This window comes from Bombina bombina, chromosome 4, assembly GCF_027579735.1.
Source record: "Bombina bombina isolate aBomBom1 chromosome 4, aBomBom1.pri, whole genome shotgun sequence".
In the NCBI taxonomy this organism is placed as follows: domain Eukaryota; kingdom Metazoa; phylum Chordata; class Amphibia; order Anura; family Bombinatoridae; genus Bombina; species Bombina bombina.
The window spans coordinates 1,199,663,420-1,199,735,508 of record NC_069502.1 but is presented as its reverse complement, the minus strand read 5'-3'; positions in this window follow the sequence as shown (position 1 = coordinate 1,199,735,508).

Here is a 72,089-nt window from a genome sequence, read left to right as displayed (position 1 = left end):
AATTAATTAAATAAAATACCTACAAATAACTACAATTAAATTAAAAAAGTTCAAAGCTCTTTTACCTTACCAGCCCTGAAAAGGGCCATTTGCGGGGCATGCCCCAAAGAATTCAGCTCTTTTGCCTGTAAAAAAAACATACAATACCCCCCCAACATTACAACCCCCCACCCACATACCCCTAATCTAACCCAAACCCCCCTTAAATAAACCTAACACTAAGCCCCTGAAGATCTTCCTACCTTATCTTCACCATGCCAGGTTCACCGATCTGTCCTTGGAAGTCTTGATCCAAGCCTCAGAAGTGTTGATCCAAGCCCAAGCGGGGGCTGAAGAGTGACGTCCATCCTCCGGCTGAAGTCTTGATCCAAGCGGGCAGAAGAAGACATCCGGACCGGCAGACATCTTCTTCCAAGCCGCATCTTCTATGTTCTTCAATCCAATGACGACCGGCTGATCTTCAAGACCTCCAGCGCGGATCCATCCATCTTCACCGACGACTTCCCGACGAATGACGGTTCCTTTAAGGGACGTCATCCAAGATGGCGTCCCTCGAATTCCGATTGGCTGATAGGATTCTATCAGCCAATCGGAATTAAGGTAGGAAAATTCTGATTGGCTGATGGAATCAGCCAATCAGAATCAAGTTCAATCCGATTGGCTGATCCAATCAGCCAATCAGATTGAGCTTGCATTCTATTGGCTGTTCCGATATGTTTGAAGTTAGGTGTCGGCGATGTTAGGGAGGGTAGATTAGAGGTTAATACTATTTATTATAGGGTTATTGAGGCGGGAGTGAGGCGGATTAGGGGTTAATAACTTTATTATAGTAGCGGTGCGGTCCACTCGGCAGATTAGGGGTTAATAAGTGTAGGTAGGTGGCGGCGACATTGGGGGGGGCAGATTAGGGGTTAATAAATATAATATAGGGGTCGGCGTTATTAGGGGCAGCAGATTAGGGGTACATAGGGATAATTTAGCTGGCGGCGGTGTGGGGGGTTAAAAAATTTAATAGAGTGGCGGCGATGTGGGGGGGACCTCGGTTTAGGGGTACATAGGTAGTTTATGGGTGTTAGTGTACTTTAGAGCACAGTAGTTAAGAGCTTTATAAACCGGCGTTAGCCCAGAAAGCTCTTAACTACTGTTTTTTTCTGCTGCTGGAGTTTTGTTGTTAGATTTCTAACGCTCACTTCAGCCACGACTCTAAATACCGGCGTTAGAAAGATCCCATTGAAAAGATAGGATACGCAAATCGCGTAGGGGGATCTGCGGTATGGAAAAGTCACGGCTGTAAAGTGAGCGTTAGACCCTTTCCTGACTGACTCCAAATACCAGAGGGCGGTAAAAACCAGCGTTAGGAGCCTCTAACACTCGTTTTGACGGCTACCGCCCAACTCTAAATCTAGCCGTAAGTTTCTAACATCAGATACTGCAGTATGATCTAATTGCATTTTCATAAATGATTCTTCCACAACTCTAGTAGTTAAAGGAAGTTCATCTTCCAGCTGCAATGAAATAAAATGTGCTACATCCTTATAAGCTATAAGAAAATCAGAATCAAGCTTAGGATGCCGAACTAATTCTAAGTGCACTCTTTTACCATTTATTTTTACTTGTGCATTATATGAGGGATAAGTACCTTCACCTTCTAAAGTCTGTATAGTTATATTGCCTAATACATCTTCTTTTAACATATTTGTTCATACTAAAGATATTTCTGTCTGTGTATCTAAATACCCCTCATAAGTCTCTCCCCTATATGCTACTGTTAACTTTACTTCATTCATCTTTAGACTCTTCTGGGTTGTCTGGTAGTGATTTCTTTATTTTCCCTACTTTTTTAGTAGTAGCTGGGGTAACTGAAATCTCACCCCTTTCAGTAGAACGAGTTTCATGCTCCGGATATCTATCCTGACCCCATGTACCTTTTACTCTATATCTCACACTACCACTTCCAAATCCATACCGATCTGGAGCTTTTATAAAAATGGTCTCAATGTCCTGCGAGGAAATTCCTCATAAGGCAAATCTGAAGATTTGCTCTAAATAGTTATAAACTGATTTTCATTGGTGTAAGATGGAGGTGCTTGGGAGTAAGGTAGTGGAGGGTTAAATTTAGTTTGTTTCTTTTTTTGACAAACTGAGCTCAGTTTTTCCTTTGCTGGAAAATATTTTCTCCATTCCTTTCCTTTTCTCTGTTTTTGAAGCTCCTAGTGCATCTCCAGTCAAGTCCTTACCTACAAGTGTATAAGTATGTCTTAAGATATATCAGGTATATGTTTAGGTCTCTCAGCAACAGGTACAGAGAGTATTTGTCTCTCTATATCTAAAATTAAGCCTTGTCCTTTAACATTTGGCTTTAAACAACCCCATACCATGTCGTGATTATTCTTTGTAAATCTCAGCTCTAACAAATATGTTACTACAATGCTACTATTTTTATTCAGCATTCCTAAAGTATCAGCGAGTGAAACCAAAGTAACTTTACCTTGTGTCATTACATGATATGCATAAATCACTGAATTCCACTTCCTTGCCTCAAATATAAAAACACACAAACCAGAGAATAAAATAGCATTAACTAATGTTCTATTTTGTGGAAGATAATGAGTTGGATAAACTCCAGCTAATGCATGAACTCTGTCATTTAACCACAAAGCTATGTCCTTCAGATTGCGTGGCATCACTCCAATTGTTGTTTTTATATTTCATTTAGGAATTCCTGCAGCTTCAGCAAAAAAAACAAAAAAAAATTGCTATATGCCTGACACTCCAGACATTTCACTATTTAAAACCTGAGCTTACATATAACTTAAAAATTGTATCACAATAAAAAGGTTTTCCCTCTCAGCTTGCTCATATTCTGCAGCTGGTATTATTTATTTTCCCTTTACTGGACTGTACAAACTAAATCTAGGAGTACCCCACATCTCAATTCTGGCTAAAGCCTTCAGGGCAATGTCTTTGTATTCCTGTAGCAATAACAGGAGGTCTGCCTAAAATCTCTACTATGAAATCATAAGAAACATTTGTATTTCTACGTGTTGCAGGATCAAAATCTGCATCTATAGTGTGATATATAGGTTGTTGCAAAACTACTCCAGCAGCATTAGCAAAGTTTAAATGAATTAAACCATAACTTTATCTCCAAAGCAATAACCTCATAATTTCCAATGACTATACCATTCTGCATTTTAAACACATAATTGATTTTTAAAAGATTCTGCAAATCCTGATTAGCCATGATATTCTAGTACCATCTCTTATGTATAAGAGGACCTAGGTAAAATTATAATAATTATTATAAAACATATATTATCTCTCAAAACACCCAGGGACGCCAATTGTAGTGGTTCACACCTAATTCACTTATAAGGTCTTAAAGCACAGTTATATGGAAATATGAATTCCAAGCACTGACCTTTAAATATTATATCAGTGAAACAGGTCTCATTTCTTACAAAGAAAGTTTCTGAGTACAATGAAAAGAAATGGTATTTGAGTAGATTACATTGTTTAAAAATAAATTTTTATTATACAGAAAAATCAGCTTACAGAAGTAATATAAAATTAAATTCATTTAAATCCAATATACACACAGAGTTAAAAGACTATCAGTTAAACTTGCTTTCAATAACAATTGTTACATACCACTCGAAATGACTTCTTTGTAACCAAATCTTATCCTTAGAGTCACCTGCCTCATGTTTACAACAAGGTGTTTTTTATTTGGATGACGTCATCATTTATTGTTTTCTTTTTATATGTATTTTTAGCATCATTTTAACATCAACAAAACTTGTCTAGCTTTTTCTATCTTCAACAGTTTTGTACATCAACAATGTGGCCTTAAATCTTATATATTGTAAAAGAACTTTATTAAAACATATTTTTGAATATTGCAGGATAAGCATATGAAAGATTTATATTCATCCTTTATTAATATGATATATGTGTAAGGTTATACTCCTTTATGTATAGGAGTTTGTATATGAAAGATGTAAAAGATATCTTTCATTTATAGTAAGTTATAAGTGTCTTTCTGAAAGAATGTATTTCTTACTGTTGGTATAGTTTTTAATCAAACATTTTATAGCAATGTTAATATGCGAACTAACATATACATAGCAGCTTTTATTGAGACAAGCATGCTATAGACAAAGTTTATTTGCAAAGCTATGCAATGTTAACTAAAAATTACTTTTACAAGCACAGGTTATCACAGGGTTAATGAAATCCTGTTACAAAGGAGATAAACAGCATAGCTCGTGACACAATTACATTTATAAGACCCCGTAAATTTCCATGAGATCCGTTGCCGTCATCTGGTAGCTTTTCCTTAACAACAACAATGCATATTAATTAACGCCTAGATTTAGAGTTTTGCGGCCAAAGGGGTGCGTTAGCTACGCATGTTTTTTTCCCCCGCACCTTTTAAACAACGCTGGAATTTAGAGTTCTATGAAGGGCTGCGTTAGGCTCCAAAAAGGGAGTGTACAGGCATATTTACCGCCACTGCAACTCTCAATGCCCACTCCGCGCCGGATGGAAGAAGATAGAAGATGCCGCTTGAATGAAGATGTTTGCCGGTCCGGATCTCCTCTAGGATGAAGACTTCGGACCCTCTTCTGTATGGCTCGGTGATACCCGGCATGGTGAAGACAAGGTAGGAAGATCTTCAGGGGCTTAGTGTTAGGTTTTATAAGGGGGGTTTGGGTTAAATTAGGGGTATGTGGGTGGTGGGTTGTAATGTGGGGGGGGGGGTATTGTATGTTTATTTAAATGCAAAAGAGCTGTTTTCTTTGGGGCATGCCCCGCAAAAGGCCCTTTTAAGGGCTGGTAAGGTAAAAGAGCTGTAAAATTTTTATTTTAGAATAGGGTAGGGCATTTTTTTATTTTGGGGGGCTTTGTTATTTTTTTAGGGGGCTTAGAGTTGGTGTAATTAGTTTAAAATTCTTGTAATCTTTTTTTATTTTTTGTAATTTAGTGTTTGTTTGTTTTGTCATTTAGTGTTTGTTTGTTTTTGTAATTTAGTTTAGTTGATTTAATTAGATAGATAATTGTAGATAATTGTAGATAGTTTATTTAATTAATTTATTGATAGTGTAGTGTTAGGTTTAATTGTAACTTAGGTTAGGATTTATTTTACAGGTAATTTTGTAATCATTTTAACTAGGTAGCTATTAAATAGTTACTAACTATTTAATAGCTATTGTACCTGGTTAAAATAAATACAAAGTTGCCTGTAAAATAAATATTAATCCTAAAATAGCTACAATATAATTATTATTTATATTGTAGCTATATTAGGGTTTATTTTACAGGTAAGTATTTAGCTTTAAATAGGATTAATTTAATTAATAAGAATTATTTTATTTCGTTAGAATAAAATTATATTTAACTTAGGGGGGTGTTAGACTTAGCTTTAGGGGTTAATACATTTATTAGAGTAGCAACGAGGTCCGGTCGGCAGATTAGGGGTTAATACTATTTATTATAGGGTTTGCGAGGCGGGAGTGAGGCGGATTAGGGGTTAATACATTTATTATAGTAGTGGTGAGGTCCGGTCGGCAGATTAGGGGTTAATAATTGTAGGTAGGTAGCGGCAACGTTGGGGGGTGCAGATTAGGGGGTAATAAATATTATGTAGGGGTCTGCGATGTTAGGGACAGCAGATTAGGGGTACATAGGGATAATGTAGGTTGCGGCGGTGTGCGGTCACAGATTAGGGGTTAAAAAAATTTAATAGAGTGGCAGCGATGTGGGGGGGCCTCGGTTTAGGGGTGCATAGGTAGTTTATGGGTGTTAGTGTACTTTAGAGCACAGTAGTTAAGAGCTTTATGAACCGGCGTTAGCCCAGAAAGCTCTTAACTCCTGGCTTTTTTCTGCGGCTGGAGTCTTGTCGTTAGATTTCTAACGCTCACTTCAGCCAAGACTCTAAATACCGGTGTTAGAAAGATCCCATTGAAAAGATAGGATACGCAATTGACGTAAGGGGATCTGCGGTATGGAAAAGTCGCGGCTGGAAAGTGAGCGTTAGACTCTTACCTACAAGTTTCTAAATAAAAGCGGTAGGACAAAACCAGCGTTAGGACCCAATAACGCTGGTTTTGACGGCTAACGCAGAACTCTAAATCTAGGCGTAACAATTTAAAGTGTATATTTAAAGCCTAACAAAAAATAACTCTGAATATTTATATTCATAGAAAATATTGAACTAATATAATACAGCAATATAGAATTTAAATTAATCTTCTTCACATTTCATATTTACTCTATGCTCATTTTGACATAATATTGCAGATGTGGTCCTATACTTTTAGTTGTAAAGCATTCACTATATTATAATATAAATCAATCTGGTCCATCAATTGATAGTGTAGCTTTTCCATCGATATTGAGTATTGTATTTGTGATTGCCATTCTGTTATTGTCGGAGCTCTTTTCTGTTTCCAAAGTCTTGGTATTATCTGTTTGTCACTATTCAAAAGGATATACAATGCTCAATCATATTCTGATGATAATTTTAGTGTTGGTTTATACCTTAAAATTGTTGTCGGTTCTAAAGGTAGTTGTATTTATAATAATCTATTTATCTCCGTTATTATTAAAGACTAGTGATGTCGCAAACATAAAATTTTGCGTTCGCGAACGGCGATCGCGAATTTCCGCAAATGTTTGCAAACGGGCGAACCGGGTGAACCGCCATAGACTTCAATAGGCAGGCGAATTTTAAAACCCACAGGGACTCTTTCTGACCACAATAGTGATGGAAATGTTGTTTCAAGGGGACTAACACCTGGACTGTGGCATGCCGGAGGGGGATCCATGGCAAAACTCAAATGAAACATTACATAGTTGATGCAGAGTCTGGTTTTAATCCATAAAGGGCATAAATCACTTAACATTCCTAAATTGTTTGGAATAACATGCTTTAAAACATCAGGTATGATGTTGTATCGATCAGGTAGTGTAAGGGTTACGCCCGCTTCACAGTGACAGACCAAACTCCCCGTTTAATGCACCGCAAACAACCGCAAACAGTCCATTTGCACAACCGCAAACTCCCCATTTGCACAAGGTTGGATAATAAGCTAGCCATGTCCCGTTCCTTGTCCTCACTGATGTCATTGAAGGTCTCTTCCTCCACCCAGCCACGTACAACACCAAGTGCCCCCGAAAGGTGACAACAAGCCCCCAGGGACGCCTGCTGTTTTTGGTCTTCCACCTCCTCAAAGCCACCTTCCTCCTCTGACTCCTCTTCTTCAGACTCCTCTCTCTGCGTTGCCTCTCTCTGCGTTATTATAAGGTGTGTTAAGTAGTACTATTCCTATCAGTTTAATCCCTGTTACGTCCCCTATCAGGGGACGTGTATATGGCATCGATTTTGGGAACAGGGAGATGGAAAAAGATGCTTGGTCGGTCCTCCTACTTTAAATTTGGGGCACTGCGCGTGCAATCTAATGTGCCACCAGATAGGAGTGGTGTGTTAAGTAGTACTATTCCTATCAGTTTAATCCCTGTTATGTGCCTTTTTTTGGTTTGGTTTTTGAAGCCACAGTGCAGCACCAAAGGCCAGAAAAATTAGGCATGTACACATGCCTGAAAATAGGTATTGTTGCAGCCGCTGCTGTAGCAGCGGCCAGAAAAATTGATGTTTGTTTCCCAGGCAGAAAGTGCCCTAAAACATTGTGGCTTGAACCCTAGTTGGTGGCGGATAAGTCACGCAAGTCATCCGGCATTCAGAGATAAAATATAGCAGCGTGTGGACCATTTTTAGCCCAAGGCAGCTCATCTCATCAGGCCTTTTTTAGTCTAATGTATCACCCACTGTCAGTCCCTTCGGGATCCATCCCTCATTCATCTTAATAAAGGTGAGGTAATCTAGACTTTTTTGACCTAGGCGACTTCTCTTCTCAGTGACAATACCTCCTGCTGCACTGAAGGTCCTTTCTGACAGGACACTTGAAGCGGGGCAGGCCAGAAGTTCTATCACAAATTGGGATAGTTCAGGCCACAGGTCAAGCCTGCACACCCAGTAGTCAAGGGGTTCAGCGCTCCTCAGAGTGTCGATATCTGCAGCTAAGGCGAGGTAGTCTGCTACCTGTCGGTCGAGTCGTTCTCTGAGGGTGGACCCCGAAGGGCTGTGGCGATGCGTAGGACTTAAAAAGCTCTGCATGTCTTCCATCAACAACACGTCTGTAAAGCGTCCTGTCCTTGCCGGCGTTGTCGTGGGAGGAGGAGGATTACTTTCACCTCTTCCCCTGTTAGATTCCCGTTGTGCTGTGACATCACCCTTATATGCTGTGTAAAGGATTCTTTTTAATTTATTTTGGAACTGCTGCATCCTTTCTGACTTGCGGTAATTTGGTAACATTTCAGGCACTTTCTGCTTATACTGGGGGTCTAGTAGCGTGGACACCCAGTACAGGTCATTCTCCTTCAGCCTTTTTATACGAGGGTCCCTCAACAGGCACGACAGCATGAAAGACCCCATTTGCACAAAGTTGGATGCCGAGCTACTCATGTCCCGTTCCTCGTCCTCGGTGATCTCACTGAAGGTATGTTCTTCCCCCCAGCCACGTACAACACCACGGGTACCAGATAGGTGACAACGAGCACCCTGGGATGCCTGTTGTGGTTGGTCTTCCTCCTCCTCCTCCTCAAAGCCACATTCCTCCTCTGACTCCTCTTCCTCACAATCCTCTTCCAGCATTGCTGCAGGTCCAGCAAGCGATGCTGATAAGGCTGTTTCTGGTGGTGATGGTGACCACAACTCTTCCTCTTCCTCTTCACGCTCATCTATGGCCTGATCCAGCACTCTTCACAGGGCACGCTCCAGGAAGAAAACAAATGGTATGATGTCGCTGATGGTGCCTTCGGTGCGACTGACTAGGTTTGTCACCTCCTCAAAAGGATGCATGAGCCTACAGGCATTGCGCATGAGCGTCCAGTAACATGGCAAAAAAATTCCCAGCTCCGCAGAGGCTGTCCTAGCACCCCGGTCATACAAATAGTCGTTAACGGCTTTTTCTTGTTGGAGCAGGCGGTTGAACATTAGGAGTGTTGAATTCCAACGTGTCGGGCTGTCGCAAATCAAGCGCCTCACTGGCATGTTGTTTCACCGCTGGATATCTGAAAAGTGCGCCTTGGCCGTGTAGGAACGCCTGAAATGGCCACACACCTTCCTGGCCTGCTTCAGGGCATCCTGTAAGCCTGGGTACTTATGCACAAAGCGTTGTACGATCCGATTACACACATGTGCCATGCACGGCACATGTGTCAACTTGCCCAAATTCAATGCAATTCAGTGTGACTCTCTGCTTTCAGGCAAGTCAACCCCAAGACGGCGTGACACTGCCGTATCCGGGATGTAGAATAGTACCTGGGGAGCTGGGGGGGTGCCGTTGACGTGGAGCAAGACCCAGCAGCAGAAGAGGACTCAGCCGAGGAGGTTATGGAAGAGGAGGGAGTAGGAGGAGTAGAGGAGGTGGCAGCAGGCCTGCCTGCAAGTCGTGGCGGTGTCACCAACTCCTCTGCAGAGCCACGCATTCCATGCTTGGCAGCCGTCAGCAAGTTTACCCAATGCACAGTGTAGGTGATATACCTGCCCTGACCATGCTTTGTAGACCAGGTATCAGGGGTCAGATGGACCCTTGCCCCAACACTGTGTGCCAGACATGCCATTACTTCCTTTTGCACAATCGAGTACAGGTTGGGGATTGCCGTTTGTGCAAAGAAATTTCGGCTGGGTACCTTCCACTGCGGTGTCCCAATAGCTACACATTTTTGGAACGCCTCAGACTCCACCAGCTTGTATGGTAAAAGCTGGTGTGCTAAAAGTTCAGACAAGCGAGCTGTCAGATGCCGGGCACGGGGGTGACTTTGTGACATTGGCTTCTTACGCTCAAACATGTCCTTGACAGACACCTGACTGTGGGCAGATGAGCAGGAACTGCTCAAGGCAAAACACGGAGTGGCGGATGGTTGAGAGGGGGCAAGGAGGAAAGCAGTGGTTGACGTGGCTGAAGATGCTGGACCAGGAGGAGGATGGCGGCTTTGAGTTTGTGTGCTGCTTGTACTCATGTGTTGATCCCATAGGCATTTGTGATGTGCAATCATGTGCCTTCGCAAAGCAGTTGTACCTAGGTGGGTGTTGGACTTCCCACGACTCAGTTTCTTTTGGCACAGGTTGCAAATGGCATCGCTGTTGTCAGAGGCAAATACACAAAAAAAAAATGCCACACTACTGAGCTCTGCAATGACGGCATTCTGGTGGTGGCAACAGCCTGCGTTGATTGGCGTGCTGTCTGGCTGACCCTGGGTGCCGATGCATGCTGTCTGACTTTGCCACTAGCTCCTTGCGACGACCTCCAGCTGCTTCCAACTCATCTCCTCCTCCTCTCTGTCTCCCCATCTGAACTTTCCCCCTGTTCTACTTCTCTTCTAGCGGGCACCCACGTGACATCCATGGACTCATCGTCATCATCAACCGCTTCACTTGTATCTGACAACTCAGCAAAGGAAGCAGCAGCGGGTACAACATCATCATCATCACACCGTATGTCCATGTGTGTAATGCTGCCTGACTGAGACATATCCCTGTTATCTACATCCTCTGGCAATAATGGTTGCTCATCACTATCACTCATTTCTTCCAACTGATGTGTAAATAACTCCCCTGACAGATCAAGTGAAGCGGCTGTGGTGCTAGTTGGTGGTGGCGGCAGGCGTGCGAGTGGTAACTTGAGAGGTGCCCGAAGCTAAGCTGGAGGAGGATGGTTCGTCACGGTTCCGAGCCGAATCTGTAGAAGATTGGGTGTTAGCCAGTCAACTATGTCCTCAGAACTGTTCGAGTTCAGGGTACGTGACCTTAGAACACTGGGCATTATTCTAGGGCCAAAGGGAATCACAGCACCACGACCACGATGGCCCCTGCGGGGTGGCCTGCCTCTGCCTGTCATTTTTTTTTTATTAGTGGTACTATGCATGCAAGCTACTGTGACAACAGATATGAGTGGCACTGTGCACTGGCAGAAGTTGGCAGAGTAGACGCTGTAGGCCTGACACACACGCTTGCAGACAACTAACTGCTATTCAATCTATTACAGTCAAATTTTTTTTTTTAAATGTACACTACTGTTACACCAGATATGAGTTGCACTGGTGTGACACTGTGCCCTGGCAGGCACTGAAACGCACACGTGTGAAGGAAACTGACTGTTATTATTTCACAGTCAAAAAAGTGTTGTTTTTTTTAAATGTACACTACTGTTACACCAGATATGAGTTGCACTGGTGTGACACTGTGCCCTGGCAGGCACTGAAACGCATACGAGTGAAGGAAACTGACTGCTATTATTTCACAGTCAAAAAGTGTTGTTTTTTTTAAATGTACACTACTGTTACACCAGATTTGATAAGAGAAAAATGGGCCCAATGGCACTACTGAGATGTTAAAGGGAATATAATTAGTAGTAATAGTTAATTAAATAATAACTTGGAGGAAATTAACGTACATGTGTTCCTCCTAATGTTACGTGGTGCAAACGTTGGTGCTGTGTACCGGTTAATGAGAGAAAAAAAGAAGATCAAAGTCTTCAGAAAATGTACACATTTATAGCACTCAAATTCCCTGAATGTAGAATACGACTGAGTTACAATTGGCAGGTGTACAGGAAAATTTAAAATATAACTTTTATTGGAACTTTAAAAAAATGTAGAACAATACACATTAAAAACACAGGACTAGTGTTAGCTCAAAAGAGGAGAGAGTGGTAATAGGGGTTTGGATCACCGATTTAGCAGCGATTAATCCTTGCAATTTGCAATTTATCAGGAAGTTGTAATAATGAAAACTGAGAGTACATCTATGGTTCCTCAATCAGATGGTTGATCCTTGTTTATGTATCACAAGGGTCAAGTACAATAATTAGTTCAGGCACTATTGTTGATTACAGGGTGGTTTAACATGAGAGACCACGCATGGGTAGTTAGTATGATACAACATTTATGTTAATGTATATGATTATGTCATATTTGTGATATACCATGTACTTGGTTTGATATTTGGTATTTTTGGATAGTCTAAATATCATACATCATGCATGAATATTTCCTCTGACGTTCCTATTTGATTATTTCGTGACAGTAATAATTTTTACAACTTGCAATTGTTGCAGTATAAACCCAGGGTGGTAATTATTCAGAACAAATATATCTCTATCAGGATTAATGTACCAACTAAATGACCTGGACTACTGTTTATATTGGTAGTGAACAATGTGAAGTATCCCTTTATTAATAGACATTTATATCTCTTAACAATTCCTGAAATTAGCCCAGGACATTGAACAGGTGGTAAATTAAATCATAGTATATTACAATGCGTTCTGAATCACTAATATTGGGTTAAATTAGTGTCTAAGGGTTAAATTGTCCTGTTAATATATATCCCCCATATATTGTACCAATATTGCTGTGTATTGCTATTGTCTGCAAATATTGCTTGTCACGATTTGCTAAGCTGTTATGATAACTGTCAGAGACAGATCAGGTTTGCTATATACCTGGTCCGTTAACACGTGCGAAGGAAACTGACTGCTATTATTTCACAGTCAAAAAAGTTTTTTTTTTTTTTTAATGTACACTACTGTTACACCAGATATGAGTTGCACTGGTGTGACACTGTGCCCTGGCAGGCAGGCACTGAAACGCACACGTGTGAAGGAAACTGATTGCTATTATTTCACAGTCAAAAAAGTGTTGTTTTTTTAAATGTACACTACTGTTACACCAGATATGAGTTGCACTGGTGTGACACTGTGCCCTGGCAGGCAGGCACTGAAATGCACACGTGTGAAGGAAACTGACTGCTATTATTTCACAGTCAAAAAAGTGTTGTTTTTTTTAAATGTACACTACTGTTACACCAGATATGAGTTGCACTGGTGTGACACTGTGCCCAGGCAGGCAGGCAGGCAGGCACTGAAACGCACACGTGTGAAGGAAACTGACTGCTATTATTTCACAGTCAAAAAAGTGTTGTTTTTTTTAAATGTACACTACTGTTACACCAGTTGCACTGGGGTGACACTGTGCCCTGGCAGGCAGGCACTGAAACGCACACGTGTGAAGGAAACTGACTGCTATTATTTCACAGTCAAAAAAGTGTTGTTTTTTTTAAATGTACACTACTGTTACACCAGATATGAGTTGCACTGGTGTGACACTGTGCCCAGGCAGGCAGGCACTGAAACGCACACGTGTGAAGGAAACTGACTGCTATTATTTCACAGTCAAAAAAGTGTTGTTTTTTTTAAATGTACACTACTGTTACACCAGTTGCACTGGGGTGACACTGTGCCCTGGCAGGCAGGCACTGAAACGCACACGTGTGAGGGAAACTGACTGCTATTATTTCACAGTCAAAAAAGTGTTATTTTTTCTAAATGTACACTACTGTTACACCAGATATGAGTTGCACTGGGGTGACACTGTGCCCTGGCAGGCAGGCACTGAAACGCACACGTGTGAAGGAAACTGACTGCTATTATTTCACAGTCAAAAAAGTTTTTTTTTTTTTTAAATGTACACTACTGTTACAACAGATATGAGTGGTGGCACTGGGCAAGTGGGCACAGTATACGCTGTGAGCCTGGCACACACGCTGGCAGGCAGGCAACTGCAATTAGATTACACAGAAAAAAAAAAAAAGCAGACTGATGTTCTAGCCCTAAATAGGGCTTTTTCTGGTGCTGTCCTTACAGCAGAGATCAGATGAGTCCTTCAGGACTGTAGTGGACACTGAATACACTAGCCTAGCTATCGATTTCCCTATTAAATCAGCAGCAGCTACACTGTCCCTCCTCTCACTAAGAATGCAGCTTCTGAATGAATCTAAAATGGATGCTGTCCAGGAGGTGGGAGGGTCTGGGAGGGAGGGTCTGCTGCTGATTGGCTGGAATGTGTCTGCTGACTGTGAGTTACAGGGTCAAAGTTTACTCAATGATGAGGAATAGGGGGCGGACCGAACATCGCATATGTTCGCCTGCCGCGGCGAACACGAACAAGCTATTCGCCGGCGAACTATTCGGGACATCACTATTAAAGACCAGTAATTAGATATTATTGGGCATAGCCACCATATGTGTAACAATATACTAGCTGATATTAAAGATTTGGCATGACGTTGAAAAATGATATTCCATTCTTTCCTTGTAGGAGATATTATAAGTTCTCGTGACCATGCTTTAGTGTATGATGGTAACTCAGAAGTTGTAGCTGTCATTATTATTTTGTTTATAAGTGATAGTATTGCTTTTGTTGGTAATTTTCCTGAACAAAGTAATTCAAAAGGGGACCTTTTTCTAGTTAAAGTGACAGTAAACCTTAAAAATAATGTTATATAATTCTGCACATAGTGCAGAATTATATAACATTATATTAGCCAAACTTTATAAAACCTAATGTACCCTTTTAATTTTTTTTTAAAAACGCTGTTTTACAGACACGCTCTCTGTACTCTGCTGAGCAGGTCTGTTATATTCACACAGCGCATCGGCCCAGCTGTATAGTCACAACCCGGCCCGACCGCGCCATAAGACTAAGTGCAGCTCGCTCCTGCTGTCAGACAGAGTAGGAGCGAGCTGCACTTAGTCTTATGGCGCGGTGGGCCGGGCTGTGACTATACAACTGGCCCGATGCGCTGTGTGAATATAACAGACCTGCTCAGCAGAGTACAGAGAGCGGGTCTGCACTATGTGCAGAATTATATAACATTATTTTTAAGGTTTACTGTCCCTTTAAGTCTTGTTTCTTTGGATATGTAGTAAAAAAATATTTATACCTAAAATACCTAAACCAAGGGTTAAATATCTTCACCCCGATATTAGTTAATTCTAATTTTGACTTTAGAGTGTTTCCATTCATAAATATATAAAAAGGTAATGAGTCCTCCAATGTTCGTATATTGATTTCTCCTATATGTTCACTAAATGATAAAGATTCATCTAATAAAATAGGTGTAAGTGGGGATGGAATTGTTGAAATTGGATTTTTAAATTTTAGAATGGTTTTCCATGTTCGTAGCAGTTCTTTTAAAATCGGATATTCTTGTATTATTTTAGGCCATATTTTTATTGGTAACCAACAGTAGCCTCCTAGTTGTCTAACTTGTATTAAATTATGCTCTAATTGTACCCACTCTTTCTGTTTTATATTCTTGCACCAATCGACTATTTGTAGTATTGCTGCCCTCCTATATTTCAATAAACAGGGTACCCCCAGCCCCCCTTTATCCTTAGGTAGGTAAATAGTTATTTTAGTTACTATTTGGGCAGTTCCATGCCATATATATTTATTTAATAGGGATTGCAATTTAGTAATATAAGATGTAGGTAGAGGGATTGGTAGTGTCTGAAATAAGTATAGTAGTCTTGGCAGAATAGTCCTTTTTACTGCTTGAATTCTACCTATCCAAGATAAAGGTCTATTTTTCCATCTGTTTATTTCCATCTGAGTTTCTTGAAATAAGTTATCACAGTTTAGTTTAACTAGATCATTTTGATTATTTGTTATGGTAATTCCCAAATATTTTATGGTATTTGAAGTTATTTTTAAATTAGAGTTTTGGGTAATTAACTGAAGGTTAGCTTTATCTGGTCCGCAACTCAAGAGTTCTGATTTCGAATGATTTATAGAAAATTGGAACATTTGCCATAAACTTTAAGTGTAGTTAAAACTACAGAGATAGATTGAACTGGGTCAGAAAGTGTGAAGAGAACATCATCTACATACAATTTAATATCACAAGTTAATATCACCTATATTAATGCTGTGATGAATAAGGCAAGAAATTATTTATTCTAGTGGCTAAGATTTTCCCATATATTTTTATGTCTAAATTTAGTAGAGAAATAGGTCTGTAGTCACTTGGAGACTCCATTGATTTCTCCAATTTTGGAATAACAGCTATTCTAGCTTCTAACATACTTGGTGGAAAGGGGTTACCTAAATATATTTGTTGAAAAACAGTTAATAAATGGGGGATGAGTATTTTCTGGAAGATTTTATAATATTTTGCAGTTAAGCCGTCTGGGCCAGGGCTTTTCCCCACTTTTAATTTTTTGATAATATCTATTAATTCTTTAGTTGTTATTGGTTGATCTAACATATTTTTCATATCTATAGAGAGAGATGGTAGACCTGTCTTTTGGATATATTCCTTACATTCTTTAACAAAATCTTCCAAAGAAAATGTGTCTTGTAAATTATGCAATTCTGAATAATAATTACTAAAAATGTGTCATATCTCCTTTATAGTCTTAACAGTTTTCCCTTCTTTAGTTCTTAATTCATGTGCATAAGATTTAAGGCTCTTCTTTTTAAGGGCTCTTGCTAGTAATTTTCCAGATTTATTACCTTCATTAAAAAATGTCCTTTTTAAATAGAAAGCTGATTGGCAAGCTTGTTGATTTAACTGGCTTTGTAATAACTGCCTAGTGTCTGTCAATTGTTTTAATATATTATCGTCCTTAGGATAAAGTTTATGTAGATCTAATCTCGATAGGTCCGAAGTTAAAGAGTTAGATTTTTCCCTTTTTTGCTTTTTCAAGTATGCATTGAATTTTATAAGATCCCCCCTAATGTAACATTTATGTGTTTCCCATAATGTTGATGGGGTCACTTCTGGTGATTTGTTTAAAGGGACAGTCTACACCAGAATTTTTATTGTTTTAAAAGATAGATAATCCCTTTATTACCCATTTCCCAGTTTTGCATAACTAACACAGTTATAATAATATACTTTTAACCTCTGTGATTATCTTGTATCTAAGGCTCTGCAAACTGCCCCTTTTTTCAGTTCTTTTGACAGACTCGCAGTCTAGCCAATCAGTGCCTGCTCCCAGATAACTTCTCGTGCACGGGCACAGTGTTATCTATATGAAATACGTGAACTAACACCCTCTAGTGGTGAAAAACTGTTAAAATGCAATCTGAAAGAGGTGGGCTTCAAGGTCTAAGAAATTAGCATATGAACCTCCGAGGATAAGCTTTCAACTAAGAATACCAAGAGAACAAAGCAAAATTGGTGATAAAAGTAAATTGGAAAATTGTTTAAAATTACATGCTCTTTCTGAATCATGAAAGTTTATTTTGGCCTAGACTGTCCCTTTAAACCAAGGGCTCGATGATTGAAAGCTCTCTGGGCTGGCGAGATTATTAAAGAATGCTCGCCAGTCCTTCTATTTCCCTGGTGGAATGATCTAAAGCCACCTTTTACCCTGAAAACAGGGTGTCTCGCTAAGGGGCGTATACTGCATTTTCATATGAAAAATGCACAGTTAAATTCGTATTTTAAACTTCATACAAAACAAATATTTGAACCATTCAGACAAAATAGGCAGGAAAAAAATAGTATTGTTAAGGTGCATCAAAAATCGTAACAAAATTCTTCACCAAAAATCGTATATTAACAATAAAGTAAAATTTGTATGTAATTTACAGAGGAATAAATCAAATTAAATATTCACAGCGTAAATCGTAATTGTAGTACACTGGATGTGCAAAAATCACACAGAAATATTAAAGTGCTCCCCCTGCTCCCTGCTAACTTCGCACTAAAGAGTGAAGTTTCCCTAACCAGCGAGCTCCAATACTTTTAATAGGAGCCATCTCGCCACTCGCAGGGACTGCCCCTTTTTTACGGTCATTGCACCAGGGGAGCCCTGCGAGAGTCGGCGAGAAAAAGTAGGTTTGAGCTGGTGAAGATTATATCATCAAGCCCTAAAAGCAGAGAGCTTTAGATGATCTCACATGAGCAGAGAGCTTTAGATCATCTCACCTGAGCAGAGAGCTTTAGATCATCTCACCTGAGCAGAGAGCTTTAGATCATCTCACATGAGCAGAGAGCTTTAGATGATCTCACAGGAGCAGAGAGCTTTAGATGATCTCACATGAGCAGAGAGCTTTAGATGATCTCACATGAGCAGAGAGCTTTAGATGATCTCACCTGAGCAGAGAGCTTTAGATCATCTAAAGCGCTGTGCTCAGGTGAGATGATCTAAAGCTCTCTGCTCATGTGAGATCATCTAAAGCTCTCTGCTCAGGTGAGATGATCTAAAGCTCTCTGCTCAGGTGAGATGATCTAAAGCTCTCTGCTCATGTGAGATCATCTAAAGCTCTCTGCTCATATGAGATCATCTAAAGCTCTGTGCTCAGGTGAGATGATCTAAAGCTCTCTGCTCAGGTGAGATTATCTAAAGCTCTCTGCTCATGTGAGATCATCTAAAGCTCTCTGCTCATATGAGATCATCTAAAGCTCTGTGCTCAGGTGAGATCATCTAAAGCTCTCTGCTCAGGTGAGATGATCTAAAGCTCTCTGCTCATGTGAGATCATCTAAAGCTCTCTGCTCAGGTGAGATGATCTAAAGCTCTCTGCTCAGTTGAGATGATCTAAAGCTCTGTGCTCAGGTGAGATGATCTAAAGCTCTGTGCTCAGGTGAGATCATCTAAAGCTCTGTGCTCAGGTGAGATCATCTAAAGCTCTCTGCTCAGGTGAGATCATCTAAAGCTCTCTGCTCATATGAGATCTTCTAAAGCTCTGTGCTCAGGTGAGATGATCTAAAGCTCTCTGCTCAGGCGAGATGATCTAAAGCTCTCTGCTCATGTGAGATCATCTAAAGCTCTGTGCTCAGGTGAGATGATCTAAAGCTCTCTGCTCATATGAGATCATCTAAAGCTCTCTGCTCATGTGAGATCATCTAAAGCTCTGTGCTCAGGTGAGATGATCTAAAGCTCTCTGCTCATGTGAGATCATCTAAAGCTCTGTGCTCAGGTGAGATGATCTAAAGCTCTCTGCTCATGTGAGATCATCTAAAGCTCTGTGCTCAGGCGAGATGATCTAAAGCTCTCTGCTCATGTGAGATCATCTAAAGCTCTGTGCTCAGGTGAGATGATCTAAAGCTCTCTGCTCATATGAGATCATCTAAAGCGCTGTGCTCAGGTGAGATGATCTAAAGCTCTCTGCTCATGTGAGATCATCTAAAGCTCTCTGTTCAGGTGAGATGATCTAAAGCTCTCTGCTCATGTGAGATCATCTAAAGCTCTGTGCTCAGGTGAGATGATCTAAAGCTCTCTGCTCATGTGAGATCATCTAAAGCTCTCTGCTTTTAGGGCTTGATGATATAATCTTCGCCAGCTCAAACCTACTTTTTCTCACCGTCTCGCGCAGGGACTGCCCCTTTTTTACGGTCATTGCACCAGGGGAGCCCTGCGAGAGTTGGCGCGAAAAAGTAGGTTTGAGCTGGCGAAGATTATATCCTCAAGCCCTAAAAGCAGAGAGCTTTAGATGATCTCACATGAGCAGAGAGCTTTAGATCATCTCACCTGAGCACAGAGCTTTAGATGATCTCATTTGAGCAGAGACCTTTAGGTGATCTCACATGAGCAGAGAGCTTTAGATCATCTCACCTGAGCACAGCGCTTTAGATGATCTCACATGAGCATAGAGCTTTAGATGATCTCACATGAGTGGAGAGCTTTAGATCATCTCACATGAGCGGAGAGCTTTAGATGATCTCACATGAGCAGAGAGCTTTAGATCATCTCACATGAGCAGAGAGTTTTAGATTATCTCACATGAGCAGAGAGCTTTAGATTATCTCACATGAGCAGAGAGCTTTAGATCATCTCACATGAGCGGAGAGCTTTAGATCATCTTACATGAGCAGAGAGCTTTAGATCATCTCACATAAGTGGAGCGCTTTAGATCATCTCACATGAGCAGAGAGCTTTAGATTATCTCACCTGAGCAGAGAGCTTTAGATGATCTCAACTGAGCAGAGGGCTTTAGATCATCTCACATTAGCAGAGAGCTTTAGATTATCTCACAGGAGCAGAGAGCTTTAGATCATCTCACACGAGCAGAGAGCTTTAGATCATCTCACACGAGCAGAGAGCTTTAGATCCTCTCACATGAGCAGAGAGCTTTAGATCCTCTCACATGAGCAGAGAGCTTTAGATCATCACACACTAGCAGAGAGCTTTAGATCATCTCACATGAGCAGAGAGCTTTAGATTATCTCACATGAGCAGAGAGCTTTAGATCATCTCACATTAGCAGAGAGCTTTGGATCATCTCACATGAGCAGAGAGCCTTAGATCATCTCAAACGAGCAGAGAGCTTTAGATCATCTCACACGAGCAGAGAGCTTTAGAGCTCGATGATTGAAAGCTCTCTGGGCTGGCGAGATTATTAAAGAATGCTCGCCAGTCCTTCTATTTCCCTTGTGGAATGATCTAAAGCCCTTTTTTACCCTGAAAACAGGGTGTCTAGCTAAGGGGCGTATACTGCATTTTCATATGAAATGTGCACAACAAAATTCGTATTTTAAACATTATACAAAACAAATATTTGAATCATTCACACAAAAATAAGCAGGGAAAATTGTATTGTTAAGGTGCATCAAAAATCGTAACAAAATTCTTCACCAAAAATCGTATGTTAACAAAAACGTAAAATTAGTATCTAATTTACACAGGAATAAATCAAATTAAATATTCACAGCGTAAATTGTAATTGTAGTACACTGAATGTGCAAAAATCACACAGAAATTTGAATTAATAAATACAAAATGCAAAGCGTAATTGTTGTTTTTTCGTAAAATGGGCTGAACATGGGCGTTCCATGGGCGTATATGAAAATGTCTCACTAATCCCAGCATAATTCTATAAAGATTTTCGCACTGCAGATATCACAGTTTTTTCTCGCCAACTAAAAGGTGGCGAGCTTTTGTCAAAACAATACGAACACTTATAACCCCAATAGATAAACAAATTCATACGAACATATAGGCGAATGTAAGATGCTATAAGCAGAAAGCAGCGTAATGTGAGTTATATTGGCTGCAGGATTTTAATTTTAAAGTTCTCCCCCTGCTCTCTGCTAACTTCGCACTACGGAGCGAAGTTTCCCTATTCAGCGAGCTCCATTACTTTTAATAGGAGCCATCTTGCAACTCGCAGGGACTGCCCCTTTTTTATGATCATTGCACCGGGGCAGCCCTGCGAGTGTCAGCGAGAAAAAGAAGTTTTGAGCTGGCGAACAATATATCATCGAGCCCTTAGATCCTCTCACATGAGCAGAGAGCTTTAGAAGATCTCACATGAGCAGAGAGCTTTAGATGATCTCACCTGAGCAGAGAGCTTTAGATCATCTCACATGAGCAGAGAGCTTTAGATCATCTCACACAAGCAGAGAGCTTTAGATCCTCTCACATGAGCAGAGAGCTTTAGATGATCTCACATGAGCAGAGAGCTTTAGATGATCTCACATGAGCAGAGAGCCTTAGATCATCTCACACAAGCAGAGAACTTTAGATCCTCTCACATGAGCAGAGAGCTTTAAATGATCTCACATGAGCAGAGAGCTTTAGATGATCTCACATGAGTAGAGAGCCTTAGATCATCTCACACGAGCAGAGAGCTTTAGATCATCTCACATGAGCAGAGAGCTTTAGATCCTCTCACATGAGCAGAGAGCTTTAGATGATCTCACATGAGCAGAGAGCCTTAGATCATCTCACCTGAGCAGGGAGCTTTAGATGATCTCACCTGAGCAGAGAGCCTTAGATCATCTCACACGAGCAGAGAGCTTTAGATCCTCTCACATGAGCAGAGAGCTTTAGATGATCTCACAGGAGCAGAGAGCCTTAGATCATCTCACACGAGCAGAGAGCTTTAGATCCTCTCACATGAGCAGAGAGCTTTAGATGATCTCACATGAGCAGAGAGCCTTAGATCATCTCACCTGAGCAGGGAGCTTTAGATGATCTCACCTGAGCAGAGAGCTTTAGATGATCTCACATTAGCGGAGAGCTTTAGAAAATCTCACATGAGCAGATTATCTCACATGAGCAGATTATCTCACACGAGCAGAGAGCTTTAGATCATTGGGCCTTAAGTGTTGCCTGAGTCCCCCTTTGTACTTTTAAAGTCACCCAGTGTATAGTGATGTTGCAAACCTAAAATTTTCGGTTCGCGAACCGCGGACTCGAACTTCTGGTATTGTTCGCGAACGCGCAAACCGCCATTGAATTCAATAGGCAGGCGAACTTTAAAACCTACAAGGACTCTTTCTGGCCACAATAGTGATGGAAAAGTTGTTTCAAGGGTACTAACACCTGGACTGTTGCATGCTGGAGGGGGATCCCTGGCAAAACTCCCATGGAAAATTACATAGTTGATGCAGAGTCTGCTTTTAAGCCATAATGGGTCTAAATCAACTAACATTCCCAAAGTGGCTGTCTCAAAACATCCCGGACAGAAGATAGATTGATAGTGATAGATAGGATAGATAGATATACATAGATTGATAGTTAGATAGAATCGATAGAAGAGAAATAGATAGATTTGTTAGATATATAATTACCCTAATAAATTCTAATAATCAAACATGCGTTCTTGGACCCAACTAGCTTGTGTCAATTAGTACTTTTCTTAGCACTTTAATCCCTGTTCCCCCCCCCCCTATCAGGGGAGTTCTATATGGCCTGCCAGATTACCCTGAAAAATTATAATAATAAGACATGTGGTCTGCTACCTATTTTAACGAGGTTGTGTTTTAAGTACTACCATTCTTAGCACTTTAATCTCTGTAACTCCCCCTATTTGGTGAGTTCTATACGGCCTGGATGATTACCCATACAAAATATAATAATAAGACATCTGCTCTTGGTCTGCGACCCATGGTAACTATGTTGTGTTAATTAGTAATGTCCTTCGCATTTTAATAGCTGTTACTCATACTCACCCTATCGGTGGAGGTCTATATGGCCTGCATGATTACCCTTACAAAATATAACAACCAAACATATGCTCTGGGACCCATGGTAAGTAGGTTGTGTTAAGTAGTACTGTTCTTTGCATTTTCATACCTGTTACAACACCAAATGGTGGCAGGTCTATCTGGCCTTCATGATTAGCTGCACCCAAACTAAAAAAAAAGCAGAGTGGTCTTAGACTAACACCCATGGCTAACTCTGTTGTTTCAATTAGTACTATTCTTAGCACTTTCATCCCTGTTATGGGCGGTCTACATGGCCATCATGATTAGCCGAACAAAATACTACAATCCAACCTTTGCTCAGTCTTCATAGGCCCTTCATTGTCTGTATTTTGATAGTACAGTTCTTATTATTTTTATAGCTGATACAACACCGAATGTTGTCAGCTCTATATGGCCTGCATGATTAGCTGCACCCAATACAAAAATAAATCCAAGCGGTCTTGGATTAACACCCATGGCTAACTCTGTTGTTTCAAGTAGTACTATTCTTAGCACTTTCATCTCATCATCCCTGTTACTTCCAGGACTCTCGGTGGTGGTGGTCTACATAGCCATCATGATTAGCCTAACCAAATACTACAATCCAACCTTGGCTCAGTCTTCCTAAGGCCCTTCAATGGCTGTATTTTGGTAGTACTGTTCTTATTACTACATGGTGGTCTACATGGCCATCATGATTAGCCTAACCAAATACTACAATCCAACTTTGGCTCAGTCTTCCTAAGGCCCTTCATTGGCTGTATTTTGGTAGTACTGTTCTTATTAGTTTAATAGCTGATACGACACCGAATGTTGTCAGCTCTATATGGCCTGCATGAATAGCCGCACCCAAAGCCAAAAAAAAGCCAAGCGGTTTTGCACTAACACCCATGGCTAACTCTGTTGTTTCAAGTTCTAATATTCTTAGCTCTTTCATCTCATCATCCCTGTTACTTCCAGGACTCTCGGTGGTGGTGGTCTACATGGCCATCATGATTAGCCTAACCAAATACTACAATCCAACCTTGGCCCAGTCTTCCTAAGGCCCTTCATTGGCTGTATTTTGGTAGTACTGTTCTTATTAGTTTAATAGCTGATACAACACCGAATGTTTTCAGCTCTATATGGGCTGCATGAATAGCCGCACCCAAAGCCAAAAAAAAGCCAAGCGGTTTTGCACTAACACCCATGGCTAACTCTGTTGTTTCAAGTTCTACTATTCTTAGCTCTTTCATCTCATCATCCCTGTTACTTCCAGGACTCTCGGTGGTGGTGGTCTACATGGCCATCATGATTAGTCTAACCAAATACTACAATCCAACCTTGGCCCAGTCTTCCTAAGGCCCTTCATTGGCTGTATTTTGGTAGTACTGTTCTTATTAGTTTAATAGCTGATACGACACCGAATGTTGTCAGCTCTATATGGCCTGCATGAATAGCCGCACCCAAAGCCAAAAAAAGCCAAGCGGTTTTGCACTAACACCCATGGCTAACTCTGTTGTTTCAAGTTCTACTATTCTTAGCTCTTTCATCTCATCATCCCTGTTACTTCCAGGACTCTCGGTGGTGGTGTTCTACATGGCCATCGTGATTAGCCTAACCAAATACTACAATCCAACCTTGGCCCAGTCTTCCTAAGGCCCTTCATTGGCTGTATTTTGGTAGTACTGTTCTTATTAGTTTAATATCTAATACGACACTGAATGTTTTCAGCTCTATATGGCCTGCATGAATAGCCGCACCCAAAGCCAAAAAAAAGCCAAGCGGTTTTGCACTAACACCCATGGCTAACTCTGTTGTTTCAAGTTCTACTATTCTTAGCTCTTTCATCTCATCATCCCTGTTACTTCCAGGACTCTCGGTGGTGGTGGTCTACATGGCCATCATGATTAGTCTAACCAAATACTACAATCCAACCTTGGCCCAGTCTTCCTAAGGCCCTTCATTGGCTGTATTTTGGTAGTACTGTTCTTATTAGTTTAATAGCTGATACGACACCGAATGTTGTCAGCTCTATATGGCCTGCATGAATAGCCGCACCCAAAGCCAAAAAAAGCCAAGCGGTTTTGCACTAACACCCATGGCTAACTCTGTTGTTTCAAGTTCTACTATTCTTAGCTCTTTCATCTCATCATCCCTGTTACTTCCAGGACTCTCGGTGGTGGTGTTCTACATGGCCATCGTGATTAGCCTAACCAAATACTACAATCCAACCTTGGCCCAGTCTTCCTAAGGCCCTTCATTGGCTGTATTTTGGTAGTACTGTTCTTATTAGTTTAATATCTAATACGACACTGAATGTTTTCAGCTCTATATGGCCTGCATGAATAGCCGCACCCAAAGCCAAAAAAAAGCCAAGCGGTTTTGCACTAACACCCATGGCTAACTCTGTTGTTTCAAGTTCTACTATTCTTAGCTCTTTCATCTCATCATCCCTGTTACTTCCAGGACTCTCGGTGGTGGTGGTCTACATGGCCATCATGATTAGCCTAACCAAATACTACAATCCAACCTTGGCCCAGTCTTCCTAAGGCCCTTCATTGGCTGTATTTTGGTAGTACTGTTCTTATTAGTTTAATAGCTGATACGACACCGAATGTTTTCAGCTCTATATGGCCTGCATGAATAGCCGCACCCAAAGCCAAAAAAAGCCAAGCGGTTTTGCACTAACACCCATGGCTAACTCTGTTGTTTCAAGTTCTACTATTCTTAGCTCTTTCATCTCATCATCCCTGTTACTTCCAGGACTCTCGGTGGTGGAGGTCTACATGGCCATCATGATTAGCCTAACCAAATACTACAATCCAACCTTGGCCGAGTCTTCCTAAGGCCCTTCATTGGCTGTATTTTGGTAGTACTGTTCTTATTAGTTTAATAGCTGATACGACACCGAATGTTGTCAGCTCTATATGGCCTGCATGAATAGCCGCACCCAAAGCCAAAAAAAAGCCAAGCGGTTTTGCACTAACACCCATGGCTAACTCTGTTGTTTCAAGTTCTACTATTCTTAGCTCTTTCATCTCATCATCCCTGTTACTTCCAGGACTCTCGGTGGTGGTGGTCTACATGGCCATCATGATTAGCCTAACCAAATACTACAATCCAACCTTGGCTCAGTATTCCTAAGGCCCTTCATTGGCTGTATTTTGGTAGTACTGTTCTTATTAGTTTAATAGCTGATACGACACCGAATGTTGTCAGCTCTATATGGCCTGCATTAATAGCCGCACCCAAAGCCAAAAAAAGCCAAGCAGTTTTGCACTAACACCCATGGCTAACTCTGTTGTTTCAAGTTCTACTATTCTTAGCTCTTTCATCTCATCATCCCTGTTACTTCCAGGACTCTCGGTGGTGGTGGTCTACATGGCCATCATGATTAGCCTAACCAAATACTACAATCCAACCTTGGCTCAGTCTTCTTTAGGCCCTTCATTGGCTGTATTTTGGTAGTAGTGTCATCCTTTTGAATAATAGATTACAGGAAAGGCATTGATTTTAGAATCCCAGAGATCATTTATATGACCCGTAAAATAAAATAAAAAATTCATTAGATACCCGTTACATAATTATTTATCCTCAGGCCTTTTTAATACGAGGGTCCCGGAGCCTCAACCGAAACAACAGCATGAAAGAGGAGATATGTCATCCTTTTGAATAAAAGATTACAGTAAAGGCATTGATTTTAGAAACCCACAGATCATTATTTGCAACCGTGAAATTAGAAAAAAACATTGATTACACAGCCGTGACACTTATTTATGCTCAGGCCTTTTTAATACGAGGGTCCCGGAGCCTCAACCGAAACAACAGCATGAAAGAGGAGATATGTCATCCTTTTGAATAAAAGATAACAGTAAAGGCATTGATTTTAGAAACCCACAGATCATTATTTGCAACCGTGAAATTAGAAAAAAACATTGATTACACAGCCGTGACACTTATTTATGCTCAGGCCTTTTTAATACGAGGGTCCCGGAGCCTCAACCAAAACAACAGCATGAAAGAGGAGATATGTTATCCTTTTGAATAAAAGATTACAGTAAAGGCATTGATTTTAGAAACCCACAGATCATTATTTGCAACTGTGAAATTAGAAAAAAACATTGATTACACAGCCGTGACACTTATTTATGCTCAGGCCTTTTTAATACGAGGGTCCCGGAGCCTCAACCGAAACAACAGCATGAAAGAGGAGATATGTCATCCTTTTGAATAAAAGATTAGAGTAAAGGCATTGATTTTAGAAACCCACAGATCATTATTTGCAACTGTGAAATTAGAAAAAAACATTCATTAGACAGCCGTGACACTTATTTATGCTCAGGCCTTTTTAATACGAGGGTCCCGGAGCCTCAACCGAAACAACAGCATGAAAGAGGAGATATGTCATCCTTTTGAATAAAAGATTACAGTAAAGGCATTGATTTTTGAAACCCACAGATCATTATTTGCAACCGTGAAATTAGAAAAAAACATTCATTAGACAGCCGTGACACTTATTTATGCTCAGGCCTTTTTAATACGAGGGTCCCGGAGACTCAACCGAAACAACAGCATGAAAGAGTAGATATGTCATCCTTTTGAATAAAAGATTACAGTAAAGGCATTGATTTTAGAAACCCACAGATCATTATTTGCAACCGTGAAATTAGAAAAAAACATTGATTACACAGCCGTGACACTTATTTATGCTCAGGCCTTTTTAATACGAGGGTCCCGGAGCCTCAACCGAAACAACAGCATGAAAGAGGAGATATGTCATCCTTTTGAATAAAAGATTACAGTAAAGGCATTGATGTTAGAAACCCACAGATCATTATTTGCAACCGTGAAATTAGAAAAAAACATTCATTAGACACCGGTTACACTTATTTATCCTCAGGCCTTGTTAATACGAGGGTCCCGGAGCCGCAACTGAAACAACAGCATGAAAGAGGACATATGTCATCCTTTTGAATTATAGATTACAGGAAAGGCATTGATTTTAGAAACACTGAGATAATTACTTGCAACCGGGAAATAAAAAAAAAACATTGAACAGACACCCAGTACACTTTATTATCCATAGGCCTTTTCAGCAGAGGCTCCAGGACCCTCAACAAAAACAAGAGCAGGGAGCTGGGCATAGGAGTACAATGGAGTGTGACAATAATAATCTGAAGGTGAAGATTGCATAGTTGTGGCATTTTAATTTTGTTATCGTGGGAACTTAGTATTTGCAATGACCTTGCTCTGGTGAATCCATATTGCAAATGTGTTATTTAAGGCACTGTTTGTCTATTTTTTTGAATATCAGCATTTGGTAAATGAAGCTCAACTTAAGGCTGGTGAGAAACGACCTTTCTTCTGGCTGTTTGCAAATGTTGTGGCTCTGGACAAACATGTGAATAAGGGGCCATCAGCCATATTCTGCACGCAACCCCTTTGAGGATTGACGATAAACATGTGTCACCTGCAAGCAGAGTTTGTTACTTCTGTCTAAATCATCTTCCTGGTATGGACAGGCCACTGTTTCCCACAGCAAGTACGAATATTGAAATACAAGATTGTCTTGAGTATGGTAGGAAACCAAAGTTTATTTAATTCAGTACTATCTATCACCACAAAAAATGAACTTCTTGAAGCAACGAAAATGCCAGCAATTTCATGTGCTTATGGATGACAAGGACGTCCTGTCCTGTGGTGCACAGAGATGGAGACGATTTTTGCCCTCCCTGTACACTACCCAGATGTCTCAAACATCACCAGAAACACAATACAGCCACTCTTGTGAAGTTCCTGGAGTGTTCCGGTAGCCATCTCTTTGCACTCCTAAAGGAATACTTTATCAGTGTTTTTGTATACATCCGACAACAGCTTCGGAGACTGTGGTGACGCACATGTTATTTACTGTTGTTCCAGCTGTGGCAATATCAATTGGCATGAAAAAGTTAAGATTTGTGGGTGGCGGAGCCTATAGCTGTTGCGGTAGGACGTGTGTTTCAGGAGCTCCAGGTCTTACAAGTTACTTTGGAGTTAGTTTTCAACCTTAATTTAATTTTCTTTTTGGGATTCATAGTCACACTTTCTGGGGCTATCCAAGAGGAGCCTGGTAAAAGCAGTAGTAGTCACCCCTTATATCAATGGGTACGGAGACCTGTTTTTTGCATTTCCAATATTGCGCCGGTCCACAAACTAATCCTGAATGAAAAAAAAACCTTAAAATTTGGACTAGTAACGCACATTTTATGCACGCTGTGGCAATTGCAATTTGCAATAAAAATAATCTGCTAACAACAACCACTACCTACAACCACACCTGACTCCTGAAGTCATGCTTCAGTTATTAAGTCAAGTTAAATAAAAAAAAAAAAAATTTATGCTCAGCAGAGGCTCCAGGACCCTCGACAAAACCAGCAGCAGGAAAGAGGACATATGGCATCCTTTTGAAAAAATGATTATAGGAAAGGCATTGATTTCAGAAACACAGAGATCATTAGTTGCAAACGGTAAATAGAAAAAAACATTGATTATACACCCAGTACACTTATTTTTCATTAGCCCTTTTTAATAAGATTAAGAGGCTCCTGGAGCCTCAACAAAAACAACAGCATTAAAAAGTACATATGGCATCCTTGTGAATAATAGATTACAGGAAAGGCATTGATTTTAGAAACCCGTGGATAATTTTTTGCAACCATGAAATCTAAAAAAACATAGATTAGACACCCAGTACACTTCTTTATCCTTAGGCCTTTTAAGCATAGGCTCCAGGACCCTCAACAAAACCAGCAGCAGGAAAGAGGACATATGGCATACTTTTGTAAATTAGATTACAGGAAAGGCATTGATTTTAGAAACACAGAGATCATTTATATGACCAGTGAAATAGAAAAAAAAATGATTGGACACCCAGTACACTTCTTTATCCTTAGTCCTTTTTAATACGAGGGTCCCGGAGCCTCAACAGAAACAACAGCATGAAAGAGGACATATGCAATCCTTTTGAATAATAGATTACAGGAAAGGCATTGTTTTTAGAATCCCACAGATCATTTATATGACCCGTGAAATAGAAAAAAACATTGATTAGACACCCAGTACACTTATTTATCCATAGGCCTTTTTAGCAGAGGCTCCAGGACCCTCAACAAAAACAAGAGCAGGGAGGTGGGCATAGGAGTACAATGGAGTGTGACAATAATAATGTGAAGGGGAAGATTGCGGAGTTGTGTCATTTTAATTTTGTTATTGTGGGAAATACTTGCAATGACCTTGCTCTGGTGAATCCATATTGCAAATGTGTTTTTTAAGGCACTGTTTGTCTATTTTTTGAATATCAGCATTTGGTAATTGAAGCTCAACTTAAGGCTGGTGAGAGCCGACCTCTCTTCTGGCTGTTTGCAAATGTTGTTGCTCTGGACAAACATGTGAATAAGGGGCCATCAGCCATATTCTGCACACAACCCCTTTGATGATTGACGATAAACATGTGTCACCTGCAATCAGAGCCCGTTACTTCTGTCTAAATCATCTTCCTGCTATGGACAGCCCACTGTTTCCCACAGCAAGTCCGAAGCTTGAACTACAAGATTGTCTTGAGTATGGTAGGAAACCAAAGTTTATTTTATTCTGTACTATCACCACAAAAACTGAACTTCTTGAAGCAACGAAAATGCCAGCAATTTCATGTGCTTATGGATGACAAGGACGTCCTGTCCTGTGGTGCACAGAGATGGAGACGATTTTTGCCCTCCCTGTACACTACCCAGATGTCTACAACATCACCAGAAACACAAGACAGCCACTGTTGTGAAGTTCCTTGAGTGTTCCGGTAGCCATCTCTTTGCGCCCCAAAAGGAATTCTTTATTGTTGTTTTTGTATACATCCGACAATAGCTTCAGAGACTGTGGTGACGCACATGTTAGTTACTGTTGTTCCAGCTGTGGCAATATCAATTGGCATTAAAAAGGTAAGATTTGGGTGGGCGGAGCCTATAGATGTTGCGGTAGGACGTGTGTTTGAGGAGCTCCAGGTCTTACAATTTACTTAGGAGTAATTTTTCAACCTTAATTTAATTTTCTTTTTGGGATTCATACTCACACTTTCTGGGGCTATCCAAGAGGAGCCTGGTAAAAGCACTAGTAGTCACCCCTTATATCAACGGGTACCGAGACCTGTTTTTTGCCTTTCCATTATTGCGCCGTACCCCAAACTAATCCTATATGAAAAAAAAATATTAAAATTTGGACTAGTGATGCACATTTTATGCACGCTGTGGCAATTGCAATTTGCAATAAAAATAATCTGTTAACAACAACCACTACCTACGACCACACCTGACTCCTGAAGTCATGCTTCAGTTATTAAGTCAAGTTAAATTAATTTTTTTTTCTTTATTATGCGCAGCAGAGGCTCCAGGACCGTCGACAAAACCAGCAGCAGCAAAGAGGACATATGGCATCCTTTTGAAAAAATGATTATAGGAAAGGCATTGATTTCAGAAACACAGAGATCATTAGTTGCAACCGGTAAATCTAAAAAAACATTGATTAGACACCCAGTACACTTATTTTTCATTAGGCCTTTTTAATAAGAGGCTCCCGGAGCCTCAACCGAAACAACAGCATCAAAAAGTACATATGGCATCCTTGTGAATAATAGATTACTGGAAAGGTATTGATTTTAGAAACCCATGGATAATTTTTTGCAAACGTGAAATCTAAAAAAAATAGATTATACACCCAGTACACTTCTTTATCCTTAGGCCTTTTTAGAAGAGTCTCCCGTAGCCTCAACAGAAACAACAGCATGAAAGAGGACATATGGCATCCTTGTGACTAATAGATTACAGGAAAGGCATTGATTTTAGAAACCCGGAGATAATTTGTTGCAACCGGGAAATCTAAAAAAAAATGGATTAGACAACCAGGACACTTATTTATCCTTAGGCCTTAGTAGCAGAGGCTCCAGGACCCTCAACAAAACCAGCAGCAGTAAAGAGGACATATGGCATCCTTTAGAAAAATAGATTTCTGGAAAGGCATTGATTTTAGAAACACAGAGATCATTAGTTGCAACCGTGCAATCTCTAAAAAATTGGATTATACACCAAATACACTTATTTATCCTTAGGCCTTTTTCGCAGAGGCTCCAGGACCCTCCACAAAACCAGCAGCATTAAAGAGGACATATGGCATCCTTTAGAAAATTAGATTACAGGAAAGGCATTGATTTTAGAAACACAGAGATCATTAGTTGCAACCGTGAAATCGCAAAAAACTTTGATTATATACCAAGTACACTTCTTTATCCTTAGGCCTTTTTAGAAGAGTGTCCCGGAGCCTCAACAGAAAGAACAGCATGAAAGAGGACATATGGCTTCCTTTTGAAAAACAGATTACAGGAAAGGCATTGATTTTAGAAAGACAGAAAAATTTGTTACAAACGGGAAATCTAAAAAAACATTGAATAGACACCCAGTACACTTCTTTATCCTTCGGCCTTTTTAGCAGAGCCTCCAGGACACTCAACAAAACCAGCAGTAGGAAAGAGGACATATGGCATCCTTTGTGAAAAAAAGATTATAGGAAAGGCATTGATTTTAGAAACCCGTGGATAATTTGTTGCAACCGTGAATTTGAATCAAAAAAATTGATTGGATGGACACCCAGTACAATTCTTTCTCCCTAGGCCTTTTTATAAGAGGGTCCAGGACCCTCAAACAAAACACCAGCAGGAAAGGGGACATATGGCATACTTTTGAACAATAGAGTAAGAGTACAGGAAAGGCATTGATTTTAGAAACCCATAGATAATTTTTTGCAAATGTAAATTTGAATCAAAAAAATTATTCGATGGACACCCAGTACACCTCTTTCTCCTTAGGCCTTTTTATAAGAGGGTCCTGGACCCTCAAAAAAAACACCAGCAGGAAAGAGGACATATGGCATACTTTTGAAAATTAGATTACAGGAAAGGCATTGATTTTAGAAACACAGAGATCAGTTATATGACCCGGGAAATAGAAAAAAAACATTGATTGAACACCCAGTACACTTCTTTATCCTTAGTCCTTTTTATAAGAGTGTCCCGGAGCCTCAACAGAAAGAACAGCATGAAATAGGACATATGGCATCCTTTTGAAAAATAGATTACAGGAAAGGCATTGATTTTTGAAAGACAGAAAAAATTAGTTACAACCGGGAAATCTAAAAAAACATTGAATAGACACCCATTACACTTCTTTATCCTTAGGCCTTTTTAGCAGAGGCTCCAGGACACTCAACAAAACCAGCAGTAGGAAAGAGGACATATGGCATCCTTTGTGAAAAAAAGATTATAGGAAAGGCATTGATTTTAGAAACCCGTGGATAATTTGTTGCAACCGTGAATTTGAATCAAAAAAATTGATTGGATGGACACCCAGTACAATTCTTTCTCCCTAGGCCTTTTTATAAGAGGGTCCAGGACCCTCAAACAAAACACCAGCAGGAAAGGGGACATATGGCATACTTTTGAACAATAGAGTAAGAGTACAGGAAAGGCATTGATTTTAGAAACCCATAGATAATTTTTTGCAAATGTAAATTTGAATCAAAAAAATTATTCGATGGACACCCAGTACACCTCTTTCTCCTTAGGCCTTTTTATAAGAGGGTCCTGGACCCTCAAAAAAAACACCAGCAGGAAAGAGGACATATGGCATACTTTTGAAAATTAGATTACAGGAAAGGCATTGATTTTAGAAACACAGAGATCAGTTATATGACCCGGGAAATAGAAAAAAAACATTGATTGAACACCCAGTACACTTCTTTATCCTTAGTCCTTTTTATAAGAGTGTCCCGGAGCCTCAACAGAAAGAACAGCATGAAATAGGACATATGGCATCCTTTTGAAAAATAGATTACAGGAAAGGCATTGATTTTTGAAAGACAGAAAAAATTTGTTACAACCGGGAAATCTAAAAAAACATTGAATAGACACCCATTACACTTCTTTATCCTTAGGCCTTTTTAGCAGAGGCTCCAGGACACTCAACAAAACAGCAGTAGGAAAGAGGACATATGGCATCCTTTGTGAAAAAAAGATTATAGGAAAGGCATTGATTTTAGAAACCCGGGGATAATTTTTTGCAACCGTGAATTTTAACTAAAAAAAATGATTGGATGGACACCCAGTACAATTCTTTATCCATAAGGCCTTTTTATAAGAGGGTCCAGGACCAGGACCGTCTTTAACACAGGGCAAAAGGGGCAGCTGCCCTGGGCCCAGTCTTTGTTGAGGGGCCCTATAGTCCTAAAAAAAAAAATATATATTTTTTTTTAAGTTCATGCCAGACTGCTGATATCATGTAACATGGGGGACACACACAGTCAGTCCTAATATTGTCACAGTCAAACATTCTCTGCTTATATTTATTTGTGAGAAAAGGTGCCAGACCGTGCCAATGTCATGTGACATTCCAAGCTAGTGCCATGTGCTGTTTTAGATGTGCACTGTGCAGCACTGGATGCTAAGCCCTAACTAGGCATCCAGTCAATCCCACTGCATCAGAAAAGGTTGTGCTGGGGTTACCACTGTTACCATGTAACTGCTCTGGTGGTGGGGATTGTTTCTGGGTAGGGCTGACTATAGGCGCATGCAGCCGAAAGCTGGAGTGTCAGGCACGTGAGGATTTGAGCATCTGTGCAGCTGCACACACTGCTCTCTTCAGTCTTGAGGCTGTGTGACTCGTCTGTATCCATGCAGCCTCGGGCAGACAACATGCAGTCTGCTGGTCCCCTTATCCCTGCTCTTTCTGCTGTGGCTCTAAGGTCAACTAACTGAAGTTTGTTAGGAAAACAGTGCTTTGTAGAAAGGTGTCAGTGGGAAGAATAAGTGAGTGTACACATGCCCCTCCCCCATGCAGCATTGTCTAGTGCAGGATGAGAGGGAACTTGTTCCTAGCAAAGTAGTGACATGTGCTGCTGTGGCTGATGTATAGTGTCATGCTGATACTTCACACATTAAGGTAAGGTTTATTTTTATAGTTTTTATTTCTCTCTGTTTCAGATTTTACAGCTTCCCATAGTAGTTCTACTGTTCCAGTCAGTAAACTTATATCTTTCTGCACCTCTATGCTTCCGCCTCAGTCTTTACCTTGCTTTGCTCCTGTTGGCTGCTCTAAATCTCTTTAACCAGCTAACCTCACACCAGAATCACATTCAAAAGCATATTAAATTAATCCAAAGTGGAGGAATTTATATATTTATTTACTTATTAGTACTGCTTAGGTCCAGTTTCACATATTGCAATTTTTTTTTTAATGATTAGACCAGCAATGTATGATCCACTGCTGGGCTAATAATTTGAAAAAAAAAAATTAAAAAAAAATTTGATTTAGTTGTTTTTTGGGATGTTGGGGTGGAGAGCGAAATTGCATGGGAGGGGGGGCCCAAGAAAATGTTTGCCCGGGGTCCAGTCAATATTAAAGATGGCCCTGTCCAGGACCCTCAAACAAAAAACCAGCAGGAAAGAGGGCATATGGCATACTTTTGAACAATAGAGTACAGGAAAGGCATTGATTTTAGAAACCCATAGAATTTTTTTTTTAAATGGAAATTTGAATAAAAAAAAAGATTCAATGGACAGCCAGTACACCTCTTTCTCCTTAGGCATTTTTATAAGAGGGTCCTGGACCCTCAAAAAAAACACCAGCAGGAAAGAGGACATATGGCATACTTTTGAACAATAGAGTACAGGAAAGGCATTTATTTTAGAAACCCATAGATAATTTTTTGCAAATGGAAATTTGAATAAAAAAAATGATTCAATGGACACTCAGTACACCTCTTTCTCCTTAGGCCTTTTTATAAGAGGGTCCTGGACACTCAAAAAAAACACCAGCAGGAAAGAGGACGTATGGCATCCTTTTGAACAATAGAGTACAGGTACGGCATTGATTTTACAAAACCAGAGATAATTTTGCTCAAATGAGAAATAGAAAATAAAAATGAGTGGACACCCAGTACACCTCTTTCACCTTAGGCCTTTTTATAAGAGTGTCCAGGACCCTCAAACAAAATACCAGCAGGAAAGAGAACATATGGCATACTTTGGAACAATAGAGTACTGGTACAGCATTGATTTGTGAAACCCACAGATAATTGTTTGTAAAAGTGAAATAGCCCCAAAAACCATGCTTGGACTCCCACTCCAGGTCGTTCTCCTTCAGCTTTTTTATAAGAGGGTCCAGCACCCTCAACAGAAACAACTGCAGGAAACACCACCACATATGCCATCCTTTTGCACAAGCGAGTACAGGTATGGCATCCATTTTAGAAACCCAAAGATAATTGAGAGGAACCAGGAACATTTTTCTAAAAACTGGATGGGGCACCCATTACTACAGGTCGTTCTCCTTCAGCCTTTTTATATCATGGGCAAGACCCGCAACAGGCACAACAGCATGAAACACAACATATGCCACCCTTTTGCACAATAGAGTACAGGTATGGCATAGATGGAACACGGAGATAATTTAGAGCAACCAAGAGATGGATAAAGATGCTTGGTCGGTCCTACTCTTTCAAATTTGTTGCATTTTGCGTTCAATTGAATGGTCCACCGGATATGAGTGGTGTGTAAAGTTGTACAATTTGTAACAGTTTAATCACTAGTGTTATGTGCCTTATTTTTTTTATTTGAGTTTTGTACCCACAGAGATGCAGCAGAGGTCAGAAAAATTAGGAATGTACAAATGACTGAAAAATTGGGGTATTGTTGTAGCAACTGCTGTAGCAGCGGCCAGAAAAATCAATGTTTGTAAAACATTTATAAAGTGCCCTAAAAACTTGTGGCTTGAACACTAGTTGTTGGAGGATAAGTCAAGCAAGTCCTTTATAACCAAAAAAAAAATGCCAGCCTGTGTACCAGTTGTAGCCCAAGCCAGCTCATATCATCATCAGTAGTTTTTTATTCAAATGTATCGCCCAATGTCAGTCCCTTCGGGATCCAGCCCTCATTCATTTTTATAAAAGTGAGATAGTCAAGGCTTTTTTGACCTAGGCGACTTCTCTTCTCAGTGACAAAACCTCCTGCTGCACTAAAAGTCCTTTCGGACAGGACACTTGAAGCGGGGCAGGCCAGAAGTTCCATTGCAAATTGGGATAGCTCAGGCCACAAGTCCAGCCTGCACACCCAGTAGTCAAGGGGTCCATCGCTCCTGAGAGTGTCGAGATCCGCAGTTAAAGATAGGTAGTCTGCTACCTGTCGGTTGAGTCTTTCTCTAAGGCTGGATCCCGAAAGGCTCTGATGGTGCATGGGAGTTAAAAAGGTACTCATGTCCTCCATCAACAAGACGTCAGGAAAGCGCCCGGTCCTTGCCGCAGTGGTCGTGGGAGGAGGATTAATTTCATCTCTTCCCCTGTTACATTCCTGTGGTGCTGTAACATCACCCTTATACGCTGTGTAAAGCATAGTTTTTAATTTATTATGAAAATGCTCCATCCTTTCCGACTTGCGGGAATTTGGTAACATTTCAGGCACTTTATGCTTATACCGGGGGTCGAGGAGCGTGGACACCCAGTACAGGTCTCCTTCAGCTTTTTTATACGAGGGTCCCTTAACAGGCACGACAGCATGAAAGAACCCATTTGAACAAGGTTGGATGCTGAGCTAATCATGTCGCGTTCCTCCTCCTCACTGATCTCACTGATGGTATCTTCTTCCCCCCAGCCACGTACAACACCACGGGTACCAGAGAGGTGACAACAACGAGCACCCTGGGATGACTGTTGTGCTCGGTCTTCCTCCTCCTCATCCTCCCCAAAGCCACATTCCTCCTCTGACTCCTCTTCCTCACAATCCTCTTCCTGCGTTGCCGCAGGTCCAGCAAGCAATGCTGATTCGGCTGTTTGCGGGGGTGATGGACACCACAACTCTCCCGCTTCCTCTTCACGCTCATCTACTGCCTGATCCAGCACTCTTCGCAGGGCACGCTCCAGGAAGAAAACAAATGGTATGATGTCGCTGATGGTGCCTTCGGTGCAACTGACAAGGTTTGTCACCTCCTCAAAAGGACGCATGAGCCTACAGGCATTGCGCATGAGCGTCCAGTAATTTGGCAAAAATATCCCCAGCTCCCCAGAGGCTGGCCTAGCACCCCGGTCATACAAATACTCATTAACAGCTTTTTCTTGTTGGAGCAGGCGGTCAAACATTAGGAGTGTTGAATTCCACCGTGTCGGGCTGTCGCAAATCAAGCGCCTCACTGGCAGGTTGTTTCGACGCTGGATATCAGACAAGTGCGCCATGGCCATGTAGGAACGCCTGAAATGGCCACACACCTTCCTGGCCTGCTTCAGGACGTCCTGTAAGCCTGGGTACTTATGGACAAATCGTTGTATAATCACATTACACACATGTGCCATGCACGGCACATGTGTCAACTTGCCCAATTTCAATGCCGCCACCAAATTACTTCCATTGTCAGAAACAACCTTGCCAATCTCCAGTTGGTGCGGAGTCAGCCACTGATACACCTGTGCGTTCAGGGCGGTCAGGAGTGCTGGTGCGGTGTGACTCTCCACTTTCAGGCAAGTCAACCCCAAGACGGCGTGACACTGCCGTACCCGGGATGTAGCATAGTACCTGGGGAGCTGGGGGGGTGCCATAGATGTGGAGCAAGATGCAGAAGTTGAAGAGGACTCAGCCGAGGAAGAGGTTATGGAAGAGGATGGAGTAGGAGGAGTAGAGGAGGTAGCAGCAGGCCTGCCTGCAAGTTGTGGCGGTGTCACCAACTCTTCTGCAGAGCCAAGCATTCCATGCTTGTCAGAAGTCAGCAGGTTTACCCAATGCACAGTGTAGGTGTCAGAACTCACTATACCACCTTATGTTTAGTGTCATACAATTACCAATACCACCTTTACCTTTTAGTTCCTCCTAGCCTATTTAAGCTTTCTCCTGACGCCAGCCAGGTGCTTAGTAATTGAGTTTTATCCCTAGGTAACTCTGCTACAGACTGAGCTCCTGCTTATTCCAAGCTAACTTATTGGAAAATAGTTTAAACTTTATTCAAGGGGAACTGACACCCTGTTACGGTGTTCTGTTTTCACTACTTTGGTAACGGCATACATTTCTGTTACATCTCCACTTATAATATCAAGCCAGGATTATACTTCAAACCTCTGTGTGCCTTTGCATCCTTACCGGAAGATTTGTGAGTTTAATTCTTCCGCGGACTTCAGTCCTGTGACGTCAGACGCCAACCGCAACCTGTTTCAGTAAGCTGTCACTCACCGCCTAACAGCTGTTGTCTCGAGTGCCGCTCGAGTTCTCTGCTCTCAGCCGATTCAACAGGTAACCTGCGACTCACTCGCTACAGCTAACAGAGGTGTGTAACATCTATTTGTGACTTTAAATCTTTGGCGCACACCTCACTAATTATTGGGCACAGAGGAACTGCTGCATTGATTGTATTGTGATACATATGAACTGATACTTTTCCACAAATCATCAGAAAGAATTACTTTGTAAATATTTGTTTCTTAATGGATACTTAACATATTAAGTTACTCCTTTAATTTTCCCCAAGTCTCCACATAGACTTAAAGTTTATTAACTCACTCTGAGCCCCATTATGGTTAACATCATCATATGTTAATTAAGTGCTGAGTGAAACATTACATCTGATCCGCAGCTGTAGATCCACAGCAATAGTTGAAAAATCTTTAACCTACTAATCCTTGACAGAATTACTAAGCCTGAATAATGGATCCAGCGGATCTGCCGCAAATTGTTTACAATCTTTCGCAAAAGGTAGATCAACTAGGACAGGCCATGAGTGCCTTACAAGTGGAGAATGAAACTTTGAGAAGGGTTATCAGAGACACTGTGAAGGTTACAACACCACCTCCGGTGAGCCAACCTGAACCTCAGATAGCATCTCCTGATTTCTTTTCAGGCGACAGACGCCTATATCGTCAATTTAAGAATGCATGCATGTTGCTTTTCACACTCAAACCTAAAACTTATCCTAGTGATCACCTGAAAGTTTTGACAATGATATCTTTTCTGCGTGGTGAACCCAGGATCTGGGCAGACTCGTTTTATGAAACACACAATCCTATTCTCACTTCCCTACCAGATTTCCTCACTGCCATGGATGAATTGTACTTGGATACTAATTCACAAATTACAGCTGAAACTAAGATGAGAGCTTTACGACAAGGTTCTAAACCAGTTGAGTTGTATATCACAGAATTTAAGCAGTTCTCTACAGACTCCCAATGGAATCAAATAGCTCTTAGAAACCAATTCAGGCTGGGTCTCTCTGAGTCCATTAAGGATGAGTTGGCTAGAGTGGTTTTACCAGACACCTTGAAAGGTCTGATGAGGCTGTCCATACAAATAGACAGGCGTCTCAGGGAAAGGAGAAGTGAAAGACACGGTTCTGAAGTTATCTACCGGAGACCTACACCTCCCATACCCCATGGGGCTACCAGTAGTTCCACTCAAGAGCCGATGGAGATTGGAGTTCTAAGAGGTCCTCTGTCACTAGAAGAAAAGCAGAGACGCAAAACTCTAGCACTCTGCCTATACTGTGCTAATCCTTCCCATTCCGTAAAGGAATGTCCACTGCTACAAAAGAATAAGAAAAGTAAGTGCATTATGACTAACATTTCTACCTCAAAGCAGAATAACCCTATTTACTGTATCATCTCTCTCTCTTTGCAGTGGGAACGTAGACGCCTAACCACTGAGGCTATTGTTGACACCGGGGCCCACGGGAATCATATAGATTCTACCATTGTGAAAATAAATAAAATAGCACTTGAAAGAAAAACCACTCCTGTCTCTATTCGGGTGGTTGATGGCACATACATATCTAGCGGTCCAATAACACATCATACTGTTCCTTTATTGGTTACCACACAAGAAAATCATCATGAATATATTCGCTTTGATGTTTTGCCTTCTCCTCTTTTTCCTGTGGTTTAGGTATACAGTGGATACGCTTGCATGAACCCACGATAGTCTGGAAGACATTAAAACTCACTTTAGACTCCCCATATTGTAAGAGTACCTGTACATCTCCCACACATGTAATACAGGTAGCTGAGGAGTTGCCTATCATTCCTAAGGAGTATACCCAATATATAGAAGTATTTAGCAAACGTGAGGCAGAAAACTTGCCACCGCACCGCAGTTATGACTGCCCCATAGACCTTAAACCTGGTGCAACTATACCTTATGGTCACTTATACCCGTTGAGTCAACCTGAGCGTGAACATTTAAAAGCTTATTTAGACGAGAACCTTAAGAAGGGATTCATCAGACCCTCGGTATCTCCTGCTGGTGCAGGAATGTTCTTTGTCAAAAACAAAGATCAATCATTACGTCCGATCATAGACTACAGAGACCTTAACAAAATCACTGTTAAGAATAGGTATCCTCTCCCATTAATACCCGAGCTCATAGCTAAGATTTTCACCAAATTAGATCTCAGGGGGGCCTACAACCTCATACGCATAAGAGAGGGAGATGAGTGGTTGACTGCTTTTAGGACTCGATACGGTCTGTATGAGTACCTAGTTATACCATTTGGCCTTACCAATGCACCAGCTACCTTTCAACACTACATCAACGATGTCTTCAGAGACCTGTTAGACATCTGTGTCGTAGTTTATCTGGATGACATCCTGATCTACTCCCAAAACCTTCAAGATCATATTAAGCATGTCAGCTGGGTGCTCTCAAGATTACAGGTACATCGACTTTATGCAAAGGCTGAGAAATGCTTATTTCACACTCAAAAGATATCTTTCCTTGGTTACAACATCTCCTCTGAAGGCATCGAGATGCAACAAGACAAGGTTGAAGCAGTAAAAGATTGGCCTATCCCACAAACCCGAAAGGATCTCCAACGCTTCTTAGGTTTCAGCAACTACTATCGAAAATTTATCAAAAATTATTCCTCTATCGTTAAACCTCTCACCATCCTTACGGGCAGTACAACTACCTATCGGTGGAACTCAAAGGCCAATGAAGCATTTGATTTCTTAAAACACTCCTTCACAACAGCTCCAATATTGCGTCACCCTGATCCTGCTTTACAGTATTACCTTGAAGTGGACTCCTCAGACTATGCCTTAGGAGCTGTCTTATCCCAAAGAGAAAGTTTAACCCAACCTCTGCACCCTATAGCCTTCTATTCGAAAATTATGTCGCCTCCTGAAAGGAATTACCCGATCGGGGAAAAGGAGTTACTTTCCATTAAAAGAGCTTTTTAATACTGGAGGCATCCTCTAGAGGATACACTCTTACCTGTTATAGTCTACACCAACCACAAAAATTTGGAATACCTCCAGAGAAATAAGACCCTCTCTGCTAGACAAGTGAGGTGGAGTCTTTACTTTAGCAGATTTCATTTTCAGATCATTTACAGACCAGCTAACCGTAATGGAAAGGCGGACGCTCTCTCCCGAAGAGACCCTAAACCAACTTCGGAAGATAACCCTACAGTGATGATACCCCACGAGAAGTTCTTAGGCATCACATCATCTTCTGAATCCGTTTATCAAAAGGCCATACATGCTGAACAAGATTTACCTAAAGAAATAACACTAGGAAATGATGGTCTATATTACAAATCAGATAAATTATATATACCTGAGCAATTAAGACAAAATCTGATGAAGGAACATCATAATTCCCCTCTTTCTGGACACCCTGGTATTCAAAGAACTCTAAACCTCATATCAAGGACTTATTGGTGGCCACATATGGCAGTGGATGTTCATAACTATGTACAAAGTTGCACTAGATGTATCACCTCAAAATCGGAGAGACGTCCTCCTTTTGGATTGCTGATGCCCATACAAGTTCCCCAAAGACCCTGGACTCATCTAGGTATAGATTTTATCATTGAATTATCTACTTCAGCTGGAATGAACACCTTAATGGTAGTTATCGACTTGTTTACCAAGATGGCTCATTTTATACCGCACCACAAATTGCCAACCTCAGCTGAAACCGCACAACTATTTATTGACAACATTATTAAACTACATGGGATACCAGAAATCCTTACTTCTGACAGGGGAACTCAATTCACCTCTCGTTTCTGGAAGAACCTCTGCAACAAGTTACAGATTGAACACCGTTATACCACCGCTTACCACCCCCAGACTAATGGCCAAACAGAGCGCTTAAACCAGTGGCTCGAGCAGTATCTGCGCTGCTACTGTGCCTACCACCAAACAGACTGGAAGAATTTCCTTTCAACTGCAGAATTCGCATATAACAACTCTCTCAATTCGTCCAGTAAGATATCACCATTCTTCGCGAATTATGCATACCACCCAAAGATTAGTCTCTCAACAAAAGAATCTTCTCTAAACCCAAATGTGGAGGATCTAACTGATAGACTTACTGAAAACTGGCAACTCTTACAAAGGAATCTACAAACAGCTCAGGAGACACAAAAGAAGTACTATGACCTCAGAAGAAGGCCATCTCCACCGTATTCAATCGGAGACTGGGTCTGGCTATCTACAAAAAATCTAAAATTGCAGACCCCAAGCAAGAAACTAGCAAGCCTCTTTATAGGACCATTTCGTATTATACGTATCATCAACCAAAATGCTGTTACTTTACAACTTCCTGCCACTCTTGCCATCCATCCTACATTCCACGTCTCCTTATTGAAACCTGCAAAAAACACTGGTACTTAACTACTACCTCCTGAAGCTCAGTCTTTAGACCCTAACGTTTATGAAGTGAAGGATATTTTGGATTCGCGCTTATATAAAGGGGATCTACAATACCTTGTCAGTTGGAAGGGGTACTCCTCAGACGAAGACACATGGGAACCCCATAATCTTGTGAACGCTCCCAGATTGGTGTCTCGCTTCCATTCAAGGAATCCCCATAGACCTTGTTTACAAGCCGTGGGACGGCTTGAGTGAAGGGGGCAATCTGTCAGAACTCACTATACCACCTTATGTTTAGTGTCATACAATTACCAATACCACCTTTACCTTTTAGTTCCTCCTAGCCTATTTAAGCTTTCTCCTGACGCCAGCCAGGTGCTTAGTAATTGAGTTTTATCCCTAGGTAACTCTGCTACAGACTGAGCTCCTGCTTATTCCAAGCTAACTTATTGGAAAATAGTTTAAACTTTATTCAAGGGGAACTGACACCCTGTTACGGTGTTCTGTTTTCACTACTTTGGTAACGGCATACATTTCTGTTACATCTCCACTTATAATATCAAGCCAGGATTATACTTCAAACCTCTGTGTGCCTTTGCATCCTTACCGGAAGATTTGTGAGTTTAATTCTTCCGCGGACTTCAGTCCTGTGACGTCAGACGCCAACCGCAACCTGTTTCAGTAAGCTGTCACTCACCGCCTAACAGCTGTTGTCTCGAGTGCCGCTCGAGTTCTCTGCTCTCAGCCGATTCAACAGGTAACCTGCGACTCACTCGCTACAGCTAACAGAGGTGTGTAACATCTATTTGTGACTTTAAATCTTTGGCGCACACCTCACTAATTATTGGGCACAGAGGAACTGCTGCATTGATTGTATTGTGATACATATGAACTGATACTTTTCCACAAATCATCAGAAAGAATTACTTTGTAAATATTTGTTTCTTAATGGATACTTAACATATTAAGTTACTCCTTTAATTTTCCCCAAGTCTCCACATAGACTTAAAGTTTATTAACTCACTCTGAGCCCCATTATGGTTAACATCATCATATGTTAATTAAGTGCTGAGTGAAACATTACATCTGATCCGCAGCTGTAGATCCACAGCAATAGTTGAAAAATCTTTAACCTACTAATCCTTGACAGTAGGTGATATACCTGCCCTGACCATGCTTTGCAGACCAGCTATCCGTGGTCATATGGACCCTTGCCCCAACGCTGTGTGCCAGACATGCCATAACTTCCTTTCTCACAACAGAGTACAGGTTTGGGATTGCCTTTTGTGAAAAGAAATTTCTGCCAGGTACCTTCCACTGCGGTGTCCCAATAGATCAAGGCTCAAAAATTCCACTCGCCAACTCGCATTTGGCGAGTGAAATTTATGCAGTGGCGAGAAAGTTTTAGTTCAGCAGGGTGGAAACTCATGTTGCAGATCTGGCTCACTAATGATCTGGCTCACTAATTAAAGAGTGGTTTCCCAGGCAGTGGCAGCTCTGAAGCAGCCGCCTAATTAGAGAGCCCGCACTGAGTCTGATAATCTCCACAGACGTCTTCTACCCCCTGCCATCCTCACACATCACCGCCATGCTTGTTGATTGTGGCGGGCCTGGTCACGCCCACTTCATTGTCAGATCAGGTCAGGATGCAGGTCAGGATGCAGGGCAGCGCTGAACGCGCTCAATTCAAAGTGGGAATTTGTAAGCTAGCGAGTGGAGTGTGGACCGGACCGGTGGCGGCTTCAATGTGGCAGTAAGTGTGACAAGGAGAGGGGTGTCGCATCCAGGAGACTCAGGAACAAGTGAGTAGAGCAGTTCCTGGCACCGGGCAGGTAGATTGTTCCCACTGTTAGCCCTGCTGCGGGCTAGCAGTGCACAGGACCCGGTCACCTAAAAAATACGTCACACCACAGTTGTAAATTTACAGCAGTTTTGTCATGTAGGGCTAAAAAAACCATCTCTAGCAGTCAATGGGTTAAATGCTGGCAAATACTGCAGCACAAATGTACACACAGCAACCCCTCCCTACTAAACACTTTTTAACCCATGCGGAAGTAGTAGCCTGTGTAAGCAGGGAATAGTGCTGAACTGAAACAAACAGCAGACAGCCCCTTTTCAGTGTAAAACAAGAAGCTTACCTCTCGCAAAGACATGTCTGGAAACAGAACTGGAGAAAGTCCCCTCCCCTCTGGTTGTGCGAACATGAATGTGACTATGTATAAATCTATAAAAATAACTTATACCTAGCAATATTTCTACAGTCTACAGAGTTAACACGGTATTGAAACGTGTGCTCCCTGCCACAGTGTGTGTGTGCTCCCTGTCACAGTGTGTGTGTGTATGTGCTCCCTGTCAATGTGTGTGTGTGTGTGTGCTCCCTGCCACAGTGTGTGTGTGCTCCCTGTCACAGTGTGTGTGTGTGCTCCCTGTCACAGTGTGTGTGTGCTCCCTGTCACAGTGTGTGTGTGCTCCCTGTCACAGTGTGTGTGTGTGTGTGCTCCCTGTCACAGTGTGTGTGTGTGTGAGTGCTCCCTGTCAAAGTGTGTGTGTGTGCTCCCTGTCACAGTGTGTGTGTGTGCTCCCTGTCACAGTGTGTGTGTGTGTGTGCTCCCTGTCAGTATGTGTGTGTGCTCCCTGTCACAGTGTGTGTGTGTGTGCTCCCTGTCACAGTGTGTGTGTGTGCTCCCTTTCACAGTGTGTGTGTGTGTGTGTGCTCCCTGTCATAGTGTGTGTGTGTGTGTGCTCCCTGTCACAGAGTGTGTGTGTGTGCTCCCTGTCACAGTGTGTGTGTGCTCGCTGTCACAGTGTGTGTGTGCTCGCTGTCACAGTGTGTGTGTGCTCCCTGTCACAGTGTGTGTGTGCTCCCTGTCACAGTGTGTGTGTGCTCCCTGTCACAGTTTGTGTGTGTGTGTTCCCTCTGTCACAGTGTATGCTCCCTAACAGTGTGTGTGTGCTCCCTGTCACAGTGTGTGTGTGTGTGCCCCTTGTCACAGTGTGTGTGTGCTCCCTGTCACAGTGTGTGTGTGTGTGTGTTTCCTCTGTCACAGTGTGTGTGTTTGTGTGTGTTCCCTCTGTCACAGTGTGTGTGTGTTCTCTGTTTCAGTGTGTGTGCCACTAGCTCCTAATTAAATGTGGGCGCTGAAAAGAATGGTTGAAGTAGTGGGCCTGACGTGGGTATGCAGTGGGTGGGTGAGTAGGCGTGGCCTGGGTATGCAGTGGGCGGGTAATGGGTGGGATCAGAAGTGGCGAGTAACATTTTTGGCCTGGCTAGTAGCTTAGGACCTGAAATTTTGAGCCCTGCAATAGATACAAATTTTTTGAAAGCATCAGACTCCACCAGCTTGTATGGTAAAAGCTGGCGGGCTAAGAGTTCAGACAAGCCAGCTGTCAGATGCCGGGCAAGGGGGTGACTTTGAGAAATTGGCTTCTTACGCTCAAACATGTCCTTGACAGACACCTGACTGTGGGCAGATGACCAGGAACTGCTACGTAAGAGAGACTGAGTGGAGGATGGTTGAGAGGGGGCAAGGAGGACAGCACTGTTTGACGTGGCTGAAGATGCTGGAGCAGTAGGAGGAGGGCGGCTTTCACTTTGTGTGCTGCTTCTACTCATGTGTTCTTCCCATCGGCCTTTGTGATGGGAGACCATGTGCCTTTGCAAAGCAGTTGTACCTAGGTGGCTGTTGGACTTCCCATGACTCAGTTTCTTTTGGCACAGGTTGCAAATGGCATCGCTGTTGTCAGAGGCAGACACACAAAAAAATGCCACACTGCTAAGCTCTGCGATGATGGCATTCTGGTGGTGGCAACAGAATGCGTTGATGGGCGTCGGCGGGCTGTCTGGCTGACCCCTAGTGACGATGCATGCTGTCTGACTGTGCCACTAGCTCCTTGAGACAACCTCCCCGTGCTTCCAAATCGTCTCCTCCTCCTCCTCTCTGTCTCCCCATCTGAACTTTCCCCCTCTTCTTCTTCTCTTCTAGCAGGCACCCACGTGACATCCACCAACACATCATCATCAACCGCTTCACTTGTATCTGAAACATCAAGAAAGGAAGCAGCAGTGGGTACAACATCATCATCATCACACCGTACCTCCATGTCGGTAATGCTGCCTGACTGAGACTGATCACTATTATCTACATCCTCTGTCAATGATGGTTGAGCATCACTCATTTCTTCAAAATGATGTGTCAATAACTCCTGTGACAGATCAAGTGAAGCGGCTGTGGTGCTAGTGTTGGTGGTGGCGACAGGCGGCGGAGTGGCACTGGTCACTTGAGACCTGCCCAAAGCACAGCTGGACTTAGATGGTGCGTCAAGGTTAGGAGGACTAGCAGCGGAAGCTGAAGAAGATTGGGTTTCCTGTGTTAGCCATTCAACTAGGTCCTCCTCAGAAGTTTTTGCATCCCCCCTGGCACCCGGCGTCTGAACAATGTGCATATTTGTAGGGTCTAAAGGAATCACAGCACCATGACCACGACCACGGAACCTGCGGGGTGGCCTGCCTCTGCCTGTCATTTTTTTTAAAATGGACACTAACAATACTATTACACAAATTGAGTGGTGTCACTGTGAAAGTGGGCACAGTATACGCTGTGAGACTGACAACAACAAAAAAGACAGATGTTTTAAAAATCACAAATTGTTAATTTTTTGAAATATTACTAGTACTGTGGCAACAAATATGATTGTTTGGCACTATTTGGCAAATGAGCCTGTCTGGCACACACGCTGGGAGAAAGGAAACTGCAATTCAATGGCACTAGGAGACTGAAGAATCACAGTCAAAACAGTTATGATTAACAAAAATTCCAATCCTGTTACAATAAATATGAGTGGTGGCACTAATTGGCTAGTTGGGACTGGCACACAGGCAGGCAGGCAGGAGGAAAATGCAATTCAAGGGCACTAGTAGACTGCAGATTGACAGTCAAAACAGTGTTGATTGACAAATTTTGCAATACTGTTAAAAGAAATATGATTGCTAGCACTAATTGGATAGTTGGGCCTGGCACACAGGCTGGCAGGCAGTAGAAAAGTGCAATTCAATGGCACAAGCAAAATGAGGATTAAGATCAACAATCAAGATTTTTTTTAATTTAATTAGTAACTATACTGTGACAACAATTAGGATTGGTGTAAATAGTTGGCAAGACGGCCTGGCACAAAAGGATGGCAGGCAGGAGGGAGATGCAATTCAAGGACACTAGGAGACTGATTAATGAAAGTCAAAACAGTGATGATTGACAATTTTTGCAATACTGTTAAAAGAAATATGATTGCTGACAACAATTGGCTAGGTGGGCCTGGCTCACAGCAGGCTGCAAGGCAGGAGGGAAGTGCTATTCAATGGCACCAGAAAACTGAGGTTTCAAATCACAGCAACTATTACCAAAATTTTTTAATTTTTAATTATTAGAATACTGTCACAACAAATATGATTGGTGTAAATATTTTTTAAGTAGGCCTGGCACACAGGCTTGGAAGGCTGTAGAAAAGTGCTATTCTAGGGCACGAGCAAACTGAGGATTAAGATCATCAACAATAAAGATTTTTTTAATTGTAATTAGTAACTATACTGTGACAAAAAATTAGGATTGGTGTAAATAGTTGGCAAGACGGCCTGGCACAAAAGGATGGCAGGCAGGAGGGAGATGCAATTCAAGGACACTAGGAGACTGATTACTGACAGTCTAAACAGTGATGATTGACAATTTTTGCAATACTGTTAGCAGAAATATGATTGCTGACAACAATTGGCTAGGTGGGCCTGGCTCACAGCAGGCTGCAAGGCAGGAGGAAAGTGTTATTCAATGGCACCAGCAAACTGACGATTCAAATCACAGCAACTATTACCAAAAATTTTAATTTTTAATTATTAGAATACTGTCACAACAAATATGATTGGTGTAAATATTTTTTAAGTAGGCCTGGCACACAGGCTTGGAAGGCTGTAGAAAAGTGCAATTCAAAGGCACGAGCAAACTGAGGGTTAAGATCATCAACAATAAAGATTTTTTTAATTGTAATTAGTAACTATACTGTGACAAAATATTTGGATTGGTGTAAATAGTTGGCAAGACGGCCTGGCACAAAAGGATGGCAGGCAGGAGGGAGATGCAATTCAAGGACACTAGGAGACTGATTACTGACAGTCTAAACAGTGATGATTGACAATTTTTGCAATACTGTTAACAGAAATATGATTGCTGACAACAATTGGCTGGTGGGCCTGGCTCACAGCAGGCTGCAAGGCAGGAGGAAAGTGCTATTCAATGGCACCAGCAAACTGACGATTCAAATCACAGCAACTATTACCAAAAATTTTAATTTTTAATTATTAGAATACTGTCACAACAAATATGATTGGTGTAAATATTTTTTAAGCAGGCCTGGCACACAGGCTTGGAAGGCTGTAGAAAAGTGCAATTCAAAGGCACGAGCAAACTGAGGGTTAAAATCATCAACAATAAAGATTTTTTTAATTTTAATTAGTAACTATACTGTGACAAAAAATTAGGATTGGTGTAAATAGTTGGCAAGACGGCCTGGCACAAAAAGGTTGGCAGGCAGGAGGGAGATGCAATTCAAGGACACTAGGAGACTGATTAATGACAGTCTAAACAGTGATGATTGACAATTTTTGCAATACTGTTAACAGAAATATGATTGCTGACAACAATTGGCTAGGTGGGCCTGGCTCACAGCAGGCTGCAAGGCAGGAGGAAAGTGCTATTCAATGGCACCAGCAAACTGAGGATTCAAATCACAGCAACTATTACCAAAAATTTTAATTTTTAATTATTAGAATACTGTCACAACAAATATGATTAGTGTAAATATTTTTTAAGTAGGCCTGGCACACAGGCTTGGAAGGCTGTAGAAAAGTGCAATTCAAAGGCACGAGCAAACTGAGGATTAAGATCAACACTAAAAAATTTTTTTATTTAAATTAATAACTATACTGTCTGACTGTGACAACAATTATGATTGGTGTAAATAGTTGGCTAGACGGCCTGGCACAAAAGGCTGGCAGTGGCAGGCAGGAGGTAAATGAAATTCAATGGCCCTAGGAGACTGAATATTTGTAGTCCAAAAAATTATGTTTTTTTATTTTTTTATTACTGTTACAAGAATTGTGATTGGTGCCACTAATTGGCTACTTGGGCCTGGCAGACAGGCTGGCAGATATGAGTCGTGGATGGTAGGTAGGGCAGCAATTTAACACAGTATGCTGTGTAAGTGACAAAAACACAGGACTGATAGAAAATTAAGTTACATTACACTAGCAAAATATTTTAAAATTTTAGATTTTAATATTAAAATTATGTTAAGAAGTGCAATGCACATATGACTCTATGAGTGGTCGCACTGGCTGGCTGCTACATAGGGCAGCAATTATAACAACAGTATGCTGTGTAAGTCAGATAGACAGTTAGACACAGGCCTGATAGAAAATACAATTAGATTACACTAGCATAATGATTTAAAGACTTTTTTTTGGAAATTTTAAGAAAAAGGTTAAGCACATACATATGAGTCGTGGCTGATAGCCTTGGAAGGGCAGCTATTAAAAACAGTAGGCTCTGTATGTCGGATACACACACGCCTGATAGAAAATACTATTAGATTACACTAGAAAAATGATTGAAATTATTTTTTTGGGGGGGAAATTAAAAAAAGGTTAAACACATATGAGTCGTGGCTCATAGACTAGGGAGGGCAGCAAGTAAACACAGTAGGCTCTCTATGTCAGCAAAACACACAGGCCGGATAGAAAATTATATTAGATTACACTAGCAAACAAATTTAAACTTTTTTTTTTTATATATTAAAATTAAGGTGAAAGAAAAATAGATATGAGTGCTGGGTGGCTGCCTGGCACAGACCAATTAACCAAAAGACTGAAAAAAAAGAGGTATATTAATGCTGAGTGAGCCTGACAGACACAGGCATGATAGTAAATGTAATTAGATTACACTAGAAAAATATTTTTTTGTGTATTTTTTTTTTAAATTAAAAATAATGTTATAAACGGATATTAACACTGCTGGCTGCTGGCTGGCACAGAGCAATGAACCAGAGTATATGCTGTGTGACACTGGCCTGATAGAAAATGAAAAAAAATTACACTAGAAAAACTATTACCAAAAATTTTAATTTTTAATTATTAGAATACTGTCACAACAAATATGATTGGTGTAAATATTTTTTAAGCAGGCCTGGCACACAGGCTTGGAAGGCTGTAGAAAAGTGCAATTCAAAGGCACGAGCAAACTGAGGGTTAAAATCATCAACAATAAAGATTTTTTTAATTTTAATTAGTAACTATACTGTGACAAAAAATTAGGATTGGTGTAAATAGTTGGCAAGACGGCCTGGCACAAAAAGGTTGGCAGGCAGGAGGGAGATGCAATTCAAGGACACTAGGAGACTGATTAATGACAGTCTAAACAGTGATGATTGACAATTTTTGCAATACTGTTAACAGAAATATGATTGCTGACAACAATTGGCTAGGTGGGCCTGGCTCACAGCAGGCTGCAAGGCAGGAGGAAAGTGCTATTCAATGGCACCAGCAAACTGAGGATTCAAATCACAGCAACTATTACCAAAAATTTTAATTTTTAATTATTAGAATACTGTCACAACAAATATGATTAGTGTAAATATTTTTTAAGTAGGCCTGGCACACAGGCTTGGAAGGCTGTAGAAAAGTGCAATTCAAAGGCACGAGCAAACTGAGGATTAAGATCAACACTAAAAATTTTTTTTATTTAAATTAATAACTATACTGTCTGACTGTGACAACAATTATGATTGGTGTAAATAGTTGGCTAGACGGCCTGGCACAAAAGGCTGGCAGTGGCAGGCAGGAGGTAAATGAAATTCAATGGCCCTAGGAGACTGAATATTTGTAGTCCAAAAAATTATGTTTTTTTATTTTTTTATTACTGTTACAAGAATTGTGATTGGTGCCACTAATTGGCTACTTGGGCCTGGCAGACAGGCTGGCAGATATGAGTCGTGGATGGTAGGTAGGGCAGCAATTTAACACAGTATGCTGTGTAAGTGACAAAAACACAGGACTGATAGAAAATTAAGTTACATTACACTAGCAAAATATTTTAAAATTTTAGATTTTAATATTAAAATTATGTTAAGAAGTGCAATGCACATATGACTCTATGAGTGGTCGCACTGGCTGGCTGCTACATAGGGCAGCAATTATAACAACAGTATGCTGTGTAAGTCAGATAGACAGTTAGACACAGGCCTGATAGAAAATACAATTAGATTACACTAGCATAATGATTTAAAGACTTTTTTTTGGAAATTTTAAGAAAAAACATAATTTATGCTTACCTGATAAATTCCTTTCTTCTGTAGTGTGATCAGTCCACGGGTCATCATTACTTCTGGGATATTAACTGCTCCCCTACAGGAAGTGCAAGAGGATTCACCCAGCAGAGCTGCATATAGCTCCTCCCCTCTACGTCACTCCCAGTCATTCGACCAAGGACCAACGAGAAAGGAAAAGCCAAGGGTGAAGTGGTGACTGGAGTATAAATTAAAAAATATTTACCTGCCTTAAAAACAGGGCGGGCCGTGGACTGATCACACTACAGAAGAAAGGAATTTATCAGGTAAGCATAAATTATGTTTTCTTCTGTTAAGTGTGATCAGTCCACGGGTCATCATTACTTCTGGGATACCAATACCAAAGCAAAAGTACACGGATGACGGGAGGGATAGGCAGACTCTTTATACAGAAGGAACCACTGCCTGAAGAACCTTTCTCCCAAAAATAGCCTCCGATGAAGCAAAGGTGTCAAATTTGTAAAATTTGGAAAAAGTATGAAGCGAAGACCAAGTTGCAGCCTTGCAAATCTGTTCAACAGAGGCCTCATTCTTGAAGGCCCAAGTGGAAGCCACAGCTCTAGTAGAATGAGCTGTAATTATTTCAGGGGGCTGCTGTCCAGCAGTCTCATAAGCTAAACGAATTATGCTACGAAGCCAAAAAGAAAGAGAGGTAGCGGAAGCTTTTTGACCTCTCCTCTGCCCAGAGTAAATGACAAACAGAGAAGACGTTTGTCGGAATTCCTTAGTTGCCTGCAAGTAAAATTTTAGAGCCCGGACTACATCCAGGTTGTGCAGTAGACGTTCCTTCTTTGAAGAAGGATTTGGGCATAAAGAAGGAACAACAATCTCTTGATTGATATTCCTGTTAGTAACTACCTTAGGTAAGAACCCAGGTTTAGTACGCAGGACTACCTTATCCGAAAGAAAAATCAAATAAGGAGAATCACAATGTAAGGCTGATAATTCAGAGACTCTTCGAGCCGAGGAAATAGCCATTAAAAATAGAACTTTCCAAGATAACAACTTTATATCAATGGAATGAAGGGGTTCAAACGGAACGCCCTGTAAAACATTAAGAACAAGGTTTAAACTCCATGGTGGAGCAACAGTTTTAAACACAGGCTTAATCCTGGCCAAAGCCTGACAAAAAGCCTGGACGTCAGGAACTTCTGACAGACGTTTGTGTAACAGAATGGACAGAGCTGAGATCTGTCCCTTTAATGAACTAGCAGATAAACCCTTTTCTAAACCTTCTTGTAGAAAAGACAATATCCTAGGAATCCTAACCTTACTCCAAGAGTAACCTTTGGATTCACACCAATGTAGGTATTTACGCCATATCTTATGGTAAATCTTTCTGGTAACAGGTTTCCTAGTCTGTATTAAGGTACTAATAACTGACTCAGAAAACCCACGTCTTGATAAAATTAAGCGTTCAATTTCCAAGCAGTCAGCTTCAGAGAAGTTAGATTTTGATGTTTGAAGGGACCCTGTATCAGAAGGTCCTGTTTCAGAGGTAGAGACCAAGGCGGACAGGATGACATGTCCACCAGGTCTGCATACCAAGTCCTGCGTGGCCACGCAGGTGCTATTAGAATCACTGATGCTCTCTCTTGTTTGATTCTGGCTATCAATCGAGGAAGCAACGGGAAGGGTGGAAACACGTAAGCCATCCTGAAGTCCCAAGGTGCTGTCAGAGCATCTATCAGGACTGCTCCTGGATCCCTGGATCTGGACCCGTAATGAGGAAGCTTGGCGTTCTGTCGAGACGCCATGAGATCTATCTCTGGTTTGCCCCAACGTCGAAGTATTTGGGCAAAGACCTCCGGATGAAGTTCCCACTCCCCCGGATGAAAAGTCTGACGACTTAAGAAATCCGCCTCCCAGTTCTCCACTCCCGGGATGTGGATTGCTGACAGGTGGCAAGAGTGAGACTCTACCCAGCGAATTATCTTTGATACTTCCATCATAGCTAGGGAGCTTCTTGTCCCTCCCTGATGGTTGATGTAAGCTACAGTCGTGATGTTGTCCGACTGAAACCTGATGAACCCCCGAGTTGTCAACTGGGGCCAAGCCAGGAGGGCATTGAGAACTGCTCTCAATTCCAGAATGTTTATTGGCAGGAGACTCTCCTCCTGACTCCATAGTCCCTGAGCCTTCAGGGAATTCCAGACGGCACCCCAACCTAGAAGGCTGGCGTCTGTTGTTACAATTGTCCAGTCTGGTCTGCTGAATGGCATCCCCCTGGACAGGTGTGGCCGAGAAAGCCACCATAGAAGAGAATTTCTGGTCTCTTGATCCAGATTCAGAGAAGGGGATAAGTCTGAGTAATCCCCATTCCACTGACCTAGCATGCACAGTTGCAGTGGTCTGAGGTGTAAGCGTGCAAAGGGTACTATGTCCATTGCCGCTACCATTAAGCCGATTACCTCCATACATTGAGCCACTGACGGGTGTTGAATGGAATGAAGAGTGCGGCAAGCACTTTGAAGTCTTGATAGCCTGTCCTCTGTCAGGTAAATCTTCATTTCTACAGAATCTATAAGAGTCCCCAGGAAGGGAACTCTTGTGAGTGGAACGAGTGAACTTTTCTTTTCGTTCACCTTCCATCCATGTGACCTTAGAAATGCCAGCACTAACTCTGTATGAGATTTGGCAGTTTGAAAGCTTGAAGCTTGTATCAGAATGTCGTCTAGGTATGGAGCTACCGAGATTCCCCGCAGTCTTAGTACCGCCAGAAGAGCACCCAGAACCTTTGTGAAGATTCTTGGCGCTGTAGCCAATCCGAATGGAAGAGCCACAAACTGGTAATGCCTGTCTAGGAAGGCAAACCTTAGGTACCGGTAATGATCTTTGTGAATCGGTATGTGCAGGTAAGCATCTTTTAAATCTACAGTGGTCATGTACTGACCCTCTTGGATCATAGGTAAAATTGTCCGAATAGTCTCCATCTTGAACGATGGAACTCTTAGGAATTTGTTTAGGATCTTTAAGTCCAGGATTGGTCTGAAAGTTCCCTCTTTTTTGGGAACCACAAACAGATTTGAGTAAAACTCCTGTCCCTGTTCCGATCGTGGAACTGGATGGATTACTCCCATTAACAAGAGCTCTTGTACGCAGCGTAGAAAAGCCTCTTTCTTTGTCTGGATTGTTGACAATCTTGACAGATGAAATCTCTCTCTTGGAGGAGAGTATTTGAAGTCCAGAAGGTATCCCTGAGATATTATCTCTAGCGCCCAGGGATCCTGAACATCTCTTGCCCAAGCCTGGGCGAAGAGAGAAAGTCTGCCCCCCACTAGATCCGATCCCGGATCGGGGGCCCTCAATTCATGCTGTTTTGGGGGCAGCAGCAGGTTTCCTAGTCTGCTTGCCCTTGTTCCAGGACTGGTTAGGTTTCCAGCCTTGTCTGTAGCGAGCAACAGCTCCTTCCTGTTTTGGTGCAGAGGAAGTTGATGCTGCTCCTGCTTTGAAATTACGAAAGGAACGAAAACTAGACTGTCTAGTCTTGGCTTTGTCCTGAGGCAGGGCATGGCCTTTACCTCCTGTAATGTCAGCGATAATCTCTTTCAACCCGGGCCCGAATAAGGTCTGCCCTTTGAAAGGTATATTAAGCAATTTAGACTTAGAAGTAACATCAGCTGACCAGGATTTTAGCCACAGCGCCCTGCGTGCCTGAATGGCGAATCCTGAATTCTTCGCCGTAAGTTTAGTAAGATGTACTACGGCCTCCGAAATGAATGAATTAGCTAGTTTAAGGACTCTAAGCCTGTCCGTAATGTCGTCCAGAGTAGCTGAACCAATGTTCTCTTCCAGAGACTCAATCCAGAATGCCGCTGCAGCCGTGATCGGCGCAATGCATGCAAGGGGTTGCAATATAAAACCTTGTTGAACAAACATTTTCTTAAGGTAACCCTCTAACTTTTTATCCATTGGATCTGAAAAAGCACAGCTATCCTCCACCGGGATAGTGGTACGCTTAGCTAAAGTAGAAACTGCTCCCTCCACCTTAGGGACCGTTTGCCATAAGTCCCTTGTGGTGGCGTCTATTGGAAACATTTTTCTAAATATCGGAGGGGGTGAGAACGGCACACCGGGTCTATCCCACTCCTTAGTAACAATTTCAGTAAGTCTCTTAGGTATAGGAAAAACCTCAGTACTCGTCGGTACCGCAAAATATTTATCCAACCTACACATTTTCTCTGGTATTGCAACTGTGTTACAATCATTCAGAGCCGCTAACACCTCCCCTAGTAATACACGGAGGTTTTCCAGTTTAAATTTAAAATTTGAAATATCTGAATCCAGTCTGTTTGGATCAGAACCGTCACCCACAGAATGAAGTTCTCCGTCCTCATGTTCTGCCACCTGTGACGCAGTGTCTGACATGGCCCTAATATTATCAGCGCACTCTGTTCTCACCCCAGAGTGATCACGCTTACCTTTTAGTTCTGGTAATTTAGCCAAAACTTCAGTCATAACAGTAACCATATCCTGTAATGTGATTTGTAATGGCCGCCCAGCTGTACTCGGCGCTACAATATCACGCACCTCCCTCTGAGCGGGAGATGTAGGTACTGACACGTGAGGCGAGTTAGTCGGCATAACTCTCCCCTCGTTGTTTGGTGAAATTTGTTCAATTTGTACAGATTGATTTTTATTTAAAGTAGCATCAATACAGTTAGTACATAAATTTCTATTGGGCTCCACTTTGGCATTGCAACAAATGACACAGGTATCATCCTCTGAATCAGACATGTTTAACACACTAGCAAATAAACTTGTAACTTGGAAATACAATTCAAATAGAATAATATTAAAACGTACTGTGCCTTTAAGAAGCACAGAAGATCTATGACAGTTAAAAATTAATAAATTGAAACAGTTATAGCCTCAATCCTTGTAAACAACACAACTTTAGCAAAGGTTTAATCCCATTAGCAAAGATAACAATTTCTGAAAGCAGGAAACAAATTACAGAATAAAAGTTTTTATTTCAGTCAAACTATAATTCTCACAGCTCTGCTGAGAGAAATTACCTCCCTCAAAATAAGTTTTGAAGACCCCTGAGCTCTGTAGAGATGAACCAGATCATGCAGGGAATACAATGAGTTGCTGACTGAAATATTTGATGCATAGTAAAAGCGCCCCTCCCCCACACACACAGCAGTGAGGGAGAACAGAAACTGACAGAAAAAACAGATTTAAGCAACTGCCAAGTGGAAAAATGGTGCCCAAACATTTATTCACTCAGTACCTCAGCAAATGAAAACGATTTTACATTCCAGCAAAAACGTTAAACATAATCTCTAGTTATTAAACAGCTTTATGTCTTTCTTACAGTGTAATTCTAGTGAAGTACCATTCTCCCAGAATACTGAAGTGTAAAGTATACATACATGACATTATATCGGTATGGCAGGATTTTCTCATCAATTCCATTGTCAGAAAATAAAAACTGCTACATACCTCTATGCAGATTCATCTGCCCGCTGTCCCCTGATCTGAAGTTTACCTCACTCCTCAGATGGCCGAGAACAGCAATATGATCTTAACTACTCCGGCTAAAATCATAGCAAAACTCTGGTAGATTCTTCCTCAAACTCTGCCAGAGAGGTAATAACACACTCCGGTGCTATTTTAAAATAACAAACTTTTGATTGAAGATATAAAACTAAGTATAATCACCATAGTCCTCTCACACGACCTATCTAGTTGCTGGGTGCAAGAGAATGACTGGGAGTGACGTAGAGGGGAGGAGCTATATGCAGCTCTGCTGGGTGAATCCTCTTGCACTTCCTGTAGGGGAGCAGTTAATATCCCAGAAGTAATGATGACCCGTGGACTGATCACACTTAACAGAAGAAAGGTTAAGCACATACATATGAGTCGTGGCTGATAGCCTTGGAAGGGCAGCTATTAAAAACAGTAGGCTCTGTATGTCGGATACACACACGCCTGATAGAAAATACTATTAGATTACACTAGAAAAATGATTGAAATTATTTTTTTGGGGGGGAAATTAAAAAAAGGTTAAACACATATGAGTCGTGGCTCATAGACTAGGGAGGGCAGCAAGTAAACACAGTAGGCTCTCTATGTCAGCAAAACACACAGGCCGGATAGAAAATTATATTAGATTACACTAGCAAACAAATTTAAACTTTTTTTTTTTATATATTAAAATTAAGGTGAAAGAAAAATAGATATGAGTGCTGGGTGGCTGCCTGGCACAGACCAATTAACCAAAAGACTGAAAAAAAAGAGGTATATTAATGCTGAGTGAGCCTGACAGACACAGGCATGATAGTAAATGTAATTAGATTACACTAGAAAAATATTTTTTTGTGTATTTTTTTTTTAAATTAAAAATAATGTTATAAACGGATATTAACACTGCTGGCTGCTGGCTGGCACAGAGCAATGAACCAGAGTATATGCTGTGTGACACTGGCCTGATAGAAAATGAAAAAAAATTACACTAGAAAAATAATTATATTTTTGGGTTAGTTAAATTTAAACTAATGTTGTTAGGGAGATATCAGTGGTGGCAGTAGTCACAGCATATGCTGTGAGCCTTAAACACACAGCTGAAAGTCAGGCAAATGCTAATAAAAAAGAAGAAAAAAAAAAAAACGGCACGAAATATAGCCCTAAAAAGGGCTTTTTGGGGTGCTGTGCTTGCAGCAGAGATGAGTGGAGTCCTTCTGGACTGTAGTGGACACTAAATACACTAGCCTAGCTATGTTTTTCCTATGAATGTCAGGAGCAAAAACACAACACATCCTCTCATTAAAAAAGCAAGGTCGTTATGAGTCTAAAATGGCGGATTCCGAGTAGCTGGGAGTGTCTGTGAGGGAGTGTCTGATGTTGATTGGCTCTAATGTGTCAGGCGGCTGCGGCATAAAGGGTCAAAGTTTCCACAATGATGACACATAGGGGCGGATCGAACATCGCCATGTGTTCGCCCACATCCGACGCGGAGCATCCTCTTCATCAGGAGTCTTCTTACTAAATGACGGTACCTATAAGTGACGTCATCCAAGATGGCGTCCCTTCAATTCCGATTGGCTGATAGAAGTCTATCAGCCAATCGGAATAAAGGTAGAAAAAATCCTATTGGCTGATGCAATCAGCCAATAGGATTGAAGTTCAATCCTATTGGCTGATCCAATCAGCCAATTGGATTGAGCTGGTATTCTATTGGCTGTTCCAATCAGCCAATAGAATGCAAGCTCAATCCTATTGGCTGATTGCATCAGCCAATAGGATTTTTTCTACCTTAATTCCGTTTGGCTGAGAGAATTCTATCAGCCAATCGAAATTGAAGGGACGCCATCTTGGATTACGTCACTTAAAGGTATCGTCATTTAGTAAGAAGACTCCGGATGAAGAGGATGCTCCGCGTCGGATGTCTTGAAGATGGACCCGCTCCGCGCCGGATGGATGAAGATAGAAGATGCCGTCTGGATGAAGACTTCTGCCCATCTGGAGGACATCTTCTGCCCGGCTTGGATTAAGACTTCTGCCCTTCTGGAGGACCACTTCTGCCCGGTTGGGTGAAGACGTCTCACGGTAGGGTGATCTTCAAGGGGTTAGTGTTAGGTTTTTTTAAGGGGGGATTGGGTGGGTTTTAGAGTAGGGTTGGTTGTGTGGGTGGTGGGTTTTAATGTTGGGGGGGTATTTGTACTCTTTGTTTACAGGTAAAAGAGCTGATTACTTTGGGGCAATGCCCACCAAAAGGCCCTTTTAAGGGCTATTTGTAATTTAGTGTAGGGTAGGGCTTTTTTATTTTGGGGGGCTTTTTTATTTTGTTAGGGGGATTAGAGTAGGTGTAATTAGTTTAAAAATCTTGTAATTATTTTATTATTTTCTGTAATTTAGTGGGGTTTTTTTCCGCACTTTAGATAATTTTATATAATTGTAATTAATTGTATTTAATTTAGTTAATTTATTTAATTATAGTGTAGTGTTAGGTTTTATTTTACAGGTAAATTTGTCTTTATTTTAACTAGGTAGTTATTAAATAGTTAATAACTATTTAATAACTATTCTACCTAGTTAAAATAAATACAACGTTGCCTGTAAAATAAAAATAAACCCTAAGATAGCTACAATGTAACTATTAGTTATATTGTAGCTAGTTTAGGGTTTATTTTATAGGTAAGTATTTAGTTTTAAATAGGAAATATTTAGGTAATTGTAGTAATTTTATTTAGATTTATTTTAATTATATTTAAGTTAGGGGGGGTTAGGGTTAGACTTAGGTTTAGGGGTTAATACATCTAATATAGTGGCGGCAAAGTTGTGTGCAGCAGATTAGGGGTTAATAAATGTAGGTTGGTGTCGGCGATGTTAGGGACGGCCGATTGGGGGTTAATAATATTTAACTAGTGTTTGCGATGCGGGAGTGCGGCAGTTTAGGGGTTAATATATTTATTATAGTGCCGGCGATGTCTGGTTCGGCAGATTAGGGGTTAAAATATTTATTTTAGTGTTTGCAATGTGGGGGGGCCTCGGTATAGGGGTTAAAAGGTAGTTTATGGGTGTTAGTGTACTTTAGTACACTTTAGTTAAAGGGCCATAATACCCAAATGTTTAAACACTTGAAAGTGATGCAGTATAGCTGTAAAAAGCTGACTAGAAAATATCACCTGAACATCTCTATGTAAAAAAGAAAGATATTTTACCTCAGTAGCCACATCCCATTATAAAGGATTTCTAAGCAGCATATTAGTATGTCTGTCCTGGGACAGCTAAGGGGATGAGCCTCATGCACTCTCATATTATTTCCCTATTCAGGTTAAAGGAAGCTTACAATGAAATCTCTTGAGAGTTAAGTCAAATCTCATGAGATCACAGAAAAAGATTTCATGACCTCAGCACTGCTGATGCTGATTGGCTGCAGTTCATTTCTTCATTTTTTTTTTTTTTTTACCTGCAGCTCGGAGCAGCTGAGTATAACTTTTTACATTTTTTTTTTAAAATATAGTATACGCAATTGACGTAAGTGGATTTGCAGTATTTCCGAGTCTGGCCAAAAAAGTGAGCGGTGAGCCTGTCATTTCAAGACTCGTAATACCAGCGGGCATTAAAAAGCAGTGTTGGGACCGGCCAACGCTGCTTTTTAAGCCTAACGCACAACTTGTAATCTAGCCGTATATGTCTGTCTATCTATTTCCATGAAGGCGGAAAACTTTGATCTTAAATAGTGCATTCATTATACACATACAAACTTTTTATCTATCAAAATAGGCTAGACTGTCACACTCTATTATTATAGGTTGGCATACAGAGAAATCCCCCAAAAAGTATACTTTATATTAAATCGCCATTTGATACAGCTTTTAGTTTTTACACTACTGAAAATACAACGTTATGTGTTTGCAAATAGAGAAAAATAAACTTCAAATCTTACTTTTTTTTTACCTTACCCAGGATTACTATCATTCAGCACTACTGTTATTTTAATTATATTAATTTAGCACCTAGCAGTTTGTCCCTGTACACAAGTGAAAATGCCACTAATCTGAGAAAGCTTGTTATAACAAAAACACACGTATTTGCCTACATCAATATAATTATACTATTTCATGCTTAGATGTTTGGGCGACATTCAAAATCGCGCAGTACAGTTTTAAAATTTCTTAATAGATAACATATCTGTGTCCACAGAACTTCTTTGTGTAAAAAAATTGTAACTTTATTATATTATAGTTAAAAAAAATAGCAACGTTCCAGAATTTCATCCCTTAATCATAAAGCATGAAGCATGATTAAGGGATGAAATCCCAAGACGTTGCTATGTTTTTAACTATGAAGAAATAAAGGGCCAAATTACAAGTTTTGCGGTATGGCTATACTGCTGAAAAATTGGCCTTTGCACGCGGAATGGCAGGTCTCCCGTATTACAAGTTGCGGCGGTACAGCTATACCGCTAGCGTTTTAGCCTGTACTGCAACTCTGTGGCTTTTGAGTGTGGAATTTTCAGGTTGTTTGGTCAGCTATTACGCTAGCATTATAGCTTATACCGCCGTGATGCATTCTGTGATCAGAGACCAGTAGTTATGGATTTTGTGAAACAAAAGTGTTTCATAAAATTAATAACAATAATTTTACAAGGTACACTAACACCCATAAACTACACTATTAACCCCTAAACCACCACCCCCCGCATCGCAAATACTTATTTAAACTTATTAACCCCTAATCCGCTGCATACCCACATAGCCAACACTAAAATAAAGTATTAACCCCTAAACCCGCCGACCCCCACATCGCCAACACTAAATAAACATATTAACCCCTAAACCGCCGACCCCACAAATCGCAACTACTATAATAAACCTATTAACCCCTAAACTGCCGGCCCCCCACATAGCAAGTACTGTAATAAACCAATTACCCCTAAACCGCTGCCCCCACATTGCAACTACTATAATAAACCTATTAACTCCTAAACTGCCGGCCCCCCACATTGCAACACACTAAATTAAACTATTAACCCCTAAACCTAACACCCCCTAACTATAAATCAAAAACTACCAATTGCTCTGAAAAGGGCCTTTTGTAGGGCATAACCCTCAAGCAATCAGCTCTTTTACCTAAAAAAATTACAAAGTACCCCCTAATTGGCAGCTAAAGAGCTGATTGCCCTTATAAGGGCAATGCCCATACAATGCCCCTTTAGGGGCAATGGGTAGCTTAGGTTTTTTTAGAGTTAGTTTTTTTATTTTGGGGGTTGGTTGGGTGGGCGGTTAATAGGTTTAGTTTAGTAGTTGCAATGTGGGCGCCCGTGGTTTAGGGGTTAATAGCTTTATTTTAGTAGTTGCGATGTGGGGTCCGGCGGTTTAGGGGTTAATAGTTTTATTTACGTTTTAGCGATGCGGGGGCGGCGGTTTAGGGGTTAATATCTTTATTTAGTGTTGGCGATGTCGAGGGTGGCGGATATGGGGTATTTAGATTAGGGGTTTATGTTAGAGTGTTAGATTTATACATAACATTCTTGTTTTCATAGACATCAATGGGAATTGCGTTATAGTGATCGACATTCCGTGATCTATCCATTGATGTCTATGGGTGAATACGTGCACGAGCATGTCAAGTCAGGCCTTGGCTTTTGTGGGGTATGGAGCCTAACGCACAACACAAGAAGGTTTTTGTGTACCTTGTAATGGCAGCTCTATGGAAAGTGTGGTACTGCTAAATTTATAGCGTTATTAGGCACCAGGTCTAGCGCACAACTTGTAATCTTGGTGAAAGTTTATTTTGCAATACCGCCCCCTGCACATAGAAGAGGACTGAGCAGAATCCACAGTCTGCACTTACATTATCCAGGAGCTGCTGTTTCTACATAAGGACTTTATTGTTTCTTGACGCCCCACATCGCGACACACTAAATTAAACTATTAACCCATAAACCTAACAACCCCCTAACTTTAAATTAAAGTTACAATATAACTATCGTAAAATAAATAAAAACTTACCTGTGAAATAAATAAAAAACTAAGCTTAAACTATAAATAAACCTAACATTACAAAAAAAATCAACACTAAAATTACGAAAAATAAAAAAATATAACATTACAAAATAATAATAAACAAAATTAAACCTTATCTAATACCCATATAAAAACAAAAAATTCACCCCAAAATAAAAAAGAACCCTAATCTAACAAAAAAAACTACCAATAGACTTTAAAAGGGCCTTTTGGAGGACATTGCCCTGAAGCAATCAGCTCTTTTACCTACACAAATTACAAAGTACCCCCTAACAGTAAAACCCCCCACCCAACGAAACCCCCAAAATAAAAAAACTAACTCTAAAAAAACCTAAGCTACCCATTGCCCCTAAAGGGGCATTTGTATGGGCATTGCCCTTAAAAGGGCAATCAGCTCTTTTGCTGCCCATTAAAATAAAAATCCCTAATCTAACAAAAAAAACCTCAAAAAATAAATTAAAAGCAGTTTCTTTTTATTTTTTCGTAGTGTTTGGATTTTTTAATTTTGTAACTTAGTTTTTTTATATTTTGTTTATTTTATTTTTTGAAAATAGTAATTTTAGGTTTATTTATCGTTTAAGCAATTTTTTTTTATTCCACAGGTAAGTTTTTATTTATTTTAAGATAGGGATATTGTAACTTTAATTTAAAGTTAGGGGGTGCTAGGTTTAGGGGTTAATATTTTAATTTAGTGTGTTGCAATGTGGGGGGGGTGACAGTTTAGGGGTTAATATGTTTAGTTAATATTTGCAATGTGGGGGGTCGGCAGTTTAGGGGTTAATAGGTATAATTTATTAGTTGCGATGTTGGGGGCCAGTGGTTTAGGGTTTAATAGGTTTATTTAGGTGTTGGCGATGCGGGGGGGGCGGCGGTTTAGGGGTTAATAACTTTATTTAGTGTGGGCAATGTTGGGGGGCAGTGATTAGGGGTGTTTAGACTAGTGGTTTATGTTACGGTGTTAGATTTATACATAACCTTCTTGTCCCCAAAGATATCAATGGTAATTGCTTTATTGCGATCGCCATTCCGCAATCGCAGGTGTTAGTTTTTTCTAACACTTTCTCTCCATTGATGTCTATGGGGGAAAACATGCACGAGCACATCAAGTTAGGACTTGGCTTTTGTGCAGTATAGATCTTAACGCACTATACTGCACAACACAAAAAGGTTTTTTGTAACTTGTAATGGCAGCGCTATGAAAAGTGCAGTACCGCTAAATATTTAGCGTTATTTACGCACCGGGTTTAGCGCATAACTTGTAGTTTAGGTGATTGTGTTTCCTTACATTGATAATGTTTTAACATGGTGCACTATCAATATTGCATGACCACACTAAGATTAGTTTGCAATTGGGTATTATAAATCCATGGTAAAACAGAATTACCAGAGAATATTTAGCGCGGCCGACATCCCTTTAGTCCTATGCTTCAATGGATAGCGTGGCCGTGCTAAACATCTCTCATATTAAATGTAGTGAGTTAAATGTTGTGCTAAAGGTAAAAATGTTAGGCTGACTTGAGACCTGTTGGGTTCAGAATAAAAATATCACAAAAAGACTGTATATATAATGGGCCAAATTAAGAGAGGAGTGGTATTTAATGCTCCCGCTCGAGCGTTAACTGCTCTAGAAGTAAGCTTTTTACTATCTTCGGGTTGCGCTCGTATTATGAGTTGAAAGTAAACTCTTTTTGCTCTCACGTTAACCCGACTAGCGAAAAGAGCCAAAGTGGCCCCACCTACCATAGCTCGGAAATCATACACTCATCCCCAGCCCTGGCATACTCCTCTGACTTAGTACTTAAGCAGATGTTCCCATACTGCTGAGCGACACTGGAGAAAATCTCAGAGTTCAGCTGACTTTCTTCACTACAAGACATCTTGAACTCTTAGTATTCTGCCCTTAATCTATATAAGCAGCATTACTTCGCCAGTCTTATCTCTACTCTTTCTTCAAACCCAAAATGTCTGTTCTCCATGTTCAATACTCTTCTCCACCCACCCCCACCTCCAACTACAACTTCTCTCTCAGCTCAAGATTTTGCCAGCTACTTCAATAACAAAATAGACTCCATCAGAAATTAAATGAGCTCTCAACAAACTACCAGTATGAAACCCCCTCAAAACCTCACTATCATCCAAAACCCACATAGCCATAAATTTATCTCTTTTGCCCCTTTTACAGAGGATGAAGTCTCTGCCCTTATACTATCCTCTCACCTCACTACCTGTCCCCTCAACCCCATCCCCTTACAGCTACTCCCCACCCTCTCTTCTACCATTACCCCTATACTCACACACATCTTCAACCTCTCCCTCAGCACTGGTATATTTCCCTAATCTCTTAAACATACACTGGTCACACCTATCCTCAAAAAACTTCTCTCGACCCAACCTCCCCATTCAACTACCCCCCTATTTCCCTACTCCATCTTGCCTCGAAGATTCTCGAAAAGCTGGTATATGTACGTCTATCTCGAAAAGCTGGTATATGTACGTCTATCCCATTTCCTTACACTAAACTCCCTCCTTCACCCACTACAATCTGGATTTTGCACCCACCACTCTACTGAGACAGCAATTGTTAAGGTTACCAACAACATACTTACAGCAAAATCCAAAGGCCACTTCTCTCTGCTTATCTTCCTTGATCTGTCTGCAGCCTTTGATACTGTCGACCACCCTCTTTTGCTCCAAACCTTCCAATCCTTCGGCATTTGTGACATACCTCTCTCGTGGTTCTCTTCCTATCTGTCTAACCGTATCTTTAGTGTAGCCTTCTCTGGGGCATCCTCTGCCCCGTTACCACTTTCTGTTGGGGTACCGCAAGGCTCTGTCCTTGGTCCCCTTCTCTTCTCAATCTACACATCATGTTTAGGTTCCTTAATAAAGTACTATGGGTTTCAATACCATTTGTACGCCGATGACACCCAAATAAGAACTGTCTTCTTGCTTGCAAACCCGGGTAACTAACTGTCATTCTCATATCTCATCTTGGATGTCCTCTCACTAGCTTAAGCTAAATCTCTCCAAAACTGAGCTCCTTATCTTCCCCCCTTATTCAATAATCTCCACCCCCAACTTTTCTATAACTGTCGATAACTCCATTACTACCCCTACCCCACATGCTCAATGTCTTGGAGTCACACTTTCTTCCACTCCTCACATTCAGTCCTTTGCTAAAGCTTGCTGCTTACACCTTAAAAACATCTCTAAAATTAAACATTTTATTTCACAAAACACAACTAAGATTCTAATCCACCCTCTCATTCTTTCCCGCCTCGACTACTGCAACTCCATCCTCTCTGGTCTCCCTAGCTGCTACCTAGCTCCTTTACAATCCATAATGAATGCCTCTGCCAGACTCATCTTCCTTAAATGTCACTCTTCATCTGCTGCACCTCTCTACCAATCCCTTCACTGGCTTCCTCTTGCCTCCAGGCTTAAACAAAAAAATTCTCACTCTGACATACAAAGCCCTCAATTGCACTGCTCCCCCCTTAATCTCAGACCTTGTCTCCTGACTCCTACTCCCTCCCGACCCCTTCCTCTCTACTCCTCTCCTCTTCTCTTGTTACCACCTCACATTCCTGTTTACAAGACTTCTCCAGACTGGCTACCATCTTGTGGAACTCTCTGCCTCGTTCCCCAAGACTCTACCCTAACTTTGAAAGCTTCAAGCGCTCCCTAAAGACTCTACTATTCAGGTATGCATACAACCTACACTAACCTTTCCTAACTCCACTGTTATCCCCTTGAACCCCATAGCAAGTAAGCCTATGAGCCCAGCTGTTTGTAGATCACCTGCATAAGAGCCGATTACAACACTGCTACTCTCGGCAGGGACCTATACCCATTTGACCCCCTATAAATGTTACCTTGTATACCGCCTATGTTTATAGCACTGTAGAATCTGTTGGTGCTCTACAACGACCTGATATTAATAATAATAATAATAATAAAATAAAAAAGTGGGGAAAAAAAACACCCTAATCACACGCAAACCCGATTACATATTCTCATATGCACTAACTGGGCATGAAAATACTAATATTTCGCATTAAAATGTTTTTTCACATAGAAGAATATATTCTATGTATTAATAAATACATATGTCTACATATATCTGATGGTATTTTGGTACAATAAATATATATACATTATATATATATATATATATATATATATATATATATACATACACACATGATTATATATAGATATTGATATATACAGATATATAGAGGAATATCTATTTAGAAATACATAGAACATGCAGAACATTGAAATGTCAAATATCTACAGTAAATACAAAGTATAACACTTTATTAAATATAAATATTGCATAAATATCATTTTCATGTCTTCATATTTACTTCAAAGGGTTCCAATGCATATATATATATATATATATATATATATATATTTATATATATATATATATATGTGTGTGTGTGTGTGTGTGTATACACATATATTTATGTATTATATGTGTATATACATCTGTAAATACATATATATATATATATATACACACATATAAATACATATATACATCTGTAAATACATATATATATATATATATATATATACACACATATAAATACATAAATACATCTGTATAAACATATATATTTATATATACATACATATGTACATACATATTCAGACATGCGTATATATATATATATGTACAGTCAGTATATACTGTATATGCATCTCATTGTTAAACCCCTTTGCTTACCTGAGACTTCATATCTTTGAGCCCTTATAACTTTTGTTGTGTTTTGTGCAACCACAGCTCTAAAGATACAGTAATCATTCTAGCGTAAATCATGATTGCACTCAAACGATCACATTTACTTATAAATTGTAATACGAGTGGTTAAAACACCCACAATAAACCCCTTATCGCTTGCGCATAACTGATAGCGCTCCACTCGTAATCTGGCCCAGTGGGTGGGCTAGACCTATGTTGGTTGCGCTAAAACATTTCTGGCAAATCTGTTTTACCATGTACATGTAATATGAAGTTGAGTCATGGGCCAATTTCCATAAAAGTGCAACTCACGTGGGCCGCACAATATCTACATATCTGGCCATTGCTAAACAAAACAAAAAAGATTCGGCTACATTACGAGTTTAGCGTTAGAGGCTATGCGGTGCTAACGAGCAGTTTATGCTCACCGCTCACTTACATACAGCGCTGGTATTACGGGTTTTTACAAACCCGGCGTTAAAAGACAAGAAGTGTGCGTTGAACAAAATTTTGCTCATTACCGCACTCCACTAAAAGCGCTGCTTAAGTCAGTGGTGAGCTGGTGTAACGTGCTCGTGCACGATTTCCCCATAGGGATCAATGGGGAGAGCCGGCTGAAAAAAGTCTAACACCTGCAAAAAAGCTGCGTTTAGCTCCTAATGCAGCCCCATTGATTCCTATGGGGAAATACAATTTATGTCTACACCTAACACCCTAACATGAACCCCGAGTCTAAACACCATCTTACACTTATTAACCCCTAATCTGCTGCCCCCGACATCGCAGACACCTGCATTATATTATTAACCTCTAATCTGCCGCTCCGGACACCGCCGTCACCTACATTATACTTATGAACCCCTAATCTGCTGCCCCCAACATCGTCAACACCTACATTATATTTATTAACCCCTAATCTGCTGCCCCCAAATGTCTACGCAACCTACCTACACTTATTAACCCCTAATCAGCTGCCCCCAACGTCGCAGCCCCTAAACCTAAGTCTAACCCTAACCCCCCTAACTTAAATATAATTTAAATGAATCTAAATAAAATTACTATAATTAACTAAATTATTCCTATTTAAAAAACTAACGGCTAGATTTAGAGTTTAGCGTTAGCCATCAAAAACAGCGTTAGGGGCTCCTAACGCTGGTTTTGGGCTACCGCTGGTATTTAGAGTCAGTCAGGAAAGGGTCTAACGCTCACTTTGCAGCCGCGAGTTTTCCATACCGCAGATCCCCCTACGCCATTTGCGCATCCTATCTTTTCAATGGGATCTTTCTAACACCGGTATTTAGAGTCGTGGCTGAAGTGAGCGTTAGAAATCTAACGACAAGACTCCAGCCACAGAGAAAAGCCAGGAGTTAAGAGCTTTCGGGCTAACGCCGGTTCATAAAGCTCTTAACTACTGTGCTCTAAAGTACACTAACACCCATAAACTACCTATGTACCCCTAAACTGAGGCCCCCCACATTGCCTCTCTAATAAATTTTTTTAACCCCTAATCTGCCGACCACACACCGCCGCAACCTACATTATCCCTATGTACCCCTAATCTGCTGCCCCTAACACCGCCGACCCCTATATTACAGTATATTTATTAACCCCTAATCTGTCACCCCAAATGTCGCCGCCACCTACCTACAATTATTAACCCCTAATCTGCCGACCGGACCTCACCGCTACTATAATAAAGTTATTAACCCCTAAAGCTAAGTCTAACCCTAACACTAACACCCCCCTAAGTTAAATATAATTTTTATCTAACGAAATAAATCTTATTAAATAAATTAATCCTATTTAAAGCTAAATACTTACCTGTAAAATAAATCTTAATATAGCTACAATATAAATTATAATTATATTGTAGCTATTTTAGGATTAATATTTATTTTACAGGTAACTTTGTATTTATTTTAACCAGGTACAATAGCCATTAAATAGTTAATAACTATTTAATAGCTACCTAGTTAAAATCATTACAAAATTACCTGTAAAATAAATCCTAACCTAAGTTACAATTAAACCTAACACTACACTATCAATAAATTAATTTATTGATAGTGTAGTGTTAGGTTTATTTGTAACTTAGGTTAGGATTTATTTTACAGGTAATTTTGTAATTATTTTAACTAGGTAGCTATTAGTTATTAACTATTTAATAGCTATTGTACCTAGTTAAAATAAATACAAAGTTGCCTGTAAAATAAATATAAATCCTAAAATAGCTACAATATAATTATTATTTATATTGTAGCTATATAAGGGTTTATTTTACAGGTAAGTATTTAGCTTTAAATAGGATTAATTTATTTAATAAGAGTTAATTTATTTCGTTAGATTTAAATTATATTTAATTTAGGGGGTGTTAGTGTTAGGGTTAGACTTAGCTTTAGGGGTTAATAACTTTATTAGAGTAGCGGTGAGGTTAATAATTGTAGGTAGGTAGCGGCGACATTGGGGGGGCAGATTAGGGGTTAATAAATATAATATAGGGGTCGGCGGTGTTAGGGGCAGCAGATTAGGGGTATATAGGGATAACGTATGTTGCGGCGGTGTACGGAGCGGCAGATTAGGGGTTAAAAAAAATATGCAGGTGTCAGCGATAGCGGGGCGGCAGATTAGGGGTTAATAAGTGTAAGGTGAGGGGTGTTTAGACTTGGGGTACATGTTAGGGTGTTAGGTGCAGACTTACGGACGCGGCCAGCTTAAAAAACGTGCTCGTGCACGATTCCCCCATTGGAAGCAATGGGGCTGCGTTAGGAGCTGAACGCTGCTTTTTTGCAGGTGTTAGGTTTTTTTTCAGCTCAAACTGCCCCATTGTTTCCTATGGGGGAATCGTGCACGAGCACGTTTTTGAAGCTGGCCGCGTCCATAAGCACCGTTGGTATTGAGAGTTGCAGTGGCGGTAAATTATGCTCTACGCTCCTTTTTTGGAGCCTAACGCAGCCATTCTGT